The sequence below is a fragment of the Hyperolius riggenbachi genome, chromosome 10, assembly GCF_040937935.1.
Source record: "Hyperolius riggenbachi isolate aHypRig1 chromosome 10, aHypRig1.pri, whole genome shotgun sequence".
In the NCBI taxonomy this organism is placed as follows: domain Eukaryota; kingdom Metazoa; phylum Chordata; class Amphibia; order Anura; family Hyperoliidae; genus Hyperolius; species Hyperolius riggenbachi.
Genome location: NC_090655.1, coordinates 228,912,478 through 228,984,566, shown reverse-complemented (window position 1 = coordinate 228,984,566; position 72,089 = coordinate 228,912,478). Strand labels below are relative to the sequence as shown.

At 44.7% G+C, this 72,089-nt stretch overlaps 2 protein-coding genes across 2 annotated transcripts; both read left to right on the top strand.

Moving 5' to 3' along the window:
• Positions 1-14,411: 14,411 nt before the first annotated feature.
• LOC137536875 (zinc finger protein 271-like) lies at positions 14,412-36,487 on the top strand. Its single transcript, XM_068259058.1, has 5 exons — positions 14,412-14,505; positions 28,335-28,403; positions 28,525-28,595; positions 29,323-29,713; positions 33,193-36,487. The coding sequence occupies exons 1-5, from the start codon at positions 14,412-14,414 to the stop codon at positions 34,989-34,991; spliced, it is 2,424 nt and encodes an 807-aa protein (XP_068115159.1). The 3' UTR covers positions 34,992-36,487.
• Positions 36,488-48,216: 11,729 nt separating this feature from the next.
• Positions 48,217-59,204, top strand: LOC137534726 (oocyte zinc finger protein XlCOF6-like). Its single transcript, XM_068256344.1, has 3 exons — positions 48,217-48,307; positions 49,437-50,469; positions 54,508-59,204. The coding sequence occupies exons 2-3, from the start codon at positions 49,527-49,529 to the stop codon at positions 55,944-55,946; spliced, it is 2,382 nt and encodes a 793-aa protein (XP_068112445.1). The 5' UTR covers positions 48,217-48,307; positions 49,437-49,526; the 3' UTR covers positions 55,947-59,204.
• Positions 59,205-72,089: the final 12,885 nt, after the last annotated feature.

Sequence of the window (72,089 nt, the reverse complement as noted above, 5' to 3'; positions counted from 1 at the left end):
AGGGGCTTGCGTATCACAATGAAGCAATGACCGGCGCCTAGATGAGTGTCTCGGGGGGCACACAAAAGATAATAAGGTCGTTGCTTCATTGTGGTCAGACCAAATTTGATCAGCTGGACAGTCACTGTTCTGTCATTCAGCTACATCAGCCAGGCCGGCGACCATATGGGCTGTAAAGCCACCAAAACCTGCACTCTCGCCATGGTGCGCACCAGTCCAGCACGGCCGTCACTACACAAACAGCTGTTTGCGGTGCGTTACACGGTGAGTTTGGTGTGTCAGTGTGAAGCAGTACCTTAATTACACTACCTGATTGATGTATATGTTACGGCCAGAACCCGAAGTTTGGCCACTTCTAGTTCTGGCCGGCCACTTCGGGTTCTGGCCAGCCAATGCGCGAAGTGGCCGCTGCGCTGCGGCCAATGTTAGAAATGGAATGATTCCTCTGAGGTTAATGTATCTTCTGGCCGCAGCGCAGCGGCCAAACGTATAACAACTTAGTGAATTTATTGCAATTCAGCCGGCGGCAATGTAACAATTCAAGCCGCTGGCTTTTTTTTTCTGCCTCTCTCTCCTCCCCCCCCCCCCCCCCGCCTCTCTCGCTCTCCTATGGGCCGCCGGCGGGGACACGCGTGTCCCCCCGGAGTCGTTCGTCGCAACAGGGGGATCCTGCTGTTCTTGCAGAGCGGGTGCTGGCAGAAGCAATGTCTGCAGCCTCCCGCTCTGCTGCCCTGGCGCCACGAACGACTCCCGGGGACACGCATGTCCCCGCCGACTGCCCATAAGAGGAGAGAGAGAGGCAGAAAAAAAAAGCCGGCGGCTTGAATGGTTACATTGCCGCCGGCTGAATTGCAATAAATTCACTAAGTTGTTATACGTTTGGCCGCTGCGCTGCGGCCAGAAGATACATTAACCTCAGAGGAATCATTCCATTTCTAACATTGGCCGCAGCGCAGCGGCCACTTCGCGCATTGGCCGGCCAGAACCCGAAGTGGTCGGCCAGAACTAGAAGTGGCCAAACTTCGGGTTCTGGCCGTAACATATACACGTGCAAGATGTTTTAAAGCACTTTAGGCCTGTCATTTAGCATTCAATGTGATTTCTGCCCTTAAAACGCTGCTTTGCGTCAAATCCAGATTTTTCCCGGGGACTTTTGGCATCTATCCCACTCCGCCATGCCCCCCTCCAGGTGTTAGACTCCTTGAAACATCTTTTCCATCACTTTTGTGGCCAGCATAATTTTTTTTTTTTCAAAGTTCGCATCCCCATTGAAGTCTATTGCGGTTCGCGAACTTTAACGCGAACCGAACGTTCCGCGAAAGTTCGCGAACCCGGTTCGCGAACCTAAAATCGGAGGTTCGGCCCAACTCTAGTCGCTACCACGGTACCACCAATGCACTCTGTCTGCGTTATCACTGCCCGGGTCACCGGGTGCATTTAATTTTTTGGCCAGCACTATGACGCTGTGCTGCTACTACTACCACCAGTATGTTGCCATGGTCCTTCTGTGCTGCTGCTGCTGAACTGAACGCCCGCTTTGTCCTCCTCCTCCTGACTCAGTCGCTACCACGGTACCACCAATGCACTCTGTCTGCGTTATCACTGCCCGGGTCACCGGGTGCATTTAATTTTTTGGCCAGCACTATGACACTGTGCTACTACTACTACCACCAGTATGTTGGCATGGTCCTTCTGTGCTGCTGCTGCTGAACTGACCGCCCGCATTGTCCTCCTCCTCCTGACTCAGTCGCTTCCCGCTGCTGCACTCTGCGTTCACACTGCCCGGGTCACTGGGTGCATTTAATTTTTTGGCCAGCACTATGACGCTGTGCTGCTACTACTACCACCAGTATGTTGCCATGGTCCTTCTGTGCTGCTGCTGCTGCTGCTGCTGAACTGAACGCCCGCTTTGTCCTCCTCCTCCTCCTGACTCAGTCGCTACCACGGTACCACCAATGCACTCTGTCTGCGTTATCACTGCCCGGGTCACCGGGTGCATTTAATTTTTTGGCCCGCACTATGACACTGTGCTACTACTACTACCACCAGTATGTTGGCATAATCCTTCTGTGCTGCTGCTGCTGAACTGACCGCCCGCATTGTCCTCCTCCTCCTGACTCAGTCGCTTCTAGAGTTGGGCCGAACCTCCGATTTTAGGTTCGCGAACCGGGTTCGCGAACTTTCGCGGAACGTTCGGTTCGCGTTAAAGTTCGCGAACCGCAATAGACTTCAATGAGGATGCGAACTTTGAAGAAAAAAAAAAATTATGCTGGCCACAAAAGTGATGGAAAAGATGTTTCAATGGGTCTAACACCTGGAGGGGGGCATGGCGGAGTGGGATACATGCCAAAAGTCCCCGGGAAAAATCTGGATTTGACGCAAAGCAGCGTTTTAAGGGCAGAAATCACATTGAATGCTAAATGACAGGCCTAAAGTGCTTTAAAACATCTTGCATGTCCACTGAACAGAACAAGTATGCAGTGGCGGGTTCACAGAACAGGTATGCAGTGGCAGGTTCACTGAACACAACAGGTATGCAGTGGCGGGTTCACTGAACAGAACAGGTATACAGTGGCAGGTTCACTGAACAGAACAGGTATACAGTGGCAGGTTCACTGAACAGAACAGGTATGCAGTGGCAGGTTCACTGAACAGTACAGGTATACAGTGGCAGGTTCACTGAACACAACAGGTATGCAGTGGCGGGTTCACTGAACAGAACAGGTATACAGTGGCGGGTTCACTGAACACAACAGGTATGCAGTGGCGGGTTCACTGAACAGGTATACAGTGGTGGGTTCACTGAACAGAACAGGTATACAGTGGCAGGTTCACTGAACAGAACAGGTATGCAGTGGCGGGTTCACTGAACAGAACAGGTATACAGTAGCGGGTCCACTGAACAGAACAGGTATGCAGTGGCGGGTTCACTGAACAGTACAGGTATACAGTGGCGGGTTCACTGAACAGGTATGCAGTGGCAGGTTCACTGAACAGAACAGGTATGCAGTGGCGGGTTCACTGAACCGGTATACAGTGGCGGGTTCACTGAACAGAACAGGTATACAGTGGCGGGTCCACTGAACAGAACAGGTATGCAGTGGTGGGTTCACTGAACAGAACAGGTATGCAGTGGCGGGTCCACTGAACAGAACAGGTATGCAGTGGTGGGTTCACAGTACAGGTATGCAGTGGTGGGTTCACAGAACAGGTATGCAGCCAGGAACAAGCTAAGCCTAACTAATCTTTCCCTATGAGAGACAGTCTGCAGCAGCTCGCCCTACTCTCACTAATGCAGGCACACGAGTGACCGTAATGGCCGCCGCTGCCTGCCTTATATAAGGGGGGTGGGGCTCCAGGGGCTAGTGTAGCCTAATTGGCTACACTGGGCCTGCTGACTGTGATGTAGAGGGTCAAAGTTGACCCTCCATGTGCATTATGGGGCGAACCGAACTTCCGCAAAGGTTCGCCTGCGGGACGCGAACGTGAACCACGGAAGTTCGCATGGAACCGTTCGCAGGCGAACCGTTCGGCCCAACTCTAGTCGCTTCCCGCTGCTGCACTCTGCGTTCACACTGCCCGGGTCACTGGGTGCATTTAATTTTTTGGCCAGCACTATGACGCGGTGCTACTACTACTACCACCAGTATGTTGCCATGGTCCTTCTGTTCTGTGCTGCTGAACTGACCGCCCGCATTGTCCTCCTCCTCCTGACTCAATTGCTTCCACCAATGTACTCTGTCTGCGTTCACACTGCCCGGGTCACCGGGTGCATTTAATTTTTTGGCCAGCACTATGACGCTGTGCTGCTACTACTACCACCAGTATGTTGCCATGGTCCTTCTGTGCTGCTGCTGCTGAACTGACCGCCCGCATTGTCCTCCTCCTCCTGACTCAGTCGCTTCTAGAGTTGGGCCGAACCTCCGATTTTAGGTTCGCGAACCGGGTTCGCGAACTTTCGCGGAACGTTCGGTTCGCGTTAAAGTTCGCGAACCGCAATAGACTTCAATGAGGATGCGAACTTTGAAAAAAAAAAATTATGCTGGCCACAAAAGTGATGGAAAAGATGTTTCAATGGGTCTAACACCTGGAGGGGGGCATGGCGGAGTGGGATACATGCCAAAAGTCCCCGGGAAAAATCTGGATTTGACGCAAAGCAGCGTTTTAAGGGCAGAAATCACATTGAATGCTAAATGACAGGCCTAAAGTGCTTTAAAACATCTTGCATGTCCACTGAACAGAACAGGTATGCAGTGGCGGGTTCACAGAACAGGTATGCAGTGGCAGGTTCACTGAACACAACAGGTATGCAGTGGCGGGTTCACTGAACAGAACAGGTATACAGTGGCAGGTTCACTGAACAGAACAGGTATACAGTGGCAGGTTCACTGAACAGAACAGGTATGCAGTGGCAGGTTCACTGAACAGTACAGGTATACAGTGGCGGGTTCACTGAACACAACAGGTATGCAGTGGCGGGTTCACTGAACAGAACAGGTATACAGTGGCGGGTTCACTGAACACAACAGGTATGCAGTGGCGGGTTCACTGAACAGGTATACAGTGGTGGGTTCACTGAACAGAACAGGTATACAGTGGCAGGTTCACTGAACAGAACAGGTATGCAGTGGCGGGTTCACTGAACAGAACAGGTATACAGTAGCGGGTCCACTGAACAGAACAGGTATGCAGTGGCGGGTTCACTGAACAGTACAGGTATACAGTGGCGGGTTCACAGAACAGGTATGCAGTGGCAGGTTCACTGAACAGAACAGGTATGCAGTGGCGGGTTCACTGAACCGGTATACAGTGGCGGGTTCACTGAACAGAACAGGTATACAGTGGTGGGTCCACTGAACAGAACAGGTATGCAGTGATGGGTTCACTGAACAGAACAGGTATACAGTAGCGGGTCCACTGAACAGTACAGGTATACAGTGGCGGGTTCACTGAACAGAACAGGTATACAGTAGCGGGTCCACTGAACAGAACAGGTATGCAGTGGCGGGTTCACTGAACAGTACAGGTATACAGTGGCGGGTTCACAGAACAGGTATGCAGTGGCAGGTTCACTGAACAGAACAGGTATGCAGTGGCGGGTTCACTGAACCGGTATACAGTGGCGGGTTCACTGAACAGAACAGGTATACAGTGGTGGGTCCACTGAACAGAACAGGTATGCAGTGATGGGTTCACTGAACAGAACAGGTATACAGTAGCGGGTCCACTGAACAGAACAGGTATGCAGTGGCGGGTTCACTGAACAGTACAGGTATACAGTGGCGGGTTCACTGAACAGAACAGGTATACAGTAGCGGGTCCACTGAACAGAACAGGTATGCAGTGGCGGGATCACTGAACAGTACAGGTATACAGTGGCGGGTTCACAGAACAGGTATGCAGTGGCAGGTTCACTGAACAGAACAGGTATGCAGTGGCGGGTTCACTGAACCGGTATACAGTGGCGGGTTCACTGAACAGAACAGGTATACAGTGGCGGGTCCACTGAACAGAACAGGTATGCAGTGGTGGGTTCACAGTACAGGTATGCAGTGGTGGGTTCACAGAACAGGTATGCAGCCAGGAACAAGCTAAGCCTAACTAATCTTTCCCTATGAGAGACAGTCTGCAGCAGCTCGCCCTACTCTCACTAATGCAGGCACACGAGTGACCGTAATGGCCGCCGCTGCCTGCCTTATATAAGGGGGGTGGGGCTCCAGGGGCTAGTGTAGCCTAATTGGCTACACTGGGCCTGCTGACTGTGATGTAGAGGGTCAAAGTTGACCCTCCATGTGCATTATGGGGCGAACCGAACTTCCGCAAAGGTTCGCCTGCGGGACGCGAACGCGAACCACGGAAGTTCGCATGGAACCGTTCGCAGGCGAACCGTTCGGCCCAACTCTAGTCGCTTCCCGCTGCTGCACTCTGCGTTCACACTGCCCGGGTCACTGGGTGCATTTAATTTTTTGGCCAGCACTATGACGCTGTGCTACTACTACTGCCACCAGTATGTTGCCATGGTCCTTCTGTTCTGTGCTGCTGAACTGACCGCCCGCATTGTCCTCCTCCTCCTGACTCAATCGCTTCCACCAATGTACTCTGTCTGTGTTCACACTGCCCGGGTCACCGGGTGCATTTAATTTTTTGGCCCGCACTATGACGCTGTGCTGCTACTACTACTACCAGTATGTTGGCATGGTCCTTCTGTGCTGCTGCTGCTGAACTGACCGCCCGCATTGTCCTCCTCCTCCTGACTCAGTCGCTTCTAGAGTTGGGCCGAACCTCCGATTTTAGGTTCGCGAACCGGGTTCGCGAACTTTCGCGGAACGTTCGGTTCGCGTTAAAGTTCGCGAACCGCAATAGACTTCAATGAGGATGCGAACTTTGAAAAAAAAAAAATTATGCTGGCCACAAAAGTGATGGAAAAGATGTTTCAATGGGTCTAACACCTGGAGGGGGGCATGGCGGAGTGGGATACATGCCAAAAGTCCCCGGGAAAAATCTGGATTTGACGCAAAGCAGCGTTTTAAGGGCAGAAATCACATTGAATGCTAAATGACAGGCCTAAAGTGCTTTAAAACATCTTGCATGTCCACTGAACAGAACAGGTATGCAGTGGCGGGTTCACAGAACAGGTATGCAGTGGCAGGTTCACTGAACACAACAGGTATGCAGTGGCGGGTTCACTGAACAGAACAGGTATACAGTGGCAGGTTCACTGAACAGAACAGGTATACAGTGGCAGGTTCACTGAACAGAACAGGTATGCAGTGGCAGGTTCACTGAACAGTACAGGTATACAGTGGCGGGTTCACTGAACACAACAGGTATGCAGTGGCGGGTTTACTGAACAGAACAGGTATACAGTGGCGGGTTCACTGAACACAACAGGTATGCAGTGGCGGGTTCACTGAACAGGTATACAGTGGCGGGTTCACTGAACAGAACAGGTATACAGTGGCAGGTTCACTGAACAGAACAGGTATGCAGTGGCGGGTTCACTGAACAGAACAGGTATACAGTAGCGGGTCCACTGAACAGAACAGGTATGCAGTGGGGGGTTTACTGAACAGTACAGGTATACAGTGGCGGGTTCACTGAACAGAACAGGTATACAGTAGCGGGTCCACTGAACAGAACAGGTATGCAGTGGCGGGTTCACTGAACAGTACAGGTATACAGTGGCGGGTTCACAGAACAGGTATGCAGTGGCAGGTTCACTGAACAGAACAGGTATGCAGTGGCGGGTTCACTGAACCGGTATACAGTGGCGGGTTCACTGAACAGAACAGGTATACAGTGGTGGGTCCACTGAACAGAACAGGTATGCAGTGTTGGGTTCACTGAACAGAACAGGTATACAGTAGCGGGTCCACTGAACAGAACAGGTATGCAGTGGCGGGTTCACTGAACAGTACAGGTATACAGTGGCGGGTTCACAGAACAGGTATGCAGTGGCAGGTTCACTGAACAGAACAGGTATGCAGTGGCGGGTTCACTGAACCGGTATACAGTGGCGGGTTCACTGAACAGAACAGGTATACAGTGGCGGGTCCACTGAACAGAACAGGTATGCAGTGGTGGGTTCACAGTACAGGTATGCAGTGGTGGGTTCACAGAACAGGTATGCAGCCAGGAACAAGCTAAGCCTAACTAATCTTTCCCTATGAGAGACAGTCTGCAGCAGCTCGCCCTACTCTCACTAATGCAGGCACACGAGTGACCGTAATGGCCGCCGCTGCCTGCCTTATATAAGGGGGGTGGGGCTCCAGGGGCTAGTGTAGCCTAATTGGCTACACTGGGCCTGCTGACTGTGATGTAGAGGGTCAAAGTTGACCCTCCATGTGCATTATGGGGCGAACCGAACTTCCGCAAAGGTTCGCCTGCGGGACGCGAACGCGAACCACGGAAGTTCGCATGGAACCGTTCGCAGGCGAACCGTTCGGCCCAACTCTAGTCGCTTCCCGCTGCTGCACTCTGCGTTCACACTGCCCGGGTCACTGGGTGCATTTAATTTTTTGGCCAGCACTATGACGCTGTGCTACTACTACTGCCACCAGTATGTTGCCATGGTCCTTCTGTTCTGTGCTGCTGAACTGACCGCCCGCATTGTCCTCCTCCTCCTGACTCAATCGCTTCCACCAATGTACTCTGTCTGCGTTCACACTGCCCAGGTCACCGGGTGCATTTAATTTTTTTGGCCAGCACTATGACGCTGTGCTGCTACTACTACTACCAGTATGTTGCCGTGGTCCTTCTGTGCTGCTGAACTGACCGCCCGCATAGTCCTTCTCCTGACTCAGTCGCTACCACCACTGCACTCTGCGTTCACACTGCCCGTGTCCACTGACAACTCTGCTGCGATGTTATTGCTAATTGCTGCAAAAAAAAAAAATTACAAAAACCTCTCCGGGGCCTTTTTGGCGTCAGCCACTCATCCTCCTCCAGCGGTACCTTCGCCGCCAAGTGCCATTGGAACTCGCCTTCACCTCTTTGATTGCTTAACGCGTATATCCCTTTTTAAAACCACGTATTACCATAGCCCCATTTACAGTGGTGATTTGTCTTTAAAAGCCATTAAAAAAAAAAAAAAAATTGGGGGAATTTTTTATGTTGAAGTTATGTTGCCCCTTATCACCTCGATAATCCATGCAATTTGGGGGATTGTAGCATGTATGGGGGCTTTGTTATTAACGTTAAAAGAAAATCCGCCTCCGGGCGGGAATCCACGCGTGATTACGTCATTCACGGCAGAAAATCCGCGTGGTTGCGTGGACGCAGACGAAAATCCGCATGCGGCGGGGCCGCATGCGGATATTTTTTTTTGCAACCACGCGGATTGCCGAATTCGTGGATGAGGCACATCCGAGCATCCCTGCCCCTCACACAGGAGCTGCCCAGAGGTTATCATTATTAACCTGTACTATGAGATTTGGAAATTCCCATCAATATCACATTAGTGACGTACAGAGAAAGCATTCTCTTTTGTGTTCCTAAATGTCACTATAGTTATGGACATTTCCAACCTTTTTGATGAATAGTGATGGTTGCTGTTGATAAAAATGCTAATGGGCTTTTTCATATGTACAGTGTAGGAAATACTTCAGGTACAAATCAAGCCTTTGTGTACACCAGAAAAGCCACACTGGCTTTTGTAATATGGAAAAAAATACAAGAAAATAAAGTATTCTTAAACTTCAAAGCCCCCATTGGGCTTGATTCATTAAGACAAATAGCATGCCTTATCAGAGATAACACGCCGCTATCAAAGTTAACAAGCCTTATCAGAGTAGCATAGCAAACTTATGCCTGCTAATTGGCAATGATGAAATCTCCACTCGTCCTGCCCTGAGCCCCTGTGGGTTCGTAGCGCTTGCTATGCTACTCTGATAAGGGGTGTTAACTTTGATAAGGCATGTTAGTTGTCTTAGTGAATCAAGCCCACTGTCCTTTAAATTATATGAAAGCCCCCAACACAGAAGTCATATAGACAAGAGGATACTTTCTGTTCAGAATGTGAGAAATATTTCTGTCCCAATAGGGACACCAGCAACGTCACACAGGGGACAGGGGACATCCTTTTGCATGCAGAGTGTGGGAAATGTTGCACCTGGAAAACATCTTTTGTAAGTTATCAGAGATGTCACACAGGTGAGGGCCTATTTTGATGTTTGGTTTGTGGGAAAAGTTTTATTCGGAAAGGAGAAGTAGTTGCACACAAGCTGAGTCACGCGGGTGAGCATCCCTTTTCATGTTCAGAGTGTGGGAAATGCCACAAACAGAAAGCACACCTTCATATTACACAAGAAAATAAAATAATAATAAAAGCATTAAAAAATACTGTCATTTTCACCTTTTAAAGAGACTCTGAAGCAAGAATAAAACCCGCTTCAGAGCTTATATTCAGCAGGGGTATTTGTGCCCCTGCTAAAACGCCGCTATCCCGCGGCTGAACGGGGGTCCCTTACCCCCCAAATCCCCCCTTGCAAAAACTACGACCAACTTGGTCGTAGATTTTGCTGCTGCTGGAGGTAGGGCTAACGGACGCAGCCCTGCCTCTCAGCGCGTCTATCAGCGGCGCATCGTTGGCTCTCTCCCACGTCTATCAGCAAAGGAAGACTGAGAGGGGCGGGCGAGAGGCGGAGATACGCGCTGACAGATGCGTGTAAGGCAGGGCTTCGGCCATTAGCCCTACCTCACCAGGAAGAGATCCCCGCAAAGAACAGAGGGGATTTGGGAAGTAAGGGACCCCCGTTCAGCCGCGGGATAGCGGCGTTTTAGCAGGGGCACACATGCCCCTGCTGAATATAAGAGCTGAAGCGAGTTTTATTCTCGCTTCAGACTCTCTTTAATACCAATATATTGGGCCTGATTCACAAAGCGGTGCAAAGTGTTTGCACGCCTGTGAAAAGCCCTTTATCACGCCTAAACTCAGTTTAGGCGTGATAAAATGAAACTCGCACGAAATTCCCGCGGCGCACGGTGCATTAAACCCTATGGGCGCTGCGCGCGGAATTGCAAAACTTTGCGTGCGGGACTTTGCGCGCGATAACCAGCACAAAGCGGTGCTAACTCAGCAAAGGTTATCACGCCTAAAGTCTTTAAGGCGTGATAACTGAGTTATCACCGCTTTGTGAATCAGGCACATTGAGTCTATTATACCATTTGCTTATTATTTACCAGAAGGTTGGGCTGGACTCAAAATATACAACTTTCCTTTCCCCTTTATTGGACACAAGGAAATCACACTGGGGAGTGTAGGGGTGGTCAAGGAGATGCAAAAAAATTTGAGTTGATGCAAATTTTTATGCAAATTTGCATATCATCCCTACTCCTTATGCCTATGCCCCACTAGCACACAAACAGAACTGTTGGTGTACAGCGAACTGATGATGAAATGCGTACAACAGCAGCTCGTAAGGTGCCCATACATGGGACAATTTTTTTTTTCAATTAGACAACTTTGTTTGATTATTATTATGTTAGATCGAATATAAAATTTTTCCAATAAGTCCAATCAGATTTTTATTGAAAAAATGGGATAATCGATTCTTTTTTCTTGATCGAAAAACAAAATTCTTTTAAACTTTCATTTGATTCGATTGTTTTGGTCAAATAAACAGGAAAATTTAACATTTTCATTGTACCGTGTATGGGCACCAAATTTTACCAAATCTATGTAGTATAAGGATCTCCCTATAAAGAGGACAAAGGTGCGCACATAGTGCCCAACACTGCTATTTTAACAGATTCTGACACCTCGTGCTGCACTCCTGAGGGATGTGCCACCACCTGGGGAATACAATGGGTCGGCCCCCCTCGTGAATTCACTCACCAGCTCACGACTTGCACTTCGCTTATAGTATATAATTCCGCTGTCCAGGCGGTGTATCCAAGTATGAATCCAGGCTTTATTAAAAGAATAGAAAGGCAGTAGGTGACAGACCTCTCCTCCCCTGGCCGCGGTACACAGGGTAGTGCGTCTCCACGATCCTGCCGATACTGTCCCGGTGACGTCAGCGCGCTCCTAAGCTCCGCCCGACGCGTTTCGTCTCAGTGACTCATTCAGGGGCTGGTCACGTACTGACATCAAGCCTTAGATATACCGCTGTGCGTCACACGTATCCCCGCAATCCCGCCCCTCCTGTTGCTAGGCGATCGTGTGGACGCACTTTACAGACAGACAGCCGCGTTATCAACCTTATAAAACAATTTTACAATAAAAATGGTATACAAACTAGAGATTACATCGCTTTCCCCTGCACATATGCACCTCCTCATATACCCTTTATAATATTCATATTGCACAATTCCCTATCTGCACTTCTTGCACATATCACGAATATCTAATTTTTCATCCAATTCCCCCACAGTTCAATATACCATACTGGAATTTACAGCCTACATATACTATTACTTATGGATGGAGAAAGATAAAGGATAGACCTAAGGGGTCCCTAATCATATGACCCCATTGTGAACAACATACATCTCTAAAGCCTAAGGAGGGATCCTTAATCGTGCGACCCCACTGTAAAATACATACATGTGACGCACTCTTAGTCATTTCCCCTCCATAAGCTCATACCCTAAGCCTTATCTACGTGCTTTTAATCTACCTTATTTATATCTTAATAAATAGTACCATGTGCATATCAAGCGTGTGTGTGTATAAGAGGGTGTAAACCAGGGATCCAATCAATAGTGAGCCCCTAGCCAGGTAAATCCCGCATGGGTCTCTCATATTGTCATTTCCCTTTAACAGTCTACTACTCCATATATCTCTATCACTACCACCATACACCATGATAATTCACTAAACAAAATAGTGTGAACCTGGGATCCTAGTCGTACAGCTCCCTGTGGGAACCACTGGTGCCGTACTATTAGTCATATCCCATCTATATAATCCATCACCAGCTTAAATACCTCTATACATTTACGCTATCTACCTAAATATTCAAGTGTGAACCAGGTACCTCACCTGGCTACCTATTCAAGTGTGAACCAGGTACCTCACCTGGCTAATCTCACAGTGCACTCATCTCATTTGCACCCATCATGTGTATATAAGTGCCCATCATGGCCTCAGACCATGATTGCAGCATCCTACTGACTGTGCTCATCGTGGTCAGTAGGATGCTGCAATCATGGTCTGAGGCCATGATGGGCACTTATATACACATGATGGGTGCAAATGAGATGAGTGCACTGTGAGATTAGCCAGGTGAGGTACCTGGTTCACACTTGAATAGGTAGCCAGGTGAGGTACCTGGTTCACACTTGAATATTTAGGTAGATAGCGTAAATGTATAGAGGTATTTAAGCTGGTGATGGATTATATAGATGGGATATGACTAATAGTACGGCACCAGTGGTTCCCACAGGGAGCTGTACGACTAGGATCCCAGGTTCACACTATTTTGTTTAGTGAATTATCATGGTGTATGGTGGTAGTGATAGAGATATATGGAGTAGTAGACTGTTAAAGGGAAATGACAATATGAGAGACCCATGCGGGATTTACCTGGCTAGGGGCTCACTATTGATTGGATCCCTGGTTTACACCCTCTTATACACACACACGCTTGATATGCACATGGTACTATTTATTAAGATATAAATAAGGTAGATTAAAAGCACGTAGATAAGGCTTAGGGTATGAGCTTATGGAGGGGAAATGACTAAGAGTGCGTCACATGTATGTATTTTACAGTGGGGTCGCACGATTAAGGATCCCTCCTTAGGCTTTAGAGATGTATGTTGTTCACAATGGGGTCATATGATTAGGGACCCCTTAGGTCTATCCTTTATCTTTCTCCATCCATAAGTAATAGTATATGTAGGCTGTAAATTCCAGTATGGTATATTGAACTGTGGGGGAATTGGATGAAAAATTAGATATTCGTGATATGTGCAAGAAGTGCAGATAGGGAATTGTGCAATATGAATATTATAAAGGGTATATGAGGAGGTGCATATGTGCAGGGGAAAGCGATGTAATCTCTAGTTTGTATACCATTTTTATTGTAAAATTGTTTTATAAGGTTGATAACGCGGCTGTCTGTCTGTAAAGTGCGTCCACACGATCGCCTAGCAACAGGAGGGGCGGGATTGCGGGGATACGTGTGACGCACAGCGGTATATCTAAGGCTTGATGTCAGTACGTGACCAGCCCCTGAATGAGTCACTGAGACGAAACGCGTCGGGCGGAGCTTAGGAGCGCGCTGACGTCACCGGGACAGTATCGGCAGGATCGTGGAGACGCACTACCCTGTGTACCGCGGCCAGGGGAGGAGAGGTCTGTCACCTACTGCCTTTCTATTCTTTTAATAAAGCCTGGATTCATACTTGGATACACCGCCTGGACAGCGGAATTATATACTATAAGCGAAGTGCAAGTCGTGAGCTGGTGAGTGAATTCACGAGGGGGGCCGACCCATTGTATTCCCCAGGTGGTGGCACATCCCTCAGGAGTGCAGCACGAGGTGTCAGAATCTGTTAAAATAGCAGTGTTGGGCACTATGTGCGCACCTTTGTCCTCTTTATAGGGAGATCTTCATGCTGTATGCTATAAGCAGGATCTGACGCGCAACTGGTTTTGGATCTGAATAGTTTGGAGTGAGGTACTCTTGTTTGGTTGCGATCCCCTATATTTTTGGTGCTGTAATCCGTGGAGCGCAGTCTGATTTCGACTATATGTAGTATAAGGGAAAATAGAGTGAATGCATAATTTAGGCAGTCCCTTATATTACATAGAAATGGTAAAATCGGATAGAAAAAAAGATTTGATCATTAGTTACCTGACCAGTGGCCAACATTATACTGACCACAAGATGACACTGTCTGCAAAAGAAATCATGTTGGAAATAGCAGTACCACTTTTATCCACAGGGTGGTGATGTGATCACATGTATAATGTGTGGAACGCACAGACCGGAAGCTTGAGGTTAGTGAATTGCTATAGAGAGAAGACATTGAAGGGACTGGCTGGCAGCAGAAGAGGTAAAAATAACAAATACTTGCATTGTAAAATTGTATGTATGACGGCTGCTCGTATTCTCGGGTTACATCACAGAAGTGGCTGAACGTGGAGAAAATGTCTTAACACTTGACGTAATGCCACTGAAGATTGAGAGCTCAGGAGAGAGCAGTGTGGTGCCTCCAACATGTTACCGCCCCTTATATCTTCAGTCATTACTGCCCGAATGTATCCTGCAGCAATCATTACTGGCCCCTCCCCTTTCCCATCTTTCTTTCACATATATCCTTCTTTCCGGATAGAAGTATATGTAATGTTTTACTGAATAAAAGAGTTAATTTTATGCCCATTGTTTACATTGATATATTTATTATTTTCAGATGTTACTAATGATAATAATGAAAGGGACAGTGTGGGTTGTATTTGAAAGCTATGTCTCTTGCCCTCTTTGTGGTATGCATGGTTAGGACTGTGCTGGGGGCATGATTAGAGGTGTGTTAACGGCATGTATTAAAACTGACCTAACAAATGAGTTTCAGAGTTTACTGGTGGCTTACTCCAGCTCCCCATTGTCAGTGAGGTCTCTCGGTGTCCTATGGATCATGGCCCGTCTATGCGCCCATCACTGGGAGCATTCTGCGCATGGGCAGTTCTCGAAAGGATGAACTAGGGGAGCGCGATTGAGACAGACGCATGGAACAGATTATGCACAGTTGCGTACAACTCTCACCTGGGTCGCGCAGGTAAATGAAGCAGCAGCGAGAGATCAGTGGCGACCCAGAGGATGCAGACGGAACCTCATCGACTAAGGGGGGGGGGGGGGGGGGGGGGGGGAGGTGCTGGAGAAATCCCCAGGAAAGGTCATTAATTCATTTTCAGGTCAGTTCAGACAACCTTTAAATGTCCACCTTTCTTATTTCAAAAAGTTGGAAGGGTATGTTATATGGGAGACATGATGGCTGCACTTTTGTCCCTCCCCCACTCTATACATTGTTAGCCCTATAGATTGTTAGCACACACACCTTATTGTGTCCTTTTTGATCTTGCAACCCCAGCCATGACACCTCTCCCATGGACTAACTCAGACTTGAATTTCTGGGTCTCTGTAAATTCAAATGATCATGCATTTTATATCCCGTTCGCATGGACAACATTGTGCTATGTTGGATAACCGTTTGCTACCTCTCAGTCTGTCGCCCCTTTTTTACATTGTATATATCCCTATTTATTGTCCAGCACTGTGTAATATGTTGGTGATTTATAAATACAATAAATAATAATAAATAATTCTATGGTGACAAGAGAGCTGCACTTTTTTATATGGGACACACGATGGCTGCACTTGTTATATAGGACACATGATGGCTGCACTTGTTATACGGGACACACGACGGCTGCACTTGTTATATGGGGCACACGATGGCTGCACTTGTTATAGGGACACACGATGGCTGCACTTGTTGTATGGGACACACGATGGCTGCACTTGTTGTATGGGACACACGATGGCTGCACTTGTTATATGGGACACACGATGGCTGCACTTGTTATATGGGACACACGATGGCTGCACTTGTTATATGGGACACACGATGGCTGCACTTGTTATATGGGACACACGATGGCTGCACTTGTTATATGGGACACACGATGGCTGCACTTGTTATATGGGACACACAACGGCTGCACTTGTTATACGGGACACTCGACGGCTGCAGTTGTTATACGGGACACACGACCAGGGCTGTGGAGTCGGTACAAAATCTTCCGACTCTAACTCCTCAGTTAATTAAACCTCCGACTCCGGGTACCCAAAATGGCTCAGACTCCGACTCCTCGACTCTGACTTCTTAGTCTAATACTTACCAGGGCTGTGGATTTTGTACAAAGTCATCCAACTCCAACTTCCGACTCCTCGGGTTATGAAATAACCGACTCCAACTCCGAGTACCCAAAATTGCTCCAGCTCTGACTCCTCGATTCCGACTCCACAGCCCAGCACACAACGGCTGCACTTGTTATATGGGACACACGACTAGGGCTGTGGAGTCGGTACAAAAATCTTTCGACTCTGACTCCTCAGTTTATTAAACCACCGATTCCAACTCCGGGTACCCAAAATTGCTCCGACTCCAACTCAACAGCCCTGCACAAGACGGCTGCACTTGTTATATGGGACACACGACGGCTGCACTTGTTATATGGGACACACAACGGCTGCACTTGTTATATGGGACACACGACGGCTGCACTTGTTATATGGGACACACGACGGCTGCACTTGTTATATGGGACACACGACGGCTGCACTTGTTATATGGGACACACAACGGCTGCACTTGTTATATGGGACACACAACGGCTGCACTTGATATATGGGAAACATGACCGTTGCACTTGTTATATGAGACACATGACGGCTGCACTTATTATATGGGAAACATGACGGCTGCACTTATTATATAGGAAACATGATGGCTGCACTTATTATATAGGAAACATGATGGCTGCACTTGTTATATGGGAAACACGACGGCTGCAATTGTTATAAGGGACACACGACGGCTGCAATTGTTATAAGGGACACACGACGGCTGCACTTGTTATAAGGGACACACGACGGCTGCACTTGTTATATGGGACACACGACGGCTGCACTTGTTATATAGGACACACGACCAGGGCTGGGGAGTCGGTACAAAAATCTTCCGACTCCGACTCCTCAGTTTATTAAACCACCGATTCCAACTCCGGGTACCCAAAATTGCTCCGACTCCAACTCGACAGCCCTGCACAAGACGTCTGCACTTGTTATATGGGACACACGACGGCTGCACTTGTTATATAGGACACACGACGGCCGCACTTGTTATTTGGGACACACGACGGCTGCACTTATTATATGGGACACACGACAGCTGCACTTGTTATATGGGACACACGACGGCTGCACTTGTTATATGGGACACACGACGGCTGCACTTGTTATATGGGAAACATGACCGTTGCACTTGTTATATGAGACACATGACGGCTGCACTTATTATATGGGAAACATGACGGCTGCACTTATTATATGGGAAACATGACAGCTGCACTTGTTATATGGGAAACACGACGGCTGCACTTGTTATAAGGGACACACGACGGCTGCACTTGTTATAAGGGACACACGACAGCTGCACTTGTTATATGGGACACACGACGGCTGCACTTGTTACATGGGAGAAATGTCTGGCTGTATTTTTTGTATGAGATGCAGGAAAAGACTACAATGGAAGTGAAGTAGTGAAGTGGTGAGATGTACATTTATATGGTCTACTCACCCGGATTCAAAACACTGAGACTAGGAAACCAGTTTCCTAAAATGCTTTTTTACTAAATGGTATTGGTACTACCTAAAATATAACTTTTATTTAGTTGTAATAAATTATACACAGGCCATACAACCACCACCAAAACATATAATGTGAGGGGGATGATATAACAATCACTTAACCAGAGAGCTATGAAAACTGCTTCTGAACAATATATCAGAGCACTTATATATGTATAAATAGTGAGGATGTAAGGAAAAACAACCTTAATAGGCAGTCATCCAATTACCGATCAAATAATCAATAATTAGTTATAGTCCATCTGGCACTAAGCACACATTGGTCTAGTAATTACATAGTGGTGCACATATCCAGAGTTATTTAGAAATGTAGGATACAGCTGTGCTAACATGATATTACCCCAATAATGCTCCCAATCACCCCCTTAAACAAAAACATCACCCCACATAATTCAACATGTTTCGACATAAATATAATACAGTCTTATTCAGGAAAAAGGATGTTGCGCTGAGTTATTATCAGGGCTGTGGAGTCGGTACAAAAATCTTCCGACTCCAACTCCGACTCCGCAGTTTATGAAACCACGACTCCGACTCCGGGTAACCAAAATGGCCCCGACTCCTCGACTCCGACTCCTTAGTCTAATACTTAACAGGGCTGTGGATTTTGTAGAAAAATGATCCGACTCCGACTCCTCAGTTTATGAAACCACGACTCCGACTCTGGGTGCCCAAAATTGCCGCGACTCCGACTCCAACTCCGACTCCACAGCCCTGGTTATTATGGATGGCGAATATAGACACCGCCCATTAGAATGATGTATGGTTCATGTGCAGAGACTGGGACATTTGGATTGTAGATGTGTTGTGGAACTAACACCTCCTGTGTTTCTGGGTGAGGGTGCTGATCGTGTGTAGGCGATTTGATTTGCAGCATATGCACTTGACTATAAGTGAGAAGCATGTTATATGGCGAGATGCTAGGTTGATGAATAGCAAGATATATGCATTAGGTGGTTTCACGATTTATGAGACTCATGGGGGATGTGAGAGGTTAAAGGTGACTGCATATACCTATAGGTTCTTAGGAAATGAGGGACTATGAGGCCTCTTTTTCACGGAGTGTTGATAGGCAGTCTCAAACTCTAAGGGCTGGAACCCACAGGAGCGCTTTTGGCAGCGTTTTGGCAGCACTGCGATACGCTAGCAGTTTGCCAAGACGCTGGGCTAATGTTAATGGATGGGGCAACTTCCACAGGAGCGTTTGCGTTTCCCAGAAACGCAAACGAAGGACCTGCAGCATTTTGGGAGCGTTAGCGCTTCAATGTAAAGTATTGAAACGCTAGCAGAAACGCTCAGCAAAACCTAAACTGAGCGGTTTTGCTAGCGTTTTGCGGTTCAGCACACTGTAACAAAATTAAAAATAATTCACAGGACCAATCAGGATAAAAATGCAAAACGCTACACACCCGCTGGGCAAAAAAATACAATGTTGCAAAACACGACCAAAAACGCACATGAATCCGCTTGCAAACCGCTCAGACAAAACGCTAGCGGTTGCGTTTTGCGTTTGCTGATTTCAGTGGGTTCCAGGCCTAACAAGTGCTCACTGCTGCCTGGTTACTGATTGCTTCTGCCTGGTAACAGCTCAACAGTCCAACAGTCCGTGGAAAAGAGGCCTTCTTGCTGGGATTTGGGATGTTTGTTGATATACAACACCCCACCTTACATCTGGATCCCTCCCTTTCAATGGGCTCTATTCTCAAAGACTTCCCGCATGCGGTAAAGTACATGCGGGAAGTTTGCGACCAAAATACCGTCAAGTTGACATTCTCAAAATGTTCCGCATGCGGAAAAAGTGCGGTAAAAGTGCGAGATTCATGCGGAAAAATTTCCGCAAAAGTCTGTATTTTCCGCAAAAAAAGATAAATTCTCAAAAATGTTCAGGCGCATCATTTCGTCGTTAATTACCGATTTTTTTTTTTTTATCACCTACAAGTAGTAGGTGATATATTCCGCATCCCATTGACTGTAGTGAAGTCTGGAGGCTTAAGGGCTGTGCTTGCTGCACTTTAACTTTTTTTTTTAAAAACACTTTTTAATGCGATCTTTTTACCGCATGATTCCCGCATGAATAATAGCTGTTTCCGCATCTTTTTTCCCGCATGCGGAAAATATTAGTGAATGTGGAAAAAATGCGGGGTTTACCGCTGGCGGAAATATAGCGGTAAAATTTTGCGGAAATGTTGGCTCTTTGTGAATAGAGCCCATTGACATTGGGCTCTATTCTCAAAGACTTCCCGCATGCGGTAAAGTACATACGGGAAGTTTGCACCCAAAATACCGTCAAGTTTGCATTCTCTAAATTTTCCGCATGTTTTTCCCGCATGCGGAAAACTTTCCACAAAAGTCGGTATTTTCCGCAATAAAAGATCAATTCTCAAAAATGTTCAGGCGCATCATTTCGTCGTTAATTACCGATTTTTTTTATCACCTACAAGTAGTAGATGATATATTCCGCATCCCATTGACTTTAATGAAGTCTGGAGGCTTAAGGGCTGTGCTTGCTGAACATTTAATTTTTTTTTTTAAACACTTTTTCATGCGACCTTTTTACCGCATGATTCCCGCATGAATAATGGCTGTTTCCGCATCTTTTTTCCCGCATGCGGCAAACATGCGGAAAATATTAGTGAATGTGGAAAAAATGCAGGGTTTACCGCTGGCGGAAATATAGCGGTAAAATTTTGCGGAACTTTTGGCAAACATGCGGAAAATGTTAGTGAATGCTGAAAAAATGCGGAGTTTACCGCTGGCGGGAATTTAGCGGTAAAATTTTGCGGTACTTTTGGCTCTTTGAGAATAGAGCCCAATGGGCTCTATTCTCAAAGACTTCCCGCATGCGGTAAAGTACATGCGGGAAGTTTGCACCCAAAATACCGTCAAGTTTGAATTTTCTAACTTTTCCGCATGTTTTTCCCGCATGTGGAAAAAGTGTGGTAAAAGTGCGGGATTCATGCGGAAAAATTTCCGCAAAAGTCGGTATTTTCCACAATAAAAGATCAATTCTCAAAAAAGTTCAGGCGCAGCATTTCGCCGTTAATTACCGTTTTTTTATCACCTACAAGTAGTAGGTGATATATTCCGCATCCTATTGACTTTAATGAAGTCTGGAGGCTTAAGGGCTGTGCTTGCTGGACTTTAACTTTTTTTTTTAAACACTTTTTCATGCGACCTTTTTACCGCATAATTCCTGCATGTATAATGGCTGTTTCCGCATCTTTTTTCCCGCATGCGGCAAACATGCGGAAAATATTAGTGAATGTGGAAAAAATGCAGGGTTTACCGCTGGCGGAAATATAGCGGTAAAATTTTGCGGAACTTTTGGCTCTTTGAGAATAGAGCCCAATGTGGTCTACTCAGGTGTAAATTAAATAGGAGGTGTGACCAATTAACCAATTTGGGCGGAGTACTTGTCTATATATGTTCCTCTGTGAGCCATTTTCAGGTTGGCTCTGACTTGGGCAATGCCTTATATCACTGCACCTTTTTTATTTTCTTGATGAAGACTGTGTTATATTTATGTTGAAACATGTCCAATTATGGGTGATGTTTTTGTTTAAGGGGGTGATTGGGAGCATTATTGGGGTAATATCATGTTAGCACAGTTGTATCCTACATTTCTCCATAACTCTGGATATGTGCACTGCTATGTAATTACTAGACCAATATGTGCTTAGTGCCAGATGGACTATAACTAATTGATTATTTGATCAGTAATTGGATGACTGCCTGTTAAGGTTGTCTTTCCTCACATCCTCACTATTTATACATATATAAGTGCTCTGATATATTGTTCAGAAGCAGTTTTCATAGTCCTCTGTTTAAGGGATTGTTATATCATACCCCCCCCTCACATTATATGTTTTGGGGGTTGGTTGTACAGGCTGTGTATATTTCATTATATCTGAATAAAAGTTATAGTTGAGGTAGTACCAATACTATTTAGGAAGGGCTTTTTAGGAGACTAGTTTCCTGGTCTCAGTGTTTAGCTGTCATATACCCAATCCTACTTAGTGGAGTGTTTTTTTGTACTCACCAGATTTGGTTTCTCTACTTTCCATAACTAACACCCACTCGGGTCTCTGATGTTTGCTGTTCTCCCAACTGCCTTGAGTGAAATAGTTGTGGTGAGGGACAGATTGAATAGCTTGTCAACACAAGGCCAATGCGGAGTATGTCAGCTGGGAATGGGTTAAGTGGACAGGACAGGTAGTAGAATAAAATGTGAGGCAAATTTAGGGCTGGTTCAGACGGACGCTTGCGGAGCGTTTACCGCAAGCGTTTGGAACGTCGCGGTAAACGCTCCCATTCAAGTGAGTGGGAGCGTTTACACCAAGCTTTTGCGCGTGGTTACACGATTTTCGCTAGCGTTCGAGCTGCCCCTGGAAGCAACATGTAGCTTCCAGGGGGCGGCCAACCGCGATGGCTAATATCCCCCTAGGGGAAGAAACGCGACCGCACCGTACACGCGATGCGAAGGCTACTGAAAGCCTCACCGCGCAGCCGCCGCAACGCCCCCAGACGCGACGCCACGCAGACGTCCATCTGAACCAGCCCTTAACCAGACTTAAGGTGCGTACACATGCACTACTTCCGCCAACGGATCGTTCAGAAACAGCCTTATCAGTCTGCTGACAGCGCGTACAGATGTGCTACTGTCGGCTGAACGTCCGCACGGCGGGAGGGTCTGACGGACCCGTCGTTGGCGGAAGTAGTGCGTGTGTATGCACCTTAAAGCCTGGTACACATCATGCAATTTTCACTTCACATCCTATTCGAATGAGTGATCAGATTGATATGTAGATCTGACATTGATTAGCTATATAAGACAGCAAGCGTACACGTGTATGTGATTTTTTTTTATTTATTTTTTTTTCCGATTGGCTTTTGATCAAAATGACTTGAAAGAACATACACACAGGAACAATGGGCAGTATATTTTGTCCAGTATTATCCAGCATGTCCAAACTGCTTTAGATTGAAAAGGATTGATTTTGAGCTTGGGATCGGTCGCTGGCAATCAGTAGGCTGTATATTCTTTTTACCCAATCAGATCAGGGTTCGAATCTCAGCTCTTTTTTGTTCAGTAAACCAACATCTATTCAGTAGGAGACCTTGGGCAAGACTCCTTTAACCTCCTGAGCGATAATCCCGAGCTGAGCTCGGGGTATGTCGCCCAGGAGGAGTTCTCAGGCTCTGGTGGGACAATTTGCATATTTTTTTTTTGTTACATGCAGCTAGCACTTTGCTAGCTGCGTGTAACTTCCTTCCACTCGCCGCCGATCCGCCGCTACCCGCCATGCCGCGCAGCCCCTCCCCGACCCCTTGCGCAGCCTGGCCAATCAGTGCCAGGCAGTGCTGAGGGGTGGATCGGAACTCCCTCTGACGTCACGACGTCCATGACGTCGGTGACGTCATCCCGCCCCATCGCCATGGCGACCGGGGAAGCCCGGCAGGAAATCCCGTTCTGAACGGGATTTCCTGCTTACTCTGATCGCCGAAGGTGATCGGAGTGGGTGGGGGAATGCCGCTGCGCTGCGGCTATCATGTAGCGAGCCCTGGGCTCGCTACATGATTTAAAAATTTTAAAAAATAGTGCTGCGCCACCTCCTGGGCTATATAATTGTATCGCCCAGAGGGTTAAAGGGAACCTGAGATGGGGATATAAAGAAAAAATATACATACCTGGGGCTTCCTCCGGCCTAATCGCTCAATTGCCTCCAACTCCTGGATCTTCTGCAATTGACCTCGGAAAGTCCTCCGGTCCAGGGCCAACTGCACATGCGCGTCGAGGCCACACGCGCCCTTCCTCGTCTTGCTCTCATGCAGGTGCAGTGCAATCCCAGTGACAGGAGCAAGATGAAGCATGTGCAGCCCAGACTGCGCCTGCGCCAAATGGCCCTGACTGAACAACTTCCTGGGGCCAACTGCAGACGAACCAGACAGCAACTGAGAACGACTAGGGAGCGATCAGGCTGGAGGAAGCCCCAGGTAGGTATATTTCTTCTTTATATCCTCATCTCCGGTTCCCTTTAACACTGCTACTGCCTATAGAGCGCACCCTAGTGGCTGCAGCTCTGGCACTTTGAGTCCACCAGGAGAAAAGCACAAAATAAATGTTATTTGTTTTGTCTAATTTGCATGGCAGTGTATTGCCAGTATTTTACACATCAGCTATGGTAATCCATACTTAGTGATGCTATGTTAATGCATTGTTTATCTCAACCTCATTTTAAATCCTATGCAATCAAAGGAGAATTTTTTGCTAGTAACATGCAATTAGCTACGCTACTGGCCCTTTTACAACCAACGGACCAAAAACAAGTGTGCTATTAGTTCAGGTTGGAGTGCGCATATGATGTCTCCCACAATGCATCATTGCTGAATATGCAAATCATCCGTTGTCCCTGTAAGCTAACCACACCTCCAGAACTGCTGGAATGCAATGATGTGTCAGCTTGGGAATTGTACAGAGCCACAATAATCCAACATGCATATAAACTGTTTCGTATTGGTTGATCCTCATCAGTGCATGGCATGGATTACTAAGATGGCAAACTTTTGTTTTGCTTAAAGAGACACTGAAGCGGAAAAAAAAATATGATATAATGAATTGGTTGTGTACTATGAATAATTACTAGAAGATTAGCTGCAAAGAAAATATTCTCATATTTTTATTTTCAGGTATATAGTGTTTTTTCTAACATTGCATCACTCTATAATATGTGCACATTACACAACACTCAGCATTCAAAATGAGTCTTTCAGAGCAGTCTGTGAAGTAATGACCTCTCCTCTAGCAGAGAAAAAGTAAACAGTTAATTTACAGTTGAGATAATAAAAGTCAGATAACAGCCCTCTCCACGACTAAACTTAGTCGGAGAGTTAATGGCTTGTTTGCATAGAGATAACAACTAGAGTTTCTCAACTCTTCCTGTACTGGAAACAATTAGACGGATGTATCTGATCTTAATGTTTTATTTCTTAGCTGTACTACGCATACAAATCATAATATCATCATTTTTTTTTCGCTTCAGTGTCTCTTTAACATTTTAGTAAAAGGGATTTTTGGTCCTTATGCTAGGAACACACGATGCATATTTTTTTCGGTACATTTTTTGTTGGCTTGATTTTTGATTCGTTTTTCCGTTCAATTTCTCGATCGATTCTCTTATCTTTTCTTATCAATTTCCATTCACTTCTATGAGAAATCCACCAGAAAGACGATGGAAAAAAGATCGGGCATGACGGAAATGATTTATAGAACCATCTAACACAAAATTGTATGGTGTGTTCTTAGCATTACACCCTGCTAGGAGTTCTGGTTCACCATGAGCTTGCTAGTCTGTAACTGTTTGTTTATTTTATGCTGGGCATACACGGCTCGATTTTGCCGCTCAATTCTCCCGTCTAATCAATTCCCCGCTCGATCCCTCAGTCAATCCTCTTCTGCTCGTTTTTCTTATCTTTTTGCATTCACTTCAATCCGGAATCGAGTGGCAACATGATCAGGCGCGGGATCGCACATGTCGGAAATTATCTATCGAGCCATCTTAATGGCTCAAAATCGAGCCGTGTATTCCCAGCATGCTTGTGGATATTCCTGGCAAGCAGCCACTAGTCAGCTTCACACAACTGATAAGGAGCCCTCAGTGAAGGACTTTGGACTGCACTGTGTGTCAGGGAGATAAGGAATAGCTTAGTGACTGGCTCCAAGTAGCCACACCCTCTCCTGTGCCCGTTTACTCCATTTCCTGTGCAGCACTGTGCAATGAATCCTGCTGAGACTAAACTGCTTTCACTGAAACAAGAGCATAGCTCACTAATCCCCATCCCTCCTCTCTTCCGCTGCTGGAGAGGATGACATGAGGAGGTTATCAGAAGTCCCTGGACAGCAGAAGCAGTGACGGATCTACACCCTTGCTGCTCAACCTCCATCACCCAGAGTCATACACGGCCCCCTGCAATTCATGGGAGGTCCTCAATGAGTTTTCTTTGTAGTTCAAGAATAAGGTTATATTCATCTGTTATGCTGTGTACTCACAATGGGCTCTATTCTCAAAGAGCCAAAATTACCGCTAAATTTCCGCCAGTGGTAAACTCCGCATTTTTTCAGCATTCACTAACATTTTCCGCTTGTTTTCCGCATGCAGTAAAAAAGATGCGGAAACAGCCATTATTCATGCGGTAAAAAGGTTGCATGAAAAGTCCAGCAAGCACAGCCCTTAACCTCTTGACGACCAGCTAACGCCGATTGGCGTAAACTGGTCGTCTGCGGGTTTCCATGGAAACAGCCGCTCGTTCAAGCGGCCTTTCCATGTCCGTTCACAGAGGGTGTCTCCGTGAACAGCCGGAGAGCCGCCGATCGCGGCTCGCCAGCAAAATGTAAACACGCGGGGAAGATATCCCCACTGTTTACATCATACGGCGCAGCAGCGCTGTAGGGAAGATCGGCGATCCCCGGCCTCTGATTGGCCGGGGATCACCGGCATATGATAGGCTGAAGCCTATCCTTCAATGCGCAGGACGGATATCCGTCCTGCGCAGCCCAGGAAGGAAGAGGGAGGGAGCACAGAAAACGATGCGGAGGGGGGCTTTGAAGAGCCCCCCTCACAAAGCGCAGCAAGCCGGCGGCAATCAGACCCCCCCAGCAGGACATCCCCCTAGTGGGGAAAAAAGGGGGGAAGTCTGATCGCCCTGGCATAATACTGATCTGTGCTGCGGGCTGGAGAGCCCACGCAGCACAGATCAGGCAAATCACCCCTGGTCGGCAAGTGGTTAAGCCTCCACACTTTATTAAAGTCAATGGGATGCGGAATATATCACCTACCACTTGTAGGTGATAAAAAATCGGTAAATTACAACGAAATGATGCGCCTGAACAGTTTTGAGAATTGATTTTTTTTTTTGCTGAAAATACCGACTTTTGCGGAAATTTTTCCGCATGAATCCCGCACTTTTACCGCACTTTTTCCGCATGCGGAAAAAACATGCGGAACATTTTGAGAATGTCAACTTGGCGGTGTTTTGGTCGCAAACTTCCCGCATGTACTTTACCGCATGCGGGAAGTCTTTGAGAATAGAGCCCAATGCAATTTCCAGTGCGATCGGTGGGTAATCTGACAGGAAGTTGCATTGTGTGTTCATGTCGAAACTGCTTTCAATCAATAACTGGATCGATTTACCCATGCTAACTTCAGAAAATCGACCCCGTTATCAAACAGGAGCAGATTGGACATAATGGAAAATAGTCTGATTCCATTAGATGGATCAGGAAATGGCATCATGTGTACCCATAATTACAACAGCTCTACAGCACAGTCATATCTGTCATTGGGCTTGATTCAATAACGTTATCGTGCTCACACAGTGCGAGTTAATTGTAGCGCATGCATGCTACGCGTGGTCCTGGCAGTGTAGCATGCACACTTAAGCCTTGTGTAAAAGTTGTAAATGTTGCGTGATGTACTTGTAGTGCGGCAGCGATACTTCACTAGCATGGCCGCTACTACGTATATTAGCATAGTAACGGCCACACTAGTGCAGTACCACATGTACCACATATGCAGCACAGTGGCGTAGTGGTTGGTGCTCTCGCCTTGCAGTGCTGGGTCCCCAGTTTGAATCCCAGCCAGATCTGCAAGAAGTTTGTATGTTCTCCCCGTGTCTGTGTGGGTTTCCTCCGGGTACTCCAGTTTCCTCCTACATCCCAAAAACATACAGATAAGTTAATTGGCTTCCCCCTAAATTGGCCATAGACTATGATACCAGGGCTGTGGAGGGCTAGTTACTTTGGTCTATGTAGTCCTGAGTGTTACTTTTTTATTTTAAAGGCACAGTTACTGAACTGAGGAAGCGGCTGTCAAGTGTAAATATTAAAAACTTTTATTTTATTCCAATCTCCACAATCTTCTTTGTCCAGATCGCAGCATCCACAAGGTAGAATACCTGCTAAATGTTTGTAGTGGATAATACCATATATATATTTATTCTACATCGGGCACCTCCAGTTAGATATAGTACTGCATATACCCCTATCTAGGGGGGATTGGCCCTGGGAAGACTCAGTACCGTAAATCCTTTTTTATTTTTGGAGCAGCTACCATCAACATACTGACCAAACCGAGTGGAGATGGTAATTCTCCACAAGCGTAAACGAATGGTTGTTTCATACAGCAACTAACTGCTATGAGTAATATATATACCATTATTGTTTCCCTTTTCCTGGTAATCTAACAATATTGTGCCAGATTGGGCTCCAGGTCTCCCTGTGTTTTTTTTTTCCACAAGTCTGCATTCATGCTGAGTTAGACACAGAACATTTATATGCACTGCTTTCAGTAAGAGGTGAACAATGCTGAGAATCCTGGAAGGATATTTGCAGGTGACTGTCATAGTATGCGCCAGGTTTGTGAAATATGTCTGGATGTTCTCATCTGTTTCTCTGTACAGGAGTGGCTGGACACAAGGACCTCTCTGAGGACACCATGATGGAGAACCATCCAGCGCTCACATCACCGGGTAAGAGAAGACTATCAGTTCTTGTAAAGGAGAGAGTAGTACGTAGTGTCCACCATGATCCCCATCATCTGATAAACTCATAGAGACAATGTAATCAGTTAATGTGTGTGTTTTCTTCCAGAGAGATGCGGAAGTTCTCCCTGTTCTTCAGACTTTACATGGGAAGATCACACCGCCCTTCACCATTATCAGGTAGATAGAACTGAGTGCGTAAACCTCAAAGAGACTGTACATACGTGTTAAGGTGCCGATACATCAAATGATATATGAGCAGATCAACCATGAGACTTTCTCGATTTGATCGCAAAGAAATCTGTTGCCTGCCAATACACTGCAGGCTGATTCTCGGTCAGTTTTAACATGAAATCTCTCGGAAATCGGCCTTGCAATGCCACATCCACCACCTTGCAGCCCCCCCAGGTTAAAATGGGCCCCATGCTGTATACTGACTATCTGTCGGTGTCCTCCGCTTGCTCCTGGCTCTGTCCTCATACATGCGCACCACGTGATTGCCGGCGTAACGTAGGCACACATGTGACGTCACAGACGCACCCACGTATACGCCGGCAACCACGTGGGGCGTGTGTATGTGGACGGGAGGATGGAGCCTGGACCATTGGCGCACACTGACAGGTAAAGAATACAGTACAGGGCACCTTTTAAACTGGGGGGACAACGCTTGGGGTTCCGTAGCACTCACCACTTGTCCTGTTATCGCATACTATTGCTGCCGAACACAAGATCCAACATGCTGGCCCTACATTTTGCAGCATGTTTGATTAATACATGCAACCACTTTCGGCCCGAAATTGGGTCGCATCGTCGATCAGGCATGCAAGTCATCTGATGTATGCCCACCTTTAACATTTTGAATATATAATTGTGTTTTTGGGTTTGGGTTTTTTTGGGTGTCTTTTAGTGTGAAGATGAGTTTGGTATAAAAGTTGAGATTAAAGAAGAAGAAGAGGGGTATTTGAACTGTGACCAGCAGTCTAGGGAGGCAAATAAACAGGAAGAAGAAGAGCTCTATGTGAAGAGTGAGCAGCAGTCTGTGAAGGAGAGAGACCTCACAGAGACAATTAAAGATGAAGAAGAAGAGACGTATGTGAGGAGGGGTGATCTGCAATCTATGGAGGAGAGAGACATGATAAAGATAGTTAAAAAGGAGGAAGAAAAGACATATGTGAGGAGTGATCAGCTGTCCACAGAGGAGAGTGACATGCTGGGAACAATAAAAGAGGAAGAAGAAGAGACAGAAAAGAGTGAAATTAGAATTATTAAAGTTGAGGAATCTATAAATCTCAATCCAGGTAAGGAATTAACACTGTGGGCTCGATTCACAAAGCGGTGCTAACCCAGTTAGAGACTTTAGGCATGATAACCATTGCACCACGCTGGTGAAAAGCCAGTTTAGGTGTGATAAGTTTAGGCATGATAAGTTTAGATAAGTTTAAATCGCTTGCAAAGTCCCGCACGCAAAGCAGCGCCATTAAACTTTATACGAAGTGCACCAGACTTTGCTAGCGTAAAACTTTTGATCAGCTGTGCACTGCGGTGCTAACCCAGTTGGCGCTTAAACTTATCACACCTAAACTTATCACACCTAAACTTATCACACCTAAACTTATCACACCTAAACTTATCATGCCTAAACTGAGTTTAGGAATGATTAAGGGCTTTTCATCAGCGTGCTAACTGTTAGCACCGCTTTGTGAATCAGGCCCTAAATGCACAATGATTTCACGTTTTGTATTTTTTTTCTGTGAGTCTATAAGATAAGCAGACAAGATATGAGCAAAGGTGAGACTGAATTATGAATCTGGTATATTTTTGCAACTATTAACATTGAAATAATTGCCGCTATTGAACATACGGATTTCAGATGAATGGACAAATTACTTTGAGGAGCACTAGAGGTGTGATGGGTGTTCTGGGACTATATAGTGAGGCTATAATGAAGTTATAAGCATAGTCTGCAACTAATGTGTGTGTCATATTTTTCTTCGCACATGACATTTCACGCTGTTGTTAAAGCATACCCAGGCTAGACTCCCACTACAGATGGAGGAGACAAAGAAAAATATTATTATTTATTGTGTTTATAAAGCGCTAACATATTATGCAGCGCTGTACAATAGATAAATGCAGTTAACATAACCGTTATAACCTACAGGGGGCACAGAACAAGAAATAGGATCATGCAGTGTGGTCTTTGGTATCAATATTTCGTCTTTGGTAAAAATGGATCAAGTCGGTTTTAGCCTGTGAGATGGGTTCCCAACAGTGAGGATACATGATCAAGCTGAAGACGCTAGTGGGGGAGGGCCCTGACAGAGGCTTGTTGAAATCTAAAGGATGAAGGTAGAGACACAGGACGTGTGTCAGTTGAAAGTATGCCCAGCAGAACATGTTATGGTAATAAGGTGTAGGCAAGCATGAAAAGGTGAGTTTTGTGGGGTCATTTGAAGGAATTAAAGTTTGGGCCATGTATGATGAATGATGCCAGTGAGTTCCAAAGATAATCAAAAATATTCAGACCTATTTTAGTCTAAATAGCACACAAGATGTCTCCCCTATGTTGGTGTGGGAGGCTCATAAGCTTGTGATTAGGGGGTTGCTAATACAAGAAGGGAGTAGACATAAGAAGGGAAGGGCTATAAACAGGGAATATTGAACACCTAGAGAAACAAGATAATAAATCATTGACGGAGGCTGCTGTATTGAGTAAAAGGAAATAAATATGGCAGCCTCCACATACCTCTCACTTCAGGTTCCCTTTACGATTCCATGGTGCACTAATAGTAAATACAATCTCCTGTGCATGTTATGCAAAAAGCCAAAGGTGCATGATGCTAGATCAAGAGTAGACATATACATAAATAAATGTTACATAGTACAGGAAGTGCATGGTGCAAGGGCGCAGCCTGAGGTGAGTATACATCCTTGCATTTTGTAAAATAATCACTTTGAGGTTGATTCACTATAACAAATAGCGTGCCTTATCAGAGTTAACATGCCTTATCAAAGTAGAGTAGCGAGCGCTATGAACTTATCCCTGCTAATTGGCAATGACGAGAGCTCCACTCGTCCTGCCCTGAGCCCCTGCGGGTCTAATCACTTTAAAGAACCTAATACCTGCACTTTGATTGGCACAATAGGCTGCCTGTCACTTGACAGGCAGCCTATTGGGCCAATCAAAGTGCGGGGATAATGTCCTTTAAAGTGATTGGACCTGCAGGGGTTCAGGGCAGGAGGAGTGGAGCTCTCGTTATTGCCAATTAGCAGACATAATTTCGTAGCGCTTGCCATGCTACTCTGATGAGTTACATTAACTCTGATAAAGCACACCAACTCTTATAATAATAATAATCCGAACATTTGTATAGCGATTTTCTCCTGTCGGACTCAAAGCGCTCAAGAGCTGCGGTCACTGGGACACGCTCAAGAGGCCACCCTGCAGTGTTAGGGAGTCTTGCCTTGAACTCCTTACTGAATAGGTACTTGACCTAGCCAGGATTCGAACCCTGCTCTCCCATGTCAAAGGCAGTGCCCTTAACCAGTACAATATCCAGCCACCACTTTATAAGGCATGTTAATTCTGATAAGGGCTCTTTCACATTAGGGCAGATTTTCTGCGTTTCAACGCAAAGGATAAAGTTTGCGTTACCCAAGGTGAAATGAAAGTCCATAGACTTTCATTTTAGCTTTCACATATAACGCAGCCTTTTTGTGCGTTGCGTTCCACTGCACCCAGGCGCAGTTTTTTGGCCAACGCTAGCTTTATGCGTTACAATGTTAGTCAATGTAAAACGCACACTATGCGCGTTTTTAATCCGTTAACGCAGGCAATCAGTCCCAGAATGCAACAGAGGAACAATGTAGAAAGTTGACAACTAAAAGAAAAAAAAATTACCTGCGTTTTTCTATGTGCAGTAACGCATTGAAAACGGATTAAAAACGCACACTCACTGCAGTGCAACGCATATCAAAACGCAGTAAAAGGCATACAACAAAACGTATGCTTTGAGCGTTCTCCAACGCAAGCTCTGATGTGAAAGAGCCCTCAGGCACGCTATTTGTTGTAGTGAATCAACCACTGTGTAATTTAAAGTGAACCTGAGATGAAAATAAACTGAAGAGATAAAAAATTATATTTATCCTCCTACTCCAAAAAATGCCTTTTTTTTTTAGCATCCCAGGGTTTTATTTATATTTAGACATTTACAAAGTAGGTTGAATGTTTTATGGTCTCTAATCAGTGGCAGCCTATTAAGTGTCCCAGAGTTATAAAAAAGGTTAATAGTTCATGTATTTTATCTCTCCCTGCCCTCAGAAGCTGTATGCTGCCAGGAAAACATTTATGGCTGTAATTTGCTTATTAGTGAAGTTAACTAGATTTCCCACAAGGTACCGAGAAGACAGCAGCTGTCACTTCCATGCCTAGAAATTAACTCTTTCAGGCAGCAAAATAAAACATGTAAAACAGTCTGGTTATTTGTTTTGTATTGTACATACACATGTTTATCTCCTCATGTCACATATCGCCTCGGGTACACTTTATAACACTTCATAAACCAAGCACTTTTATAGTGTTTGTGTGCTGTATAGTGCAGAGTGCACAGTGTAAGAGCTGCTGTCATTTTACCCTCAGTGAAACCTGTTCCTAACAAATGAATGGGAGACACTTCACACAATATCCATTATATTTGGGCTTCAGACCAACATAATTGACACAAAACTGTGTAATAGCAGATTGAATGTATTTTTAATGTCATTCTTTTCTGAACAGATGGACACCGTTTCGGGAACATGTCAGAGGGACACCTTCTGGAAGATAGTGGCGTCACGCAGACTCCTCAAGGAATTATCGCCACTCCTGGGAACACAAATGTCATGCCTGGCCCAGCTGGTAAACCAGATCCCTGTGAACATGAGGAATCTTCTGCTGAATCACATCCTGTTACCCCAAATATCCAGTCATTATTTACCAGCACTGACAGGTCACATGACTGGCATAAAGCTCAGGCTCCTCCCATTAGCTCTCATGCTATAAGAGACGTAGTAGGTCAGATATTTCCATGTTCCGATTGTGGTAAATGTTTTACAATTCATAACGACTTCCTTACACACCAGAAAACTCACACAAGGGATCGCCCTTTTTCATGTGCAGAGTGTGGGAAGGCCTTCCGTCAAAAGAGAAGCTTTTTTACACATCAGAAAATTCATACAGGCGAACGTCCATTTGCATGTTCGGACTGTGGGAAGGCCTTCCGCCAGAAACGCAGCCTCCTTAGACACGAGAGAACTCATACAGGCGAGTACACTTTTTCGTGTTCAGAGTGTGGGAAAGGTTTCAGTGAGAAGGGGGATCTTGTTAAACACCAGAGAGGCCACACAGGTGAGCGACCTTTTCAGTGTTCAGAGTGTGGGAAAGGTTTCATTCAGAAAGGGGATCTTATTAAACACCTGAGAATTCACACAGGTGAATGCTCCTATTCATGTCTGGAGTGTGGAAAATCTTTTATGTATAAAAGAAGACTGGTCAAACACCAGCTGTGTCATACAGGCCAGTACCCTTTTTCATGTTCAGAGTGTGGGAAAGGGTTCCTTAAAAAAAGAGAACTTGTTAAACACGAGAAAAGCCACACAGGTAGACGAGTGTTTTCCTGTTCTGAATGTGGGAAATCTTTTCTTGATAAAAGAAGCATTGTTAAACACCAGCTGAGTCACACAGGGGATTACCCTTTTTCATGCTCTCAGTGTGGGAAAGGCTTCATACGTGAAGGAGACTTTGTTAACCACCAGACAAGTCACACGGGTGAACGTCCTTTCTCTTGTGCAGAGTGTGGGAAAGCCTTCCGCCTGAAAGCAAGCCTTGTTGCTCATCAGAGAATTCACACTGCAGAGCGCCCTTTCTCATGTTCAGAGTGTGGGAAAACTTTTTTCCGGAAGGGAGATCTTCTTAAACACTTCAGTTGTCACACGGGTGAGTATCCCTTTCCATGTTTAGATTGTGGGAAGGGTTTCACGTCTAATGCTGATCTTCTTAAACACTCGAGGTGTCACACAGGTGAGCGTCCTTTTTCATGTTCAGAGTGTGGGAAAAGTTTTGCTCAGAAAGGAGAACTTCTTAATCACAAGATAAGACACACAGGCGAGTATCCCTTTACATGCTCAGAGTGTGGGAAAGGATTCATTCAGAAAGGAGACTTTGTTAGACACCAGAGAAGTCACACAGGGGAGCGTCCCTATTCTTGTTCAGATTGTGGGAAAGGTTTCATGTATAAACAGTCCCTTATAATGCACAAGAGAACTCACAGTAAGGACCATCTTTTTACATGTTCAGAGTGTGGAAAAGGTTTCAGTCGTTGCCAGTTTCTTCGCAGACACCAGAAAATTCACACCGGTGATCGGCCGTTCTCCTGTTCAGACTGTGGGAAAAATTTCATTCATAAACAAGCCCTTCTTGTGCATCAGAGAACTCACAAAGGCGAGCGTCCTTTTTCATGCTCACAGTGCGGAAAAACTTTTACACAGAAAGGAAATTTGATTTCCCATCAAGAGAGAAATGCCCATTTCTCAGAATGAATATGGGTGCTTGGCATAATCCTTAACATTTATCTGAACTGACATAAGACATGTGTACATAGTGTACTACTCCTTCTGATTACTTGTCTAAGGTCCCTTTCTTATTTATTTCTTCCATTGCAAAGGTTAAAAAAACTGATTTTGTCTATGCAAATGAGGCTGTCACACAACAGTCAACTGCAGCCTGGACTCCACTGAAAACTAAGCAAAAACTGCATTTCCACTTGTGCGGTGCGGAATCGCCGGGAAATCATGCATGCGGGTGCGATTTTGCATTTGTTTTTCCCGCGATTTCGCATAGGGTAGTAGGTGGGCGATTTTAACCATGTCACTGCCTGTGTAAGTTAACATTACCTCCTATGCGAAATCGCGGGGAAAAACGCATGCCAAAACTGCATGCGATTTCCCTATTAGATACATTGTATGCAATTCGCTTAGCGGTGTGCGCTGAGCGAATTCTGACGGCTCTGCCGTGCAGATTTTCCCCGCACACAAAGACGCTCTGCACAACGCACAAGTGGAAACAGGCCCATCCACTTGTATTGGCTATGCGAATCCGCATGCGGACAACGCATGCGGATTCGCTATAGTGGAAATGAGCCCTGAAACACATCTAATAAGACAGGACTGTAAACTTCAAACAACTATTATTTCTTTTGTTTCTCAGCTGAAAAAAATCAGATTTTACTTCACACTGTCATGGCTGCTATTTAAAATTCAGTGGACTTGATTCACTAACGATAGCTCAGCGTAACAACAACAACAACAAATAACATTTGTAAAGCACTGTTCTCCCGTAGGACTCAAAGCGCATAAGCATGGCTCAGACCATCGTGGTACAGAGGAAGAATTTTATAAGTCCGGAAATGCCAGGCTAAACAGGTGTCTTTTCAGTCTGGATTTGAATAGCTCCAGGGTTGGTGCTGTCTTTACTGGCTGTGGCAGGGAGTTCCAAAGAGCAGGGGCAGCATGACAGAAGGCTCTGTCTCCAGATTTCTTGAGGTGCACTTTGGGAGTGACCAAGTTTATAGAACTTGCTGATCTGAGGTTGTGAGAGGTGTGGTGCAGCTTCAGCAAGTCCTTCATGTATCCAGGGCCCAGATTGTGCAGGGATTTGAATGTCAGCAGTCCCATCTTGAAGAGTATTCTCAAGCTACTGGTAGACAGTGCAGTGAGCGAAGGATCGGTGTAATGTGACAGTGGCGAGGCTGGTTTGTTAGCAATCTGGCAGCAGCATTCTGCACTAATTGCAGGCGACGCAGGTCCTTTTTGGGGAGGCCAGCATAAAGGGCATTGCAGTAGTCCAGCCGTGATGTGATGAAGGCGTGAATTAGGGTTGGAAGATCCTCTGGGGGAATCAGATGTTTAATCTTTGCAATGTTCTTCAGATGAAAGTAGGAAGGTTTAAGTACAGATGTTAAGCGCAAGTTAGCTACTGTTCGGCGCCCTAGTGATTCATCATGCCTTAATGGGGGCTCCCTGTACGATATGCGCGCTAGTGGCAGCAAAGCATGCTTAATCAGGCTCAGTCAAGGGAGAGAGCACTTAGGGCACGCTATGCTGCTGTGTTGCAGCATAACAAATGCTGGTAACATAACGTCCGCTCTACTCCTCCTGCCCTGAGCCCCTTCAGGTCCAGTCACATTAAATGACATGATCCCCACACTCTGATTGGCCCATTAGGCTGTCTGTTACTTGATAACACTTGACAGACAGCCTTTTGGGCCAATCAGAGTGCAGGGATCACGTCCTTTAATGTGACTGGACCTGAAGGGGCTCCGGGGAGGAGGAGTAGAGCAGACGTTAAAGGAGAACTGTATTGATAAGAGTATGGAGGCTGCCATATTTATTTCCATTTACACAATACCAGTTGCCTGACTGTCCTGCCGATCTACTTGGCTGCAGTAGTGTCTGGATAACACCAGAAACAAGCATGCAGCTAATCTTGTCAGATCTTACAATAATGTTAGAAACACCTGATTTGTTGCATGCTGGTTCAGGGTCTATGGCTAAAAGTATTAGAGGCAGAGGACCAGCAGGGCTACCAGGCAACTGGTATTGTTTAAAATTAAATAAATATGGCAGCCTCCATATCACTCTCACTTCAGTTGTCCTTTAAGTTACGAGCGTTCGCTATGCAGCTTAGCATGCGCCGAGTGCACGTTTCCCTGACTGAGCCTGATTACGCACGCTCTGCTGCCACTAGTGCGTGTAGCGTGCAGGGAGACAGAATTAAGGCACGCTGATTCACTAGCGCGAGTTACAGTAGCTAACTCGCACTGTTACGCTGTGCTATCGCTAGTGAGCCCGGTATTAGATATTTAGCACTTAACTTCCCTGGCGTTCAATTTCCCCAGGATTTTTGTGCAAAAAGTGATCCAATTAATTTTTATTAACTTTTTTTTTTCCTGTAACTTGCCAAAATGTGTCAAGCAAGGGTCTAGTATACAGTGCAGGAGAATATTGACGTGGATGCACATCAATACCGCTCGCAGCATGTTTTGTATTGACGTGCATAACCGACAATACCGCCACGGAGGTTACACTGAAAATAAAAATATGAGACTCCAGTAAAGTTTTGTTTACCATTCGCACTACATATACTTACAGTAAAGTTTTGTTTACCATTCGCACTACATATACAATCAAGTATCTTATAGATGCACTTTCAGTTGAGGTTTGTTTTAAAGCAGCAGTACACTTTGCAATAGACAGCGCTCTTCCATCGACGGTGCTGACATATTGTATTATTTTATAGGATCAACTTTTCTGTCAGATGGAAATGTTATGATAGAGGTGAGGAGTTTCTTAGAGGTCAGTTCATCTTCTCTCCCTGTCACATGCAGGGTCACAGAGAGGCCCCACCCACAGACAGCCCTCCAGAGAGGCCCCACCTACAGACAGCCCTCCAGCCCCCACATACAGGACCACCAGTTGAAAAGACCCCTCCGCCCACAGACACCTTTGTTGGGAATTAGGGTTGGTTGTTGCTTAGAGTAATAACTCATGCACAGGAGAGCTGTGTCGCCTATTTTATTAGATATTACAGTTTAAAGTACATCGTAACTGAGTGGGATATGGAGGCTGCCATATTTTGTTTTAAACAATACCGGTTGCCTGGCTATCTTGTTGATCTCTTTGGCTGCACACCTGAAACAAGCATGTGACTAATTCAGTCTGACGTCAGTCAGAAGCATCTGATCCACTTTCTTGTTCACGGTCTGGGGTTAAAAGTATTAGAGGCAGAGAATCATCAGGGCAATATGCATTATTTTAAACGGAAGTAAATATGTTGGCCTCCATATATCCCTCTCTGTTCAGGTGTGCTTTCACAGTACCTGCACTTCAGCTTATAGGTAAGGGTAGACTTTAAGGCACAGAAGCTAGCAGTGTTTAATCTGTGTGTCAGATCTGACCTGGGATTCTTATCCCAAATGGAACTAAATACCATTTTTAGCACCCTGGGCATCTCAATAGCACATTTAATATGCATGCTGACAACGTGGCTCATTAATTTAAAAAAAAATTACCTCTTCATTTTACAATTAAAAGTTTAGCAGAGGCCTTTATTGTCCTATTTTCTCCTACTTCTTGGCCTGCAGAAGTTTCAGGCAGATGAGGATTGATGTAATTATTTTATTGCACATTTTAACAGAGAGCAAACAAAGAGCTTTCATCAGCAGGGGGAGGTGGGTAGATTGGACACTATGCTTCAAAGTGTTTACAGGAGTCACAGATGCTATCCTCACACCTTGTAGTGGATAAATATTGGGCAGCTAGAAAGGGTGGGCGGGGTCATGGCAGCTCCTATAGCTTTTAGAAACCAGGAAAAAAGTGGTGCTTGGTTCTCTTTTAATATATAATGTGGAAAATGTCCCGATGCAGTCTGCCATTCCACCCTGATATTCAATCCCCTTCCAGAAATAGTTTAGAGGCTAACAGTCACTGAGGGAGGTACTTCAAAAATGTTCCTCGCTGCATTTTAACCACTTGAGGACTGCAGTGTTAACCCCCCCTAGTGACCAGGACATTTATTAGTAAAATGGCCACTGCAGCTTTAAGGCCAAGCTGCAGGGCCGAACAACTCCGCACATGAGTGATTTCCCCCCTTCCCCTCCCTTTTCTCCCCACCAAAAGAGCTCTCTATTGGTGGGGTCTGATCGCCCCCAAACCCCGCCCCCAACCCCCCCCCCCCCCCCCGGGTTTTTTTTTCTATATATATTTATTTTATAAATTTTTTAATAAAATGTAATATTTTTTTTTTATTTGTCTTACATCCCTCCCTCCCCTGGCCAGACAATCCCTGCGATCGGCTGTGATAGGCTTCAGCCGATCACAGCGGATCACTTCCCTGTGTCCCAGGGGGACAGCCCTGTCACACGGCTGTCCCCAGTACAGCGCTGCTGCAGATTGCAGCGCTGTACAAAGTAATTAGATGGCGGTTTCGCCATCTAACAGTCTCCCGAGAGGCGATTGCCACTCGGAGCCTGAAGGCTGGGCGGAGCTCCGCCCCCCAAGCAGGAGATGCGCGCGCAGCCTGCGCGCGATCTCCTGCTAGCCCCATAGACGGCCGTTCACGCCAATCGTCGTGGAGCGGTCCTGGGGCTGCCATACTTCTCACGCCAATTGGTGTGGAGCAGTCGGCAAGTAGTTAAAGAGGCATCACAACAGCATTCAGTAGAATGTAATACATTATTCAGAATATCCAACTGTATGTTATGTATCCTGGTTTCAGTATCAGAAACACTTCCTAGATGTATATATTGCTGTATATTGGTATGTAATCCTACCCTCCAAGTGATGTTAGCCTAGGCTGTTTAGTAAATCAGTCTTCTGCTCCAGTGCACTCTGGGAGACCAGATGTTGTTTCTACTCGCTTTGAAACACACAACAAAACAGACATTCCCCAGTGATACTCCTTGACAGCAGTAAAGATGTCGCCACATGTGATAGATTTAAGGATTTAAGAGTGCAAATCCGGGAGAGGAAAGATTTTGCAATAAGCATAAATAAAAAATATTCACTAAATATTTTATGGATGAATATTGTAAAATATAAGTAATTTGAAGCACTGGGATGAGGAAGGCTTTACTATAAAATGTTGGACTGTGGTATCTGAGTTGCTTTACTATATTTGATGCCTTCAGTGACTAGAGCAGTGTATTCTTTGTTGATGAAGAAACACCTTTTACAATCATTATTGTTTGTCTCTTTTCACTGTAAGCTGTGTGATCTTATCTTCTGCATTATTTTGTCATGTTTTTCTGTTCTATCGAAAAAGAGGAAATAATAAAGGACCTGTGTTCTCCTTTTTGTGCCTGAATTCTGTCAATAACACCCTGGGCCGGCCCTAGACTTTTTGCCGCCTGAGGCAAATTTAGAAAAAATCCCCCCCCCCTCAAGCCGTGGGTGGGGGGGCCGCCGAGCTGGAGGGGATAGCGGGCAGGAAGGGGGTATTGGGCCTTGCGGTGGGGGGGGTGGGGTCGGACCCCCCCTCGCTTGCGTGAGTCCCCCAATCTGCGCTCCCACCCTCCAGCTTTAAATAGTTCCGTAGCTGCCGATAGTAAGAGGGACGGGCGGGGATCACTCGCCTCTTCCGGTTCCAGCGTGTGCTCCACTGACGTCACTTCCTGCAACGCCGCCCACTTACAATACAGTGGGCGGCGTTGCAGGAAGTGACGTCAGTGGAGCGCACGCTGGAAACGGAAGAGGTGAGTGATCCCCGCCCGTCCCTCTTACTATCGGCAGTTGCCGCCCCCCAAGAAGTGCCGCCTGAGGCTAAAGTTTCACCCTGCCTCATGAGCGGGCCGGCCCTGATAACACCACAAGTTCCTGAAAGGAAGCATCTCCAGTGGTCCTGATAGGCCACAGGCTCCACCCTCAATAACAAGAGGAGTATGGATGATCAATAAGAAGAAAATACTTCCGCGTTTATGCAAATGTATGTAAATTTTTATGTAAATATATGCAGCTTGAAAATGGACCAATTAAGTCCCACCAAGGTTTAAATTGATTTGTCTATTTTCAAGCTGCATATATTTGCATAAAAATGTACATAATCCTGTATGAACTCAGAAACATTTGCATATCATTGATCATTCCTGGAAGAGAGGATGAGGGTCAGAAGAGGTGACATGGTAGGTGAGTAGGGATCATCAACGAGATGCAAATACTTCAGAGTTTATGCAAATTGTTATGCAAATATATGCAGTTTGAAAATGGACCAATCAATTTAAACCCAGGTTTAAATTGATTGGGTCATTTTCAAGCTGCATATTGTTATAATTTAAGTAGGCCTCAGTTATTTGGACTGAGTTAGTCAAAAAGGCTTGGGGTGCAGACTTGCCCTTTTAAGGGGATTTTCTCTTAGAGAGAAAATCTACAGTTCTGTCAGCAGGACTAGGACATACCAAGAAGCTGTTCTATGGACAAGGCCACAGGTCTCACTGATCTCAACATGTATACCACAAGAACAATTAACATAGGCCATATTTACAAAATACCACATTCTTGTAAGTAAGGGAAAAGTGACATTACATATTAATCGAGTAGGTGGGCATTATGACACCACAAGGGGTCTAAGCCAATAGTCCGGTCTGGGGGATGGCTAAGATGAGGTCACATTTAACTCTTTCCTGGTCAGTATTAAAGGGCCGGGTGGGCGAATGGAGCTCACTCTGCTTCCTACTTTCCTGCAATCTATATGCTGACTGGAACCTCTAAGTATTTCCATTCTATATGTAATCTGATATGATGTATGCTGTACATAGGTAGTCTAGAAGATATAACGTAGTCTAGAAAGAAGGTAACTGACTAACATTCAGGAGGGAGGTTAGTCAAGAGCTGTAACGCCAAGAACTTAAACGGAAGAAGTTGCTTTGCTAGGATATGATGAACTGTATCTGTATAGATGTGTACTTAATAAACTCCATCAAACTTTGAAGACGACTGAGAAAGTCTATCTCCTGCTTGCTGTGATGAGTCGTGTTTGCAACTCTTGCTGATGAGTTGCTGGTGCCGGAGGAAAAGGTGATTTATAACAGTTTATAAATATATTTGCATAAAAATTTGCCCGAATTTGGAAGTATTTGCATCTCATTGATCATCCCTATAGGTGAGATTGAGGAGAAATCATTGCACATGTAGGGCCATATGCAATTCACTTATTCTCATGAGATTTCTCCTAGGTAATATTTTCAGAACTTGTAACTAATACCAAAAATAATTTGGATAGTACATTTTCAGCTACTTTTTGATACTTTTTCCATTGCAAAGTGCTATAAAGTTACTTTAAAGAGGATCTGTAATATAAAAAAAAAAAAAATACCCTCTGTAAGTATCCCCACCTCGGGAGGGGGAAGCCTCTGGATCCTGATAAGGCTTCCCCATCCTCCTCTGTCCTTCTGTTGCTTTGCCGGGACCCTCCGAATCGTGGCAAGGTAAATATTTACCTACTGCGATCCAGCGCAGGTGCAGTAGCCGCTCTTCATTTGGGTTAAGGCGTAAATAGCCGAACCAGATCGGTCCACTCTACTATGCAAGCGTGAGTCCTTTTGCACCTGCGCAGTAGAGTGGATACTATCGGGCTTGACTATTTCTGCCTAGCCTGAACGAAGAGCCGCTACTGCACCTGCGCTGAGTCGCAAAGAGAGTAAATAAATCAATCCTTGTCAAGCTTGTCGGAGAAGGATTCGGGGGAGCCAGCGCTGGATTACCTGAAGCTACAGGGGAGGGGGAAGCCTCTTTGGGACCCTGAGGTAGAGGTAAGTATCTTACAGAGGGTTTTTTTCTTTACACAGTCTGTTTAAATCGAAGATGAAAAATGATCTCCTAGGAGAAAACTCAGGAGAAAAAGTGAATTGCATATGGGCCATGCAAAAAGAGGGGGAGGGAAAGAAACCCTGTATACAGCACCACTCAAAAAGCCATTTTAGGGTATCAAAAGTATCAAATATCTTTATTATTTCAAAATTGACAATGTATTGCACTTCATATAATATTCAATAGTTAAAAACAATTAAAAGATGGGGCACAAACCCAACAAACACTCTCTGTCATAATACCCCTGTGCTTGATACACTATACAAAATATATATATATATGTGTGTTATATGTCAAAATACACAAAAACCTCCTTATCCAATATTGGAATGATATAGAATGTCCTCATAGGGCTCAAATGAGCCCTAGTCAGATAGAACCCGGGTTCAGTATAGGCTGATATAAGAGACAGCAATTCACTGTCATAAGTGATGAGAAAAACCTGAAATCAAAAGGGTTAACAGTGAACAACGTGTGCAATTATACTTGCATAGTAGAGAAAAATTTAGTGCATAGAAAACCACTATAGGGAAAAAGCAGGACCAGTGAATAACAGGTGACAGCCTGTAGTGAGGGAAAAAGGGAGACTATACTTAGCCCGGTAACATCGAGGAGGAGACAGGCACAGCGGGGCAGAGAGAGGCAGAAGGTCCCCCAGCCAGGACGACTAGTTTTGCGGGTATTATCCCGCTTTATCAAGCTGCGGGGGGAGAGACCGTCCTGGCTGGGGGACCTTCTGCCTCTCTCTGCCCCGCTGTGCCTGTCTCCTCCTCGATGTTACCGGGCTAAGTATAGTCTCCCTTTTTCCCTCACTACAGGCTGTCACCTGTTATTCACTGGTCCTGCTTTTTCCCTATAGTGGTTTTCTATGCACTAAATTTTTCTCTACTATGCAAGTATAATTGCACACGTTGTTCACTGTTAACCCTTTTGATTTCAGGTTTTTCTCATCACTTATGACAGTGAATTGCTGTCTCTTATATCAGCCTATACTGAACCCGGGTTCTATCCGACTAGGGCTCATTTGAGCCCTATGAGGACATTCTATATCATTCCAATATTGGATAAGGAGGTTTTTGTGTATTTTGACATATAACACACATATATATATATATTTTGTATAGTGTATCAAGCACAGGGGTATTACGACAGAGAGTGTTTGTTTGGTTTGTGCCCCATCTTTTAATTGTTTTTAACTATTGAATATTATATGAAGTGCAATACATTGTCAATTTTGAAATAATAAAGATATTTGATACTTTTGATACCCTAAAATGGCTTTTTGAGTGGTGCTGTATACAGGGTTTCTTTCCCTCCCCCTCTTTTTGCATATTATATCAACCCTAGCACACTGCCTGTATATACAGGGGTAGCGGATTAACTCTTTTGTTATTGCATATGGGCCATAGTTGGGAAATTCCTGGGAATTAATTTCTACTATTGTATATAGACACATCATATGCCATATACTACTGCACATCAAAATTCAAACATATTCCAAAAGTGTGTCCAGGGTGGTCAATGTGGGGAAGCCCCTTAATGTCATCTATCACAGCGAACATAACGATGTAGTTAAAGGGAACCTGCAGTGAGAGGAATCCAGAGGCTGCCATCTTCATTCCCTTATAAACAGTGCTGGTCTCCTGACTTCTGTGCTTATGTTCTGCCTCTAAGGGCTCGTTCACACTTGGACGTTGCGCTGCAGGGGATGTTAAGGTCGCATAACGTTCCCCTAACGCAACACCTGGTGGTGCTAAAGGTGGACGCTACATAGAGCCGCGTTATGCGTAGAGATGAGCGTAATGACGTAATTACGATTTTGCGTAATTAGTGTAATTACGATTATGGCCGTAAGTACATAATCGTAATGAAGAAGGATTTCGCGAAATTTCGCGTAAGCGTAATTTTCGCATTACAGTGGGTATTACGAAATTAATGCGTATGGCCATGCTCCCAAGCGGAAAAGTTGACGCATGGATCAATGTTAGGTAGCCGCCGACTTTAAGGGTTAATAGCAAAGCCCCCTTAAATGCTAAGAGCCTCAAATTTGAAGAATATATTAAGGAGATCAGGAGGAATAAGAGGAAAAAAAATTTTTTCAAAAAGACCTTATAGTTTTTGAGAAAATCGATGTTAAAGTTTCAAAGTAAAAATGTATACATTTAAAAACCCGCCGATTTTAACGGTTAATAGCAAAGCCTGCTTAAAGTTTAGGAACACCAAATTCCCAGGGTATATTAGGGGGATCAGTGGGAATAAGAGGAAAACATTTTTTTTTTTCAAAAAGACCTTATAGTTTTTGAGAAAATCGATTTTTAAGTTTCAAGGGCAAAAATGTCTTTTAAATGCGGAAAATGTCAGTTTTTTTTGCACAGGTAACAATAGTGTATTATTTTCATAGATTCCCCCAAGTGGGAAGAGTTTTATTTACTTCATTCTGAGTGTGGGAAATATAAAAAAAAAAAACGACGTGGGGTCCCCCCTCCCAGACCTCTTTAACCCCTTGTCCCCCATGCAGGCTGGGATAGCCAGAATGCGGAGCACCGGCCGCGTGGGGCTCCGCACCCTGACTATACCAGCCCGCATGGTCCATGGATTGGGGGGTCTCGGAATGGGAGGGGCAGCCAAGCTTTCCCCTCTCCCTCCGAGCCCTTGTCCAATCCAAGGACAAGGGGCTCTTCTCCACCTCCGATGGGCAGTGGAGGTGGAGGCCGCGATTTCCTGGGGGGGGGGGTTCATGGTGGAATCTGGGAGTCCCCTTCAAAAAAGGGTCCCCCAGATGCCCACCCCCCTCCCAGGAGAAATGAGTATAGAGGTACTTGTACCCCTTACCCATTTCCTTTAAGGGTTAAAAGTAAATAAACACACAAACACTTAGAAAAAGTATTTTAATTGAACAAAAAACATAACCACGAAAAAAGTCCTTTAATATTCTTAATTAACCAATAATACTTACCTGTCCATTTAAATAAATGATCCCTCGCAATAGCCTCGGAAATGTTCTATCAGTTACAATGTAACAAAGTTATTACAATGTAACAACTTTGTTACATTGTAACTACGCCGCACCCGACGTCACTCGCCGCTCAGCCGCCGCAGCAATTACGCATCCGTGCAAGACGCTAAGTCCCCGCAGCTCCCGCTGTCCACCCCGCCCACATCTGTCACCCACATGTCACCCACATGTGGGTGACATGTGGGAGAGGCGGGGAGGGCAGCGGGAGCCGGCGGGGACTTAGCGTCCTGCACGGACCCGACAGAGCTCTGAGCTATATAGCGCAGAGCTCTCTAAGCATCTTTGAATTTGGGCTCCAAGGAGCCCCATTGGTCCTTAGCAGACCAATGGGGTTCCTTCAAATCAGAAGGAACCCCATTGGTCTGCTAAGGACCAATGGGGCTCCTTGGAGCCCAAATACAAAGATGCTTAGAGAGCTCTGAGCTATATAGCTCAGAGCTCTGTCGGGTCCGTGCGGCGGCTGAGCGGCGAGTGACGTCGGGTGTGGCGTAGTTACAATGTAACAAAGTTGTTACATTGTAATAACTTTGTTACATTGTAACTGATAGAACATTTCCGAGGCTATTGCGAGGGATCATTTATTTAAAGGGACAGGTAAGTATTAATGGTTAATTAAGAATATTAAAGGACTTTTTTCGTGGTTATGTTTTTTGTTCAATTAAAATACTTTTTCTAAGTGTTTGTGTGTTTATTTACTTTTAACTCTTAAAGGAAATGGGTAAGGGGTACAAGTACCTCTATACTCATTTCTCCTGGGAGGGGGGATGGGCATCTAGGGGACCCCTTTTTAAAGGGGACTCCCAGATTCCACCATGAACCCCCTCCCCCAGGAAATCGCGGCCTCCACCTCCACCGCCCATCGGAGGTGGAGAAGAGCCCCTTGTCCTTGGATTGGACAAGGGCTCGGAGGGGGAGGAGAAAGCTTGGCTGCCCCTCCCCTTCCGAGACCCCCCAATCCATGGACCATGCGGGCTGGTATAGTCAGGGTGCGGAGCCCCACGCGGCCGGTGCTCCGCATTCTGGCTATCCCAACCTGCATAGGGGACAAGGGGTTAAAGAGGTCTGGGAGGGGGGACCCCACGTCGTTTTTTTTTTTTATATTTCCCACACTCAGAACGAAGTAAGTAAAACTCTTCCCACTTGGGGGAATCTATGAAAATAATACACTATTGTTACCTGTGCAAAAAAAACTGACATTTTCTGCATTTAAAAGACATTTTTGCCCTTGAAACTTAAAAATCGATTTTCTCAAAAACTATAAGGTCTTTTTGAAAAAAAAAAATGTTCCTCTTATTCCCACTGATCCCCTTAATATACCCTAGGAATTTGGTGTTCCTAAACTTTAAGCAGGCTTTGCTATTAACCGTTAAAGTCGGCGGGTTTTTAAATGTATACATTTTTACTTTGAAACTTTAACATCGATTTTCTCAAAAACTATAAGGTCTTTTTGAAAAAAAAAATTTCCTCTTATTCCTCCTGATCTCCTTAATATATTCTCCAAATTTGAGGCTCTTAGCATTTAAGGGGGCTTTGCTATTAACCCTTAAAGTCGGCGGCTTTTTTATATTATACGGAGCGTTACGGTTTAACGCGAAATTACGGTAGCGTTTAATGCGAAATTACGGCATGAACGAAACGCGAAATTACGAGTTGAAAATTACGCTTACGGTATTTTCAATTACGATTTTAATGGCAATTACGCTACCGTAATTTCGCATCGTAATCGCAAATTTCGCATGCGTAATTATAGTAATGCGAAATTACGAAAATTTCGGCTCAATTCTAGTTATGCGGCTCTTGAGGCGCCGTTTTTATTCGATAGTAATAGAACGAAAACTGTGCATGCATAAGAATCATTGCTAGCAGGAAGAGAACCGCAATGATTCATATGAATCATTGCTAGCAGGCAGATAACTGGCAATGATTCATATGAATCATTGCTTGCAGGCAGAGAACTGGCAATGATTCATATGAATCATTGCTAGCAGGCAGAGAACTGTCAGTGCAGTGCAGTGAATATTAATTAGCCATGTGGCTAGGCAAAATAGCGGACTCTCCCTTCCTCCTCTCCTGCACACAAAAAAACACTAAAACAACATTACTGAGCATGTGCAAACAGTCTAGCGCAGCTAAAACCACCTATAACGCACAGCATGCTGCACTTTTATTGAACGTGTAGCATTTACACTGTAACGCAATGTGGGCAACAAGATGGTTGGATAAAAGGTGAATGAAGAATATCAACAGTTCTAATAATGAACACACGATGGCGTACCTTCTAATAAAAAGAAAAAAAAAGGCATTGCAGTTTCCAGAATGAACACAGGGTGGCGCACAGCAACAAGAAGTGATGTAGTACAGCGACAGGACGTATAGTGGGCAGAAGCAGAGAGGAGACATTGCTTGAACTGGCAGCAAATACGGTAACAATAGCAATAAATCCTAATCAGAGATGGACGAGGAGATGCAAATATTCCAGGTTTGTATGCAAATTGAATTCCGTTTGGAATTTGCGCAGATAAATGAGGGAGCTGCAGCGTTTGTTTGACTGAAATCCAAGCTGCATGTAAACCTGTGAGCGACATTAGCATGTGAGGACATTCTGTATTCCTCTGATAAGTGCTGTTAGTGTGTGACTCCTAATGCACATTAAAACAACAATGCCTTTTGGGCACAGCAGAGGTCAGCCTGTAGGATGAGAGTGCAGGTAGACAATGGTGACTGTATGATAGGTGGGTTATGTGAGTTATGGCTGTTAGGAATGAGTAGTGTAGGTAGACAATGGTGACTGTGTGATAGGTGAGTTATGTGCTAGGCAGAGCAGAGGGGAGGTTAGTGTTTGGTAGAGGAGAGGTTAGTGTTAGGCAGAGGAGAGGGGGAGGTTATGGTTGGGCAGAGGAGATGAGGAGGTTAGTAGTAGGCAGAGATCAGGTTAGTGTAAGCCAGAGGAGAGGTTAGTGTTGGGCAGAGGATTGGGAAGGTTTGTGTTAGGCAGAAGAGAGGTTAGAGTGAGGGAGAGGGGAGGGTAGAGTTATGCAGAGTAGAGGGAGAGGTTAGTGTTGGGCAGGGGAGATGAGGAGGTTAGTGATAGGCAGATATGAGGTTAGTGTTAGGCAGACGATTGGCGAAGGTTGGTGTGAGGCAGAGGAGAGGAGAGGTTAGTGGTAGGCAGAGTAGAGGGCAGTTTAGTGTTAGGCAGAGGAGAGGGGAATTTAGTGTTAGGCAGAGGAGAGGGGAATTTAGTGTTAGGCAGAGGAGAGGGGAGGTTAGCGTTAGGCAGAGGATTGGGGAAGTTAATGTTAGGCAGAGGAGAGGTTAGTGTTAGGCAGAGGAGAGGGTATGGTAGTGTTAGGCAGAAGAGAGCGGAGGTTAGTGTAGGCAGAGAGGAGGGGTGGTTAGAGTTAGACAGAGAGGAGGGAAGGTTAGCGTTAGGCAGAGAGGAGGAGAGGTTAGTGTTAGGCAGAGGGGAGGGGAGGTTAGTGTGCGGGACAGGAGAGGAACAGTATATTCTACCTGATACATGGAACCTTAAATCTTAGTGTTACTTAATTACTTAAATCTTATAGGTTTATTTTATTTTCTTTCTTTTTTTTATTTCATTGGTTTAGATTGAAGAACTATTGTAATGAAAGCAAATGTTATAAAGGAAAAAGGATTCTAATGTAATGGATAATTAACAATCTGTATAGGAGAGTAAAATGATGAAGACGATTAAAGAGGAAGTAGAGGATAATGTGGGGAGTGCTCAACTACATTCAGAGGAAGCAGAAATGATGCATACAATTAAAAAAGAAGAGATGGGTGTGAGGGGTGATCGGTGTTCTACAGAGGAAGAAGAAAGGATCAGTTCTCCTAAAAAGGATGAATATGAGACCAATGTGAGGTGTCATCATCAGTCAACAGAGGAATGTGAAATGACAAGGACAGTTAAAGAGGAAGAAGACACGTATGTAAGGGATGATCATCAATCTTCAGAGGAGGGCAAATCGATGGGTAAAATTAAAGAAGAAGAAGAGCCATATGTAATCATTAACGGGCGAGCAAAAGAGGAGGGTGAAATGATTGGGACCATTAGAGAGGAAGAAGAAACATATTTGAGGGGTGGCCAATCTTCTATGGAGGAGGGTGACATGATGGGGACTATAAAAGGGGGAGAAGAAACTAATGTGAGGAGTGATCAGAAGTCTAAGGAGGAGGGTGACATAATGAGGACCGTTAAAGAGGAAGAAGAAGAGACCTTTATGGGAGGTGATCAGCAATCTCAAAAGGAAGATGAAATAAAGAGCACAATTAAAGAGGAAGACGAGGAGACTTATGTGAGGGGGTATCATCAGCTAAAGGTGGATGGTGACATAATGAGGAAAATTAAAGAGGAAGAAGAAGAGACGGAAGTGAGGAGTGATCAGCAGTCTGTGAAGGAGGGGGAATTAATAAGGCCAATTAAAGAGGAAGCAACAGATGTGAGGAGTGATCAGCAGTTTTTAGAGGAGGGTGACATGATGAGGGTAATTAAAGAGGAAGAGGAAGCAATGTATGTCAGTAGTGATCAGCAGTTTATGAAGGAGGATGACATGATGGGGAAAACTGAAGAGGAAGAAGAGACGCATATCAGGAGTGATGATGAGCAGTCTACGGAGAAAGGTAAAATTTGAAGGTCAATTACAGATAAACAATCTTTATATTATTACAAGTGAATGAGAGTCAGGATCTAATTTTCTGAGGCAATCTTGAAAATAACTGGCAATAACAGGAGTGTGCCATTTTTTTCTATAAACATCATGGCTGAAGAGGACATCTTAGGCTGGCATATACAGATACTGGCCCATATTCATTTATGTTTTCTTTAGTTTGCACAGGGGAGGTGTTCACATCTTATCAATGAAATTTCCTTTTAACTCCCCAACAACCAAGAAAATACTCAAACTAAACGTTTTATTACTTTTTACCTATTTTTTAGTATTTTTCCAATTTTCAGGGGTTGAAACTTTATTTTGGAGATAACATGAAACATTATCTCCCAGGAGAAAACAAAGGAGAAAGGTTAATGGAATAAGGGCCTCAATGTGAAAGCAGGGTTGGTTCTAGATTTTTTTCTGCCTGAGGCAAACTTGTGAGGATGTTGCCCCAGTATAGGTAGCCAGAATAGTTGCCCCAGTATAGGTAGCTAGTATAGTAGCCCCAGTATAGAATAGTTGCCCCAGTATAGGTAGCCAATAGCGTTGCCCCAGTATAGGTAGCTAGTATAGTTGCCCCAGTATTGATAGCCAGAGTATAGGTAGCCAGCATAGTTGCCCCAGTATAGGTAGCTAGTATAGTTGCCCCAGTACAGAATAGTTGCCCCAGTATAGGTAGCTAGTATAGTTGCCCCAGTATTGATAGCCAGAGTATAGGTAGCCAGAATAGTTGCCCCAGTATAGGTAGCTAGTATAGTTGCCCCAATATAGGTAGCCAGAGTAAAGGTATCCAGAATAATTGCCCCAGTATAGGTAGCTAGTATAGTTGCCCCAATATAGGTAGTCAATTTGCACCAAATGTTATAGCTGCAGTGCGACCAGAAGAAAAACACCCTCAGTATAGCTAGGTAGCCCGGTATAGTTGCCCCTAGTATAGGTAGTCAGTATAGTTGTTTCAGTATAGGTAGCCAGAGTATAGGTAGCCAGTATAGTTGCCCCAGTATGTGTAGCTAGTATAGTTGCCCCAGTATAGGTAGTCAGTATAGTTGTACCAGTATATGTAGCTAGTATAGTTGCCCCAGTATATGTAGCTAGAATAGTTGCTCCCAGTATAGCAACCCAGTGTAGTTACTGCAGTGAAAAGCTTGGCGTCTTTTTTCTCCAAGGAGATAGGGGAGACGGGCCAGGTGCAGAAAGTGGAGTGATGCAGGGTCTTTGGGACAGATTAGTGGGCAAGATACTGCAGGTAAATATAACTTTTCATTACAGCAACGCTGCAGGATTTTGCATTTTAGGATGTACAGACTAACCAGCAAGCTCATGGTGACCCAGAACTCATTGGAGAGTGTGTGAGGGGCTACAATGATCCTAAAAGCCCCCTTACTAAAATGCTAAGAAAAACAAAAGTTTGCTTTCTTAAAACAGAAAGAATTTGCGATAATTCAGGTTGGAGTGAGCTTGAGATGTCTCCCAGGGCATCACTGCTGAATATATGCAAATTAACCATTGTTACCCTTAGAAGCTAAACACACCTCCAGAACCGCTGGAATGCAATGATGTGTCAACTTGTTAATTTGTACAGAGCCACAATAATCCAACATGCATACAGACTGTTTCGGATAGTTTGATCCTCATCAGTGCATGGCATGGATTAATTTGGCTCTATGGAGTAGGGCTTGTAACACACAGAGGTTTGCATATATTCAGCAGTGATGCACTGGGAGACATTTCAAGTTCACTGCAACCTGAATTATCGCAAATTCTTTCTGTTTTAAGAAAGCAAACTTTTGTATTTTAGGTTGGAGATCCTCTTCAAAGTATGCAGTGTTCTTTGGGAAATGGTTGGTTTCACTGCTATAGAAACCGGTTTTGCATGTATGAGAATGTCATGGTATCCCCCTTATTATCCATTAGAACATTACCTACTATATGTCCTTCCCCCATGGGATGGGAATTATGTACACATCCATGGTCATCTCCTTTCCTCAATATAACATCAAGTTCCCCCAATAAAAGATAAGATACTGTACACCATATGAAAGGCCCATCTCCATTCCTCAGTATAACATCATAGCACCAACAAATGAGGAGGAGATACTGTACACCATATGAAAGGTCCATCTCCATTCCTCAGTATAACATCATAGCACCAACAAATGAGGAGGAGATACTGTACACCATATGAAAGGCCCATCTCCATTCCTCAGTATAACATCATAGCACCAATAAATGAGGAGGAGATACTGTACACCATATGAAAGGCCCATCTCCATTCCTCAGTATAACATCATAGTACCAACAAATGAGGAGGGGATACTGTACACCAGTGTTTCTCAACATTTTATTGGTATGTACCCCTTTTAAAGCCCAGTACTTTCCAAGTACCCCCTGGCATAGTAAACATTATCACAAGTACCCCTTGACAAATATATATTTAATTGTAGTACTTGATAATTGGTTCTAAACTATTTCCAAGCATTTACTATTGCTTTTAATCAGCTAAAATACTAATTTGGTGTTGTTTAAATAAGATTTATCATTTTCTAACACTCTAAAGTTGTTATTCTCGGTTAAGTATATGAAGCCCGAGTACCCCCTGGAACCATCAGAAATACCCCCTGGGGTACGCGTACCACACGTTGAGAACCTAGGCTGTACACCATATGAAAGGTCCATCTCCATTCCTCAGTATAACATCATAGTACCAACAAATGAGGAGGAGATACTGTACACCATATGAAAGGCCCATCTCCATTCCTCAGTATAACATCATAGTACCAACAAATGAGCTGGAGATACTGTACACCATATGAAAGGCCCATCTCCATTCCTCAGTATAACATCATAGTACCAACAAATGAGGAGGAGATACTGTACACCATATGAAAGGCCCATCTCCATTCCTCAGTATAACATCATAGTACTAACAAATGAGGAGGAGATACTGTACACCATATGAAAGGCCCGTCTCCATTCCTCAGTATAACATCATAGCACCAACAAATGTGGAGGAGATACTGTACATCATATGAAAGGTCCATCTCCATTCCTCAGTATAACATCATAGTACCAACAAATGAGGAGGAGATACTGTACACCATATGAAAGGCCCATCTCCATTCCTCAGTATAACATCATAGTAGCAACAAATGAGGAGGAGATACTGTACACCATATAAGAGGCCCATCTCCATTCCTCAGTATAGCATCATAGTACCAACAAATGAGGAGGAGATACTGTACACCATATGAAAGGCCCATCTCCATTCCTCAGTATAACATCATAGTACCAACAAATGAGGAGGAGATACTGTACACCATATAAGAGGCCCATCTCCATTCCTCAGTATAGCATCATAGTACCAACAAATGAGGAGGAGATACTGTACACCATATGAAAGGCCCATCTCCATTCCTCAGTATAACATCATAGTACCAACAAATGAGGAGGAGATACTGTACACCATATGAAAGGTCCATCTCCATTCCTCAGTATAACATCATAGTGCCAACAAATGAGGAGGAAATATTGTACACCATAGGAAAGGCCCATCTCCATTCCTCAGTATAACATCATAGATAGTACCAAAAATGAGGAGGATATATTGTACACCATATGAAAGATCCATCTCCATTCCTCAGTATAGCACCAACAAATGAGGAGGAAATGCTGTACACCATACAAAAGGTCCATCTCCATTCTTCAGTATAATATCATAGTACTAATAAATGAGGAGGAGATACTGTATACCATATGAAAGGCCCATTTCCATTCCTCAGTATAACATCATAGTACCAACAAATGAGGAGGAGATACTGTACACCATATGAAAGGCCCATCTCCATTCCTCAGTATAACATCATAGTACCAACCAATGAGGAGGAGATACTGCACATCATATAAAAGGTTAATCTCCATTCTATGGTAGAAAGAAAACAACAGCCATGATTCCAGACTGCTAAAAAGCAAAAGGAATAATTATCATATATTTTGTCATTCTCACTAGATGGACATTATACCAAGAATGCCTCAGAGGAACATCTTATCTCCCCTCCAAATCATAATGCAGAAGATGATGGCTTTAAACAAAATATCCCAGAAAGAAACACATTGATGTGTGGGACAACAGGATCATCTGCTCTCCCTCGAAGCTCTTCTGCCCAACATCTGGAACCTCACACAGCCAACAGCTTATTCCCATGTCTGAAGTGTGAGAAACATTTTAAAACAAAATCACAGCTCACTGAGCACCTGCGAGTTCACACTGAGAAGATCTTTCCTTGCTCAGATTGTAAGAAAGTGTTCAAAACAAAGTTTCAGCTTGTTCAGCACCAAATTACCCACACTGGGGAAAAACCCTTTTCCTGTTCTGAGTGTGGGAAATGTTTTCCACGAAAAGCAAACCTCAAGGAACACTTGAAAATTCACTCTAGCGAAAAGCCATTTTCCTGTTCAGAGTGTGGGAAATGTTTCACTGTGAAGGGTAGCTTGTCGCAACACCAGAAAATTCACACAGGTGAACGTCCGTTTTCATGTTCAGAATGCGATAAATGTTATATTTACATGAGAGACCTTCTTAAACACCAGAGAAGTCACTCAGGAGAACGTCCTTTTTCTTGTTCAGCGTGTGGAAAAAGGTTTTTCTTTAAGGGAAGCCTTGAAAGACACCAGAAAAATCACACAGGTGAACGTACGTATGCCTGTACGCAGTGTGGGAAATGTTTCACTCAAAAGGTAGTCCTCCTTACGCATCAGAGAATTCACACAGGTGAGCGTCCTTTTTCTTGTTCAGAGTGTGGGAAATGTTTTACACAAAAGGGACACTTTCTTGCTCACCAGAAAAGACACACAGGCGAGATACTTTTTTCATGTTCTGAGTGTGGGAGGGGTTTTGTTCGGAAAACAGATCTTGTGAGACACCAGAAAAGTCACACAGGCGAGCGTCCTTTTCCATGTTCAGAGTGCGGGAAATGTTTTCCAGAGAGAGGAGAGCTTCTGGCACACCAGAAATATCACACAGGTGTGCAGCCTTTTACTTGTTCAGAGTGCGGGAAATGCTTTGTTCGGAAAGTAGACCTTATTAGACACCAGAGAATTCACACTGGGGAACGTCCCTTTACATGTTCTGAGTGCGGGAAATGTTTCATAGAGAAAGCACACCTTCTTAGACATCAGAGAATTCACACAGGAGAGCGCCCTTTTCCATGTTCAGACTGTGGCAAAGGCTTTGTTACAAAAGAAGACCTTCGAGCACACCAGAGATTTCACACAGATTTGTATCTTTTTCCATGTTCAGAGTGTGGGAAATGCTTTTCTCGGAAATCAGTTCTTCTTAGACACGAGAGAAGACACACAGGAGACCGTCCGTTTTCATGTTCAGAGTGCAGCAAGTGTTTCACAAGAGAAGAATATCTTACTTTACATCAAAAAATACACACTGCCTGAGGACATATAAACTTTTTATAGTATGAAGTTTTCTATCACAAAAGTCGTGCATGATAAATAGGTATCTAAAACAGCTCCAGGAAAGTTATATTTCAGCAATGAGGGAGGCTTAAGTGTGGTCCTCTTTCCTTTTGAGTATTCCAAACATAAAAGACAGAAAGGCACTGCAATAGTGTGATACTGTATAGCTGGGGCATAAATAACTTCATCAGTGCCCCCAGTTGTTAGAATGACACCCAGCGCTCCTTCACCATATACTAAATAAAGCCTCTCACCACAAGTCATGGCTGACCCAGCACAGACCAGCAAGTAACGCTCTGCAGATACCATCAGCGTGTTCCTCCAAAACCGAGAATCCTAAGACTCAAATATGGCCAACATAGTGTAAAACCGCTTTTTATTTTAAAAAAAAATTAAAAGGTAGTGCACTGATTTTTCTGTATCTTACTACAGAGCGCCCTGTTATTATCCCCTATATTTTATACTTTAAGTGACACACGCACTTAAAAGACAGGAGCGATCCAGGAAAAACAAACGGAACAACTGTACATCCATAAGGGCATAGAGTAGAGGAGTGCACACTAAGGTTGCTTGTTTTAAGCATTAACCCATTGCTTACCTCCCTTAACTGAACCTCAGACTTTGGATCTTATCAACTAAAAGCGTAATATTGTAGCCAAATATTATTGTACAAACTATTGTGGTAGCAATAAAAAAACTCATAATTCTTTTAAAGAGGAGCTGTTAGGTATAAGGTCTCAGAGAAAATAAACACATATATATCAGTAGCTAAATATAGGCTGTACTTACATTACATATGCATTTTACTGTCCACGTTTGGATTTCACAGAATTTTTATATAGTATATGCAGAGATCGATGCTCCTGACAGCTCATGGCAGGTTCCATGATTGTCTGTCTCCTATGAAGCCAAATGTGTCGTCATGTCCTGCCTGCTTCCTGATCACAGAAAAGCTCCTACTGAATAACACAGTGTGCAGTGAATATTAATTAGCCATGTGGCTAGGAACAATAGCGGACTCCTGCAGTGTACTCTGCCCGGAGATTTATAAGTGCTATGCGCTGGACTGATTACAAGCTGCTGAAACTCGATCCTGTAGTTTCATTAGCAGCCGAGGGGAGGGCCCCAGAATGCTTTGCAGTATGATATGCGGCTTGCGTCCTGCTTGGGTCTAACAGCTTTGCTGATAAGCACACATCAAAGGTAAGAGAGATTTTTATCTTCAGTAATGCCTTTTTGGCTTCTTTCTAAACTGTTTAACACAGGAGAATAGAGGTTTAAATTAGCTTCTGCAGCCTGACAGTTACTCTTTAAAGTAAACCTGATAGATACTCAGAGGAAAATTTCAGATACTTACCACTGCAGGGAGCGCTCCTGTACAAGAACGAGCATTGCCTGCACTGCACAGGGCCTTGTTGATGGGGGGCCTAGCTCTGGTGGAGGAGTACCAGGGAAGCTTCTGGATTATCCTGAGGCTTCCTTCTACCAGGACCATTACTACAACGCACTGGGCCCCACTGAAAAACAGCATAGTATGGATACAGAGGTGCCAAAAGGATAAAAGAATCTAAAAGGTTTAAAACATGAGGAGGCAGTGGTGGACTTACCTCCTCCAAGCAGACACAAAAATTGCCAATGTGTTTGTGAAATACAACAAGTTTGTTTACATACTCCGGGGGACAATGCAACACGTTTTTCAGGTTTGATCCCGCTTCATCAGGCAATAACAACGGAGCAATAGCATATGTGGTCAGTAGAAGAGATATTTCCTTCTAAAAACAGATACCTAAGGAGAGGGAAGGCTTTGGGTCCTATAGATCATTCCCGTTCCTCTCCTCATCCCCTCATTCCCCACAGGTTCCTCCATTCAAACCCCCTGCCTCGGTAGGATTCAGAAGTCTTCAGGAGCCCGATTGCTCCGGAAGACGGGCAGCTTCATACTGCGTATGTGCGAGTGCGCGAGAGAGGCCACTCACATGTGTGCAGTATGAAGTGGCCCGTCTTTCGGAGCCCAAGTGCTCCTGAAGGCTGGGTGCACACATAACAGAAACACTAGCGTTGCGTAAAACGCTGCGTTTTATGTAGCAATGTTAGTCAATGGGACGTAGAAAAAGATGCAGAGCACTGCGTTTTACAGTACGTGTTTTGCAAACGCTGGTTTTGTTGCATATTATGCTTCTGGCTGCCAAAACGCACATAATGAAAGTCTATGGTGATGAATATGCATGCTTTTTTATGCGCTTTTTGGTTTTTACATTTTGATGTTGTATTTCCGCTTCCTCTTTACTTCCTAGTTATTCTGGATAAAGGGCAGGTAAAAAGCGCAATCAAAATGCATATAATTCACAAATGCGTTTTCAATTTGCGGACTGCAAATGCAACAAAAAAGCAAACAAATGCAGTAAAATTGCACCTGCGATTCGCAAATGTGAAACGCAAAAAGCAATAAAAATGCAATTAAAAAATGCAAAAGCACCCCCATAAAACACACCTTTTTCAGCCGAAGACTTCCAAAGCCCACCCACAGATGAAGAGAGCACCAAGGGATTGGTCGGAGACTGCTAACAAAGAAGCCAGCGCAGGAACAACAAGGCGAGGAGAGGAGCGGGAAGGCTCTATAGCAGTGGTCTTCAAACTAAGGCCTGGGGGCCGAATGCGGCCCCCTAAGGCATTTTCACTGGCCCCCAAACACAAAATGTATAACATAGATGCGGCCTGATGCACCGTTATACATCGGCGGCCCACATATAGAATAGCAGTACTGGCACCACCCATCCACATACTGTAGAAGCCAGTGAGCAGTCATTCACTGGCTATCAATCCCATTCTGCATCAGGTGACACTGCTGTCCAACTGGACATCACCTGGGTATGCTTCACTGTCTGGTGAACAAAGACATTCTTCGAGCGCCACATGACGGAATGACTGATGCTGGGAGTTCTCCTCCAGACATGACTGGGGGAAATCAATACCTAGACTCAATGTAATGTTTTCAACATCATTATATGTATATTCCGGCCCCCAGCAGTCTGAAGTATGTTGGCCTGGCCCTTGACTGAAAACGTTTGGGGACCCCTGCTCTATAGGACCCAGAGCCTTCCCTCTCTCCAGAATCCCTTCAAGCACATGTAGTATTGACTAAACTACTACTGTAAGGATTTGGTGTAATGGATGGGCAGATATTCAAATGATTTATTGTTAATATTCATACCGAATGTATTAAACTGTCAAAAAGTTTTTTGTGTGTATGAATTTATTGTGCTGAGTAATGAATACACAGCTGCATTACTGCACAAGGCCTTTAGAGAGCACTTTTCTCCCACAATCATTCTTCATAGATAATGCATTATAAATATATGTGTATAGTGCAGTCATCTTCTGTAGCACTGGACAGAGTACAATATAGGCAATACAGTATAATCTCATTATATTAAACTCCAAGGGACCAGGAAAAGTTTATTACTATATTAGAAGTTTACTAAATCAGAAATTGTCCTAGAAATGGCCCAGCATGTCCTGGTACATTCTCTGCTGCAAAGGAGCAACTCTGTCCTCCAACTGGAGGTACAGTACAAGCACTTGCACATTTGGTGGACTACAAGGTTAAGTATACCTAAGGGCTGCATAGCCAGGCTGGACATAATGCTGGAACAGTATCCAGGGATCCATAATAATTACAGCCGTCACTGAATAGAGGCAGCCATTCGCTTCCTATGAATGGCTCTGATACCTCCGCAGCCAGGATTTGCAGCACTTGTCCTGCAAAAATGTTTGCTCAGTCATGAAGCCTCTCTTCAAAATTCACCCAATCATGATAAGCCACTCGCATCTGAAATCCTAGTGGCTCTGATACTTCCATGGGCAGGACTTAGCACTCTCCTCTCCACTCTCCTTAGTTTTGCAGTGAGTAGGCCAACTTTGATCTGCACTACAAGCGAAAGTAGCCTGTACTGCGCTCCACACGCTACTAGGAGTGTCATCGCTAGTAAGGGAAGAGATACCCAGGAGTGCATACAATTCCGTGGGAGAACTATGATGATACTTTTATTGTGGATTGCAAAGTGGAAGTGGTAACACTTCATTCTCTTTTGTTTATGTTCACATTATTCCTAATTTTTCCCAGGCTGCTTATTTGTACGGTACTGTATATCCAGCACCGGTGCCATTGTTTTTGTCTTGCAAATGTTATTAGGCATCAGCTCACTTGCAACCAGCATGAAGAGAGCAGCAGACCATAGGTTTAACACTGACATACTGTATGATGCATGCGCCGCGCACTGTTTACTATATCCAGAGTCAACATCACTTAGGGGCCAAAAAGCATGTTTACCATCACAGAAGTTTTATTATATTCGGGTTTACTATACGAGACGTTGCTCCCATAGACTCATAATGGAGATTGGCCAGGACCTGGAGAGGTAGTTTACTCTACCTGAATGTTTACTATACCAGAGTTTATTACTCGTATAACGAGATTATACTATAGTGGGTAGCGATACATTAAGGTATGGGTCACACAGGTGTTTGATCTTGATCTCTGTGTTATTGGCAGGAAGTGTAGGGATGGGCAGAGAGGGGCAGCATCAGAGGAGTTGGAGGAGCAGTGAATGAGGTGAGCAGAAAGGTTTGGACAGCTGCCAGTCTGGTAATAGCCAAGACACACATGGAGGAAGATGATGTTGTAGTCACAATGGGATATAACAAAGACATACACCAGCATTTTAGAAGGGGAAGATTATTGATTAGAGATGGCCCGCCCTGGAGAACTTATGGATATGAATGGCTGAACATCGCAATTTTGTATTTGCGGCAAGCCACATTGACTTTAATGATCTTTAAAGAGCAGCCATCATTACTTACCCAATCTATAACAAGTGCAGCGACAACAGCGCCAGCTTTGGGGAAGGAGACCCTGTAATGGAGGAATGGAGGGTAGAATGTAGTTGTTCCGCATAGCTCCAGGCCTCTACCATGGCTGCACAGGCTGAGCCCCTTATTTTTATGCCTTTGCATAATACATATACAGTATGTGCCAACTAGCAAGCTCACAGGATATTCAACCAGGCAGTGTTTTTCCTCTATAATGGCTTCGGGGCACTAGCAAGAAACCTCATAAGCAAATTCTGCTTATGTGATTTGGTGTACAGAAGCCTCTAAGGCTGCTAGGTTTCATATAGGTTAAATAATAATAATAATAATAATCTGAACATTTATATAGCGCTATTCTCCTGTCGGACTTAAAGCATTCAAGAGCTGCAGCCACTGAGACGCGCTCAAGAGGCCACCCTGCAGTGTTAGGGAGTCTTGCCTTGAACTCCTCACTGAATAGGTACTGACCCTAGCCAGGATTCGAACCCTGGTCTCCCATGTCAAAGACTCAAAGGCAGAGCCCTTAACCAGTACACTATCCAGCCACTAGTACACTATCCAGGTTGTGGGCTTGTGGCAAACTGGCAAACTACACCCACGCATGCGTATTAGTTTGGTAATTTAGTGAAAAACTGCATGACAATTCACTAAGATTTTTACCTTATGCTGTATTTATTTATTTATTTATTTTAATTTTAAGTAATCATGCAATTTCATTTGGTATTTCCCTGGTGCCTCCATCTTGTCACACCACCCAGGAAGTGTGACGATAAGAAGTTGCACCAGGAAAGGAAAATTACGGTAAGTATATAGTCTCCCGTTTTAAAGAATCGTGGGGTATTGTATTTGGTATTTGATGGATTTTTGCAGTGAAGGGAAACTGAAAGAAAGATGTGATACAGAATGGATTTTTTATTATTATTATTATTATTATTATTATTATGCTGACAAGGAAAGTCCAAGGTGCATAAAATTAACATCAAATTTGTATCAGTTCAAAACCATTATTATCTTATTAATCATTTTTAATTACTACCTAATAATATTGTAAAATATGTTTTCATTATAAACGTTCTTATTTTCCTCAATATTATCTTTCACCTTTTCTCTGCTCTGCTTCTATAACCTTCCCAGTGGCTGTTAGGTACAGAAAGCTCCAAGCTGAGATAAATGCCGATTGCCGACCAGTTCACTTGATGTACCACATGCACTAGCTTTTGTGAATAGACATTTATGAGGTATTTCCCTCACAAGTCAGTGATTTCCCTCACAAGTCCGTCATTTCCCTCACAAGTCCGTCATTTCCCTCACAAGTCGGTAATTGTTGTTTTCCATGTGTGAACAGCCTTGATAAATCCCTACAGAGGAGCTTAGGATACATGTTGCACCACAGGAACTGGTATTCCTGTATAGGTAGCACTAGATCTTTGTGCAGAGCTAATGAGGTTTGAATTACCTGACAGCTGATAGGCATCAATCATTAGTCTCCATTAGCCCTGGGCAAAGTTCCATTTCAGCCCAGGAAAGTATATGGTCAGTGGCTTTGGCACTACTGCATGAGGTAAGGCAGAAAACAGCTTATTTTACAGAACATTTTGTCAAATGTCAATTCACTAAGGCTCCTTTCAGATGGGTGGCTGAACTGCACTTTTGCTGAGCAGTTCAGCCTCCCTTTTGCTGCCCGCTAGTGCAATTTGGGTGCAATTTAAATGCAGTCAAATTGCAGCGGTTGTAACACCATGCATGTCAAGCGTTGACATGCGGTGGTGTTACTGGGTGGTGGAGGAACACTACATGTCGAGTCTGAGCATGGCTGCGGCAGTGCTCAGATCTCACTCCGTGTGGGGCTGTCGGTACAAGGCGGGTACTGGGTCGGTGCAGGAGAGCAACTGAAAGGCTGTGATTTCACAGCTTGTCAGCTGCCCATGTGAAAGAGCCCTAAGGATGCTTTTCCACAAGCAGTAGATAGGCAGTAAAAAGACTGTCATACTCACAACTGCTTGCTGGTGCTCGGTAACTTCTCACTGAGCGCATAGTTCAGCTGCCTGTGGAAAAAGACCCACTGTTACCACATGGAAAACTGAAGTTACTGACTTGTGAGGTAAACACCTCATGAATGTCAATTCACAAAGATTAGAACTAGACAAGTGAGATATTTGGTATTTGTTTCAAGACTGGAGCTGTCAGTAACAGCCATTCAGAAGGTTATAGAAGGGAGGAAACCGATAAGTGAAAAGGTTAAAACTAAACAATTCATGAAAATAGCAAAGTTAATAATTAAAAAAAATCCTTTATATTGTTATGTAATATTTACAAATAGTTAATATGATACTAATGGGTTTGAGCTGATAGAAATGTTATGTTATTTTTATGTACCTTGCCATTTACTTGTCAGTATAATACCCAATAAAACATTAAACAGTGCTATCTGCATCACATTTTTCTTTCATTTTCCCAGCACTGCAATTATCCATCAAATCCTATGTAATAATCAGTGATGGCTGGTGCACACCAAGAGCTTTTCAGAGTGTTTTTAAAATCGCTAGCGCTTTGAAAAGCGCTTGGCTGCTGTATTTGAACGGGATGGTGCACACCAGAGCAATTTGTTTTTTACAAAAATGCAAACTCAGGTCCGGCAGCATTTTTGCGATTTCTGTGGCGTTTCTGCCTCAATTTTAAGTATAGAAAAGTGGAAAAAAAATTGGAAAACCGCTCTGAAAAACGCTAGATCAGAGCGGTTTTCCAGGCATTTTTGTTACAGAAGCTGTTCAGTAACAGCTCTACTGTAACAATATCTGAAATGTGCTACACAAAAACATTCCAAAAAAACACTAGGCATGTTTAGAAAATCGCTCTAAACATGCCTAGGAATCGCTCTGAAATCAGCTTCAAAAACCGCTAGCGTTTACAGATCTGCTAGCGGTTTGCACTGGCCCTAAGTGTCTCTGCGTCCCCTGTCACTGCTGCCTGGCAACTGCTCACTGCTGCCTAGTAACTGCTTGCTGAGCACACAGTTCAACAGTCCATGGAAAATAGGTGTAAATTAAAAAACTATTAACACATGTGTGAAAAAATTAGTGAATGCTGAAAAATTTTATTTTTTTACTGCATGAAGTAGTCTACCTCACATGAGATTTTTACCGATCATGTCTTAGTGAATTGAAGTTGCATGTGTAGAGAAGGTGAATAAGATGCAAATAACTGCAGGGCCAATCAGAATGATAGAAAGTTCAATAGTTTTGACAGTTCCACACTGCATACGGTGTCCTGTCCTGTCAGTTTTTGACTGTTGGCATCAATTTTGTATGAGTTTCCTATGACTCGGTTCACACATAATTCTGTACATTTTTGGTACAGTCCTGACAGATTTATATCAGTCTTCTATGAGTGTGTTCAAAATCCTCTCAGGTAAAACTGATAGGAAACTAATGCAAAACTGACAGGACTGGACCGGAAATGTACAAATGTGTGGTTGAACCAAGTCTATACATACAAGGAGACTAGAGTTAGGCTGGATCCACACTATAAGCGCTTTTGTGAGCGCTTGTGATTGCTGAGCGCTTTTTCCCATTCACTTTCATTAAAACCATGGTAAAAATCACATAAAAATCACATAAAATACATAAGATAAAGATTTTACGTGATTTATGTCATTTACCATGATTTTAATGAAAGTGAATGGGAAAAAGTGCTCAGCAACCACAAGAGCTTATGGGGCTTTATTTACTAAACTGTGATAACTCAAATATCACACCTTATCAAAGATATCACACCTTATCAAAGTTAATATGCCTTATCAGAGTAGCATAGCGAGCGCTACAAACGTATGCCTGCTAATTGGCAATGGCGCTCGTCCTGCCCTGAGCCCCTGCGGGTTCGCAGCGCTCGCTGTGCTACTCGGATAAGGCATGTTAACTTTGATAAGGTGAGATATCTTTGATAAGGGTTGATATTTGAGTTATCACGGTTTAGTGAATCAAGCCCATAGTGTGGATCCAGCCTTAGGCCAGAAACCCACTAGAAGCCTTTTCTAATCACTAGTGATTTGAAAAAGCTTTTCCTAATGCAATGCTATGGGGGATTTTTATAAAATCACATGGCTCAAGTGGGATCACACCCATAGCATTACATTGGAAAGAGTTTTCAAATCGCAAATCGCTCAGAAAATCGCTCCTAGTGGGTTTCTAGCCTAAGGCTTGGTTTGCTCTGGATCATGTGCAGCTAGCGGTATAGGACAGTGTAGTGTCCACTGTGGTCTGACTGTAGCTCGGGGCAGATGTGTTACCCCTATAGGCTATATGGGGGAACGCATATGCACTTCCAGGATTATCATGGACTGTACAGTCACTGTCAGTTTTGTGATGAGCGGAGAATGGACAAATGTCTGGTCAGGTCTCACAAGACTCCCATGTAGAAATGGAATCTTACAGAAATGGTGATCATTAGACAAAGACAAACACTGGCGGACTCAAAGCACCAGAGCTGCAGCCACTAGGACACGCTCTATAGGCAGTAGCAGTGCTAGGGAAACTTGCCTAAGGTCTCCTGCTGAATAGGTGCTGGCTTACTGAACAGGCAGAGCCGAGATTCGAACCCTGGTCTCCCATGTCAGAGGCAGATCCCTTAACCATTACACCATCCAGCCACCACTAGACAAAACAAATAGTTTTGTAAATAACTTGGCATTTTTCTCTGCGGAGAGAGGGCCAGGCACCGGATGCAGGGACTTCGGGACGGCATTGGGGGACAAGGCTTCTCGGGTAAATATAACTTTGTTTTACTTGCAGGCTGCCAGATTTTAGTATTTACTCTGGAAGTCAACTTTGTTTTACTTGCAGGCTGCCAGATTTTAGTATTTACTCTGGAAGTCCTCTTTAAGGCCTTTTTTCCACGGACAGTTGATAGGCAGTGAGATGCCTCTCAAACTCTCACAACAGCTCACTGCTGCCTGGTAACTGCTCGTTGCTGCCTGGTAACTGCTCGTTGCTGCCTGGTAACTGCTTGCTGAGCACTCAGTTCAACAGTTCATGGAAAAGAGGCCTGACTCAGGTTACTGGATTAGCCATATGCTTTTTTTTCCAGATTTTTTACTCAGACACTACGCCAGAAGATCAACAGGGCTGCCAGGCAACTGGCATTGTTTACAAGGAAATAAATATGGCAACCTCCATATCCCTCTCACCATGGTTTCCTTTTAAATAATATAGAGATCGTCAATTAAAAGCAAATATTTCAAGTTTGCATGCAAATTAAATGTAAACTGTGTGTAGCTTGGAACTGGGCCAATTTACTGCACTTCCTGCCCATTTTTACTTCTGAAATTCCAATTTGCATGCAAGCCAAAATTACTTCCATTTAACTGACCATCTATAAGGTCTCAATGGAACATTCCCTTTCATTCTAATCTAAACCTAAACTTCCCTGCAACATGTATATGATATCTAGATAAACTAAACCGTACACAGAATAGATGATCATGTCAGGGTAAGGGCTTATTTCCACAGAATGTTTAACTGTGTGCTCAGCAAGCAGTTACCAGGCAGCAGCAAGCACATCGTATTTCGTTTTTCCAGATTTTTTTCCGAATCAAAAGGAAGCGCCCTGCAAAAGTGCTTACAAAAATGCCCACAAAAACAAGCGAACGTGCAAAAAATCAGCAGAAAACGCTTGTAAAAAAATTAGAAAAAAAAAGCCCACCACGGACGGACACGCGAGCCGAATGCAGGCCTTTGAGAGGCATTTCACTGCCTAGCAACTGTCCATGGAAAAAAGGCCTAATGTGCCAATTAAATTCAGTGAGGCCTCTTTTCCACGGGCAGTTGATAGGCAGTGAAATGCCTCTCAAACTCTCACAACGGCTTGCTGCTGCCTGGCGACTGCTTAGGCCTCTTTCACATCTATCAACGCGTGCAGGAGCCGTTTCCTGCACGCGTTATATGTCCTGCGGCGTGCCGTCGGGAATCTGCGGTGCGACGCAATCAGCGGTGGTAGTTATTAATTGACCCCGACGGAAAAAACGCCGGCTCCCGGCGGATCGACGCTCCTGGGTGCGTCAGAACCGCAACGCACCAAACCGCGGCGTTGGGTGTGAAAGCTAAAATGAAAGTTTATGGACTTTCATTTTACCTTGGTTAACGCAAAGAACTGCCTTTGCGTTACAACGCTGTAAAGAGCTCTGGTGTGAAAGAGCCCTTATGGCTGCTTGGTAACTGCTTGGTGAGCACACAGTTCATGGAAAAGAGGCTTTAGGCAATTTTGAACTGTGTGCTCAGAAAGCAGTTGCCAGGCAGCAGTGAGCAATTACCAGGGCCGGCCTTAGGTTTCACAGCGCCCTGAGTAAAACCTGATTTTTGTGCCTCCCTTCATCCTCTTCGCGTGTGTGCGTGCACACACACACAGGCCCATATGCAATTCACCTTTTTTCATGAGTTACCTCACAGGACAGTGGTTTCCAACCTTGTTGGCGTGACACATCAAATATGTATAATAGAGAAATACTATTAATAACCACAAAATGGATGGAAAGGGTGCATTATCCTGAATACACTTAAAAATGAAGGCTAGAACCTTTCAGACATATTAATAAAAACAATCAGTGGGACAGTTAGCCCCCCCCCCCCCCCCAATTTGGAATGAAAGCACAGCACCAACAATTTTTACCACGCATTATAGCCGCTGTGCCACCCCCCCCCCCCCTTCAAAAAATGCCTGCAGACTCAGTATAGGTAGGTAGCTGGGTATAGGTGCCCCCAGTATAGGATCTCATGTGTAGGTGCCCTCAATATAGGTAGCCAAGCATAGGTGCCCCCAGTAAAGGAAGTCAGTTGTAGGTCTCCCCCATAGGTAGCCAGGCGTAGGTGCCTCCAGTATAGGTAGCCAGGTGTTGGTGCCTCCAGTATAGGTAGCCAGGTGTTGGTGCCTCCAGTATAGGTAGCCAGGTGTTGGTGCCCTCAGTATAGGTAGCCAGGTGTTGGTGCCCTCAGTATAGGTAGCCAGGAGTAGGTGCCCTCCCTCAGTATAGGTAGCCAGCTATAGGTGCCCCAGTACAGGAAGTCAGGTGTAGGTGCCCTCAGTATAATTAGCCAGCTATAGGTGCCCCCATAGAAGCTGGCGCCCTGAGCGACCGCTCCAGTCAAAGGTCGGCTATGGCAATTACCAGCAAATAGCAAGCAGTTGTGAGAGTTTGACAGGCATTTCACTGCCTATCAACTGCCCATTGAAAAGAGGCCTGAAGCTTCACCAGCAACAAGGCCCACGGAGAAGTCCAGAAAAGTATACTGGGCTAAATGATTATGAAAATGCAAATATGAAGAGGTATGTGTGTTCTGTGCAATGGGGTGTACAGCAAAAGCTGAACCAACCCACTACCAAATTTAAGAGGTGCAGTCTGCTCCATAATATCACATCATTTTGGTTGACAGCAGGTTAGGAAACTTTGGCTGTATATACAGGTGAAGCTCTAAAAAATTGAATATTTTTCAAACATCCATTTATTTTAGTAATTCATCTTAAAAGGTGAAAGTAATATATGAAATATACTTATTACATGCAAAGCGAGATATTTCAAGCCATTATTTGTTATAATGTTGATGATTATGGCTTACAGCTTATGAGAACCCCAAAATCCAAATCTCAGACCATTAGAATATTGTGAAAAGGTTCAATATATTATACTCAAAGTGTCCGACTCTAATCAGCTATTTAAGCCCTCTTTTCCACGGACAGTTGGTAGGCAGTGAAATGCCTCTCAAGCTTTCACAACTGCTCACTGCTGCCTGGTAACTGCTTGTCACTGCCTGGTAACTGCTCACTGCTGCCTGGCAACTGCTTGCTGAGCACACAGCTCAATAGTCCGTGGAAAAGAGGCCTAATCCAAAACACCTGCAAAGGATTCCTATTTCATATATTAGTTTCACTTTTTAGGCCTCTTATCAATGGGCAGTTGATAGGCAGTGAAATGCCTCTCAAACTCTGAGCAAAACGGAGATTGTGATATTTCCACCTTCGCTCTCTGTTCCACCTCCCATTGTCACAATCAATGTAGAGAACACCCCAATAGCATCAACCCCCAAAGCTCGTTGCCTAGGGGTAACTCTGGACTCTGAGCTCTCCTTTAAACCACATATTAACACTTTAACTACCTCCTGCTACTTCCATCTCAAAAACATTTCCAGAATCCGTCCCTTCCTTTCACAAGAAGCAACTAAAATGCTTGTGCATGCCCTAATCATCTCCCGTCTTGACTACTGCAGCACCCTACTCTGTGCTCTACCAAAAAGCAGACTGGCACCTCTCCAATCCCTACTAAACTCTGCGGCCCGTCTCATCCACCTCTCTTCTAGATCCTCTGAGGCAGCCCCTCTCTGCCAATCCCTCCATTGGTTACCAGTTGCCCAAAGGATCCAGTTTAAACTTCTCACACTTGCATACAAAGCTCTACACAAGCTGTCGCCTCCATACATTTCCTCTTTAATCTCCAGATACCTCCCCGCTCGGACCCTCCGTTCCTCACAGGAGACCCTTTTGTCCTCCAGCCTAGTCACCTCCTCTCACTCTCGCATCCAAGACTTCTCACGGGCGGTCCCTCTCCTTTGGAACTCTCTCCCTCAGCCGGTTCGTCATGCCACGAGTCTGGAAACCTTCAAACGTACTCTGAAAACACACCTGTTCAGACAAGCCTATAATTTGCTATAGGCAGCACTGAAGGCACACTGGCTCACCCACTAATCCTGGTGTTTCCTTCCCCTTTGTTTCCTCCCCACTACCCTCTAGATTGTAAGCTCGCATGGGCAGGGACCTCCTCCTAGTGTTTCTCATACTGCTGTAATTTTAACATATGTATATGTACCAACTACATATCAACTATGTATGTATCTGTATTTATTCTATTCAATGTCATGACTGTACAGTGTCTTGTATTTCTTATGTATATTTGTACCCCATTATTTGTTTGTACTATGTACAGCGCTACGGAAGATGTTGGCGCTATATAAATAAAAAAAATAATAATAATAAATAATAATAATAACTCTCACAACTGCTTGCTGCTGCCATGGCAACTGCTCGTTGCTGCCTGGTTACTGCTTGCTGAGCACACAGTTCAACCGCCTGTGGAAAAGAGGCCTTAGGGCCCATTCACACTAGAGTGTTTTGCCGGCGATTTCGGCAAAATGCTCAAACGCACTTTTTAAAGCACTAGTGCTTTACAATCCTATGGGTCAGTTCTTACTTGGGCAATTTGCGCAAATCGCCAAACGCAAACGCGTAGCCTGCACCATTTTCAGACGATTTCCCGGCAATCGCGTTTCAGTGCTATAGAAGCGCTAAACGCGATCGTGGAAAAAAAAAATCCACATGCGTGTAATCACTTACGCAAGTTTTGCACTTTTAAGTGTTAATGGGGCCTAAAGGAGGACAACTGTAGTGAGAAGAATATGGAGGCTGCCATATTTATTTCCTTTTTAAACAATACTGGTTGCCTGGCAGCCCTGCTGATCTATTTGGCTGAAGTGGTATCTGAATCACACCAGAAACAAGCATGCAGCTAAGGTAGTCAGATATTGCAATAAAGTCGGGAATGCCCGATCTGCTGCATGCTTGTTCAAGGTCTATGGCTAACAGTATTAGAGGCAGAGGATCAGCAAGATAGCCAGGTAACTGGTATTGCTTAAGGCTACTTGCACATTAAGACGTTGCATTTTAGGGGACGTTATGGTCGCATAACGTGCCCCTAACGCAACGCATGGTGGTGCGGGAGAGGACGTTAGAGTGAGCCGCGTTAGGCGGCTCTATCCGCATAAGGTCTCCCAGAGTGGCGCTGATTGGCCGGGGGGACTACGTGATGCGGAGCGAGACACTCCGCATCACGTGGTCCCGCCGGCCAATCAGCGGCCGCCAGTGCAGTGCATACTAAGTAGCCATGTGTGCGGCTACTGTAGCGGCATCTCCCCGCCTCCTCTCCGCCCCCCACTGAGCATGTGCAAACAGTGTAACGTAGAACGCACAGCATGCTGCACTTTCACTACAACGTGCAGTGTTACATGAAACGCAACGTGGGCACTGTGAACAGCCCACTTGTGTTACATTGATGTGCGTTGGGGGAGCGTTACAGGCTGCACTAACCTGCGCCTGTAACTAGTGTTGGGCGAACATCTAGATGTTCGGGTTCGGGCCGAACAGGCCGAACATGGCCGCGATGTTCGGGTGTTCGACCCGAACTCCGAACATAATGGAAGTCAATGGGGACCCGAACTTTTGTGGTTTGTAAAGCCTCCTTGCATGCTACATACCCCAAATTTACAGGGTATGTGCACCTTGGGAGTGGGTACAAGAGGAAAAAAAAATTAGCAAAAAGAGCTTATAGTTTTTGAGAAAATCGATTTTAAAGTTTCAAAGGGAAAACTGTCTTTTAAATGCGGGAAATGTCTGTTTTCTTTGCACAGGTAACATGTTTTTTGTCGGCATGCAGTCATAAATGTAATACATATAAGAGGTTCCAGGAAAAGGGACCGGTAACGCTAACCCAGCAGCAGCACACGTGATGGAACAGGAGGAGGGTGGCGCAGGAGGAGAAGAAGGCCACGCTTTGTGAGACACAACAACCCCGGCCTTGCATGAGGGCAAGAAGCGTGCGGATAGCAGGCTTTGTACCGCCATGCAGTCATAAATGTAATAAAGATAAGTGGTTCAATAAACAGGGACCACGCGGCAACGCTAACCCAGCAGCAGCAGACGTGATGGAACAGGAGCAGGCGCAGGAGGAGAAGGCCACGCTTTGTGAGACACAACAACCCAGGCCTTGCATGAGGGCAAGAAGCGTGCGGATAGCATGCTTTGTACCGCCATGCAGTCATAAATGTAATAAAGATAAGTGGTTCAATAAACAGGGACCACGCGGCAACGCTAACCCAGCAGCAGCAGACGTGATGGAACAGGAGGAGGCGCAGGAGGAGAAGGCCACGCTTTGTGAGACACAACAACCCCGGCCTTGCATGAGGGCAAGAAGCGTGCGGATAGCATGCTTTGTACCGCCATGCAGTCATAAATGTAATAAAGATAAGTGGTTCAATAAACAGGGACCACGCGGCAACGCTAACCCAGCAGCAGCAGACGTGATGGAACAGGAGCAGGCGCAGGAGGAGAAGGCCACGCTTTGTGAGACACAACAACCCAGGCCTTGCATGAGGGCAAGAAGCGTGCGGATAGCATGCTTTGTACCGCCATGCAGTCATAAATGTAATAAAGATAAGTGGT

Coding starts and splice junctions, on each gene's coding strand:
- LOC137536875 (XM_068259058.1), top strand. CDS start 14,412: ATGTATAATGTGTGGAACGCACAGACCGGAAGCTTGAGGTTAGTGAAT. Junction 14,506..28,334: donor ACTGGCTGGCAGCAGAAGAG/GTAAAAATAACA, acceptor TTCTCTGTACAG/GAGTGGCTGGACACAAGGAC. Junction 29,714..33,192: donor ATCTATAAATCTCAATCCAG/GTAAGGAATTAA, acceptor TTTTCTGAACAG/ATGGACACCGTTTCGGGAAC.
- LOC137534726 (XM_068256344.1), top strand. CDS start 49,527: ATGATGAAGACGATTAAAGAGGAAGTAGAGGATAATGTGGGGAGTGCT. Junction 50,470..54,507: donor TGAGCAGTCTACGGAGAAAG/GTAAAATTTGAA, acceptor CATTCTCACTAG/ATGGACATTATACCAAGAAT.